The sequence below is a fragment of the Sciurus vulgaris genome (genome assembly GCF_902686455.1).
Source record: "Sciurus vulgaris genome assembly, chromosome: 18".
Taxonomy (NCBI): Eukaryota; Metazoa; Chordata; class Mammalia; order Rodentia; family Sciuridae; genus Sciurus; species Sciurus vulgaris.
In genome coordinates this window covers 33,288,056-33,349,003 of record NC_136479.1, presented here as the reverse complement: position 1 = coordinate 33,349,003, position 60,948 = coordinate 33,288,056, and the positions used below count along the sequence as shown (strand labels likewise).

At 53.7% G+C, this 60,948-nt stretch overlaps 4 protein-coding genes across 6 annotated transcripts; 2 read left to right on the top strand and 2 right to left on the bottom strand.

Moving 5' to 3' along the window:
• Window positions 1-770: 770 nt before the first annotated feature.
• On the top strand, window positions 771-9,513 carry NAT16 (N-acetyltransferase 16 (putative)). Its single transcript, XM_079122055.1, is given in 12 exon segments — window positions 771-1,702; window positions 5,161-5,229; window positions 5,636-5,707; window positions 5,797-5,819; window positions 5,822-6,036; window positions 6,735-6,765; window positions 6,768-6,853; window positions 6,857-6,949; window positions 7,569-7,770; window positions 7,773-7,889; window positions 7,892-8,001; window positions 8,005-9,513. Coding segments are annotated over 11 exon segments (1,080 nt in total). The 5' UTR covers window positions 771-1,702; window positions 5,161-5,188; the 3' UTR covers window positions 8,095-9,513.
• A 3,352-nt stretch (window positions 9,514-12,865) lies between these two features.
• VGF (VGF nerve growth factor inducible) lies at window positions 12,866-17,608 on the top strand. 2 transcript variants are annotated; one of them, XM_079121970.1, is made up of 3 exons: window positions 12,866-12,951; window positions 14,509-14,728; window positions 15,229-17,608. In XM_079121970.1, the coding sequence occupies exon 3, from the start codon at window positions 15,249-15,251 to the stop codon at window positions 17,097-17,099; it is 1,851 nt and encodes a 616-aa protein (XP_078978096.1). In that variant the 5' UTR covers window positions 12,866-12,951; window positions 14,509-14,728; window positions 15,229-15,248; the 3' UTR covers window positions 17,100-17,608. The 2 variants fall into 2 exon arrangements, with proteins under 2 accessions (XP_078978096.1, XP_078978097.1); XM_079121971.1 differs by lacking the exons at window positions 12,866-12,951; window positions 14,509-14,728 and adding an exon at window positions 14,839-15,102.
• An 862-nt stretch (window positions 17,609-18,470) lies between these two features.
• AP1S1 (adaptor related protein complex 1 subunit sigma 1) lies at window positions 18,471-24,301 on the bottom strand. 2 transcript variants are annotated; one of them, XM_079121972.1, is made up of 5 exons: window positions 24,175-24,301; window positions 22,225-22,403; window positions 21,531-21,639; window positions 20,490-20,627; window positions 18,471-19,217 (listed from the first exon to the last, which is right to left on the bottom strand). In XM_079121972.1, the coding sequence occupies exons 1-5, from the start codon at window positions 24,175-24,177 to the stop codon at window positions 19,170-19,172; spliced, it is 477 nt and encodes a 158-aa protein (XP_078978098.1). In that variant the 5' UTR covers window positions 24,178-24,301; the 3' UTR covers window positions 18,471-19,169. The 2 variants fall into 2 exon arrangements, with proteins under 2 accessions (XP_078978098.1, XP_078978099.1); XM_079121973.1 differs by lacking the exon at window positions 24,175-24,301 and adding an exon at window positions 23,666-23,789.
• A 13,209-nt stretch (window positions 24,302-37,510) lies between these two features.
• On the bottom strand, window positions 37,511-44,053 carry SERPINE1 (serpin family E member 1). Its single transcript, XM_079121969.1, has 9 exons — window positions 43,913-44,053; window positions 42,732-43,003; window positions 41,917-42,150; window positions 41,302-41,496; window positions 40,095-40,293; window positions 38,951-39,051; window positions 38,743-38,829; window positions 38,011-38,094; window positions 37,511-37,709 (listed from the first exon to the last, which is right to left on the bottom strand). Exons 2-9 carry the CDS (start codon window positions 43,000-43,002, stop codon window positions 37,672-37,674), a joined length of 1,209 nt encoding a protein of 402 aa, XP_078978095.1. The 5' UTR covers window position 43,003; window positions 43,913-44,053; the 3' UTR covers window positions 37,511-37,671.
• Window positions 44,054-60,948: the final 16,895 nt, after the last annotated feature.

The following is a 60,948-nucleotide window of genomic DNA, read 5'->3' as shown; positions in this document are numbered from 1 at the left end:
GAAAATTTTCAATTCTGATTGGCTGTGGGGACTGGAAATGGGTGAATGTTACACCAATCCGGGTGGCCAAAGGTGAGGCTCCTGGTGAAAGGGGTGGGATTCGAGTATGATTGACCTCCCTCTGGCCACTAGTATCTTTTTTTCCTGGAAATTTAACTTTTGTAAGTGTTTTCTGCAAGGGTGCACCTTGCAGCATTAACTTATAGTTTTGTGGCATGCCAAGTGTTAGCAGTTCAGAAATGAGAAATGGGGAAGTTCTAAAAAATAAAAAAATAATTAAAAAAAGTTGAATGACTTATCAATTACTTTTGGGCCCATGCAGGCTGCAATCCCACCCCCTGATCCTCAACCCTTTAGCCCTGGGTGTGGCTGTGTGTGCTTCTAGGATGGTGAGCCTCCACCTTATCACATTAGCACAGCCAGTGGCATCCGTTTGCCAGGTTATGAAGACAGCCCCTCACAAAGTCCAAAAATGGAATGAGACAGGTAAGCCATAAACCTGGGTGGGGAGAGGGGGCAGAGCGTGAGAGTTGGGCAGTGCAGGGGGACCTCCAGCAGGCTTCAGGACCAGCAACATCCCCCTCGTCCCCTGACCACTTCACACTTATGAGGGTCTTGTCCACCATTGTCCTGGCTCCATCTAGGGTGGACCTACAGGTATGCTGATCTCACTTTGTAGGTAATCTAGGGAGCCCCTCAGCAGTTAAGAGCTGGGGTCCCTAGGTTACGCAGGTTGCACTACCTCGTGGGCACACAGGTCCATGCTTCGTTTTCCCTCCTGCCCTTCTTTTCACACACACAGGGTAGCAGGGGTATGTGTCACTTGGGCTAGTTCACGTGCTGTGCCTGGAAGTCTTCTGGTGCTGCCCTGAGGGGGCCTGCGGCCTGAGCCAGGGAGAGAGGTGGACCAGGGCCCTGTGCACCCAGGGGGACAGGGCTGCTCTCCACCCGCATCCTCGCAGTGCTGGGAGGATCCAGAAGTAGGCCCTGCTCAGCTGGGATCAGTCTCTCCACTTCTGCCTCTTCGGGTCCCTTGTTTCTGGTCTTTTTAGCGTCTTCCGAATCCCTCTTCGGCCTTTGTTACTTACTAGCTGTTGGTGTTGGAGAGAGGACTCGGAGGATTCTGTAGAGGGTGGCCCCTGGTGGAGCGCGACTTCGGGGCTGTTGGGGACTCCTGGACCCACAATAGAGATGCTGTGGGGCGGGGTCATCACTAAGCCAGAAACCAACTCTCCTCCAAAACCCAAGACACCCCCACGCTCCCTGCCCGGCTCCCCAGGCGGGACAGGAGGCGGGATCTGCGGGACACTCTTCCCAGCCACCCCTCAGCGCCGGCTGCCGCGGCCACCCCGCCCTGGTTTCCCTGCCCCGCCAGTCCCCGGCCGGACTGGAGTCCGCTCCAGATCCGTCCCAGGTTTCCCCCGCGTCGCTGGGATCTCCGCCCCTCGGAGCAGCCGCCGGGGCCCCGGGCGCAGCTGAGCGTCGCCCCGGGAGACGCGCGCGCCACGCGAACCCCGACCCGCTGTCCGGCGCTGAGCGGCGGCCCAGACCCCACGTCTGCATTCGAAGTCCGAGTCGGGACCCGATGGCGCGGCCCAGTACCGGCGCATCCTCCTCTCTCGGCTCTCGGGGCTCCCAGGGGCCCCGACTCCGCACCGCGGGTCACCTGCGCTTCGCAGCCCCGCGTCTCGGGCTCCCGCAGGTAGGGGCGCCGCTGCGCCGGGGCAGGGGGCTGGCGTGCTCCGGGACCGCTGAATAGGGCCAGCAGAAGGCCACCGCCCTCCAGTGGACAAAGCGACCGCGCCCCCTACGGCCCAACCCCCGCGTCCGGTGACCTAGATAACTAGAGGAAGACTTCGCCTCGGGTGTCCAAAGCGCTGTCCTCCATCGCCATTCGCTCCCACCTGTCCTTAGGGCCCGTCGCCAGGGGGACCCCTGCCAAGTAGACAGCCGCCCTGGGAATCCCCCTCCCGCCTGCTCCGCCTGGAGTTCTCACGCCGGGAAAGGGGAGGAGGGCGCACCCTCACCCGAGCAGACTCTCCCGGACAGCCCCCTCCGCCCCGGTGGCGGCCCTCCGGGACAGACCCCCGCTCCGCCTCGCTGGGCCCTCTTCCCGGTCCCCTGCCTCTGCCCCCGGGGCTCCTCAGCCCGCCCCGCTTCATCCTGTCCCCCCTCTCCGTTTTCAGTGTGTTCTCTTCCAGCCTCCTCTGACTTTATCCTCCTCTGACTCATGCCCTCCCTCACGGACACCCCGGGAAGAAGTGGGTGTGTCACGATTTCTATTTATGGTCCCCCTGGGAAGGAGGTGCCCTGCTAAGATTTTTTTTTCCCCCCTGACCGGGAGTCAGGAGGTGTCACGACTGATTCCCAGGGGGTGCCTCCTCCGGCTCCCTCTCTGGTCCCCTCCAGACCTGCATCTCTCGTGTCTGCCTTTGTCTCCTTTCTGCCTCCCTTCCCGGCCCTTTGTGTGGCCGTCTTCTTTGTCTCCGCCTTGCACATCTTTCCTCCCTTCCCTCTGTCACCTTCCTCCCCCAGTTCTGAGGAGCCATCAGCCTCAAGGGCACCAATATTTCAGGTGTGTGGGGCGCTGGTGGAAGTGAGGTGGAGGGAGGCTTCCAGCATGCCCAGCGCTGACTCCATCATCCACTCCCCTGGAGCGATCATTTACATTTATGAGATTAAAAGAATGCCCCCAAGCTTGTGGGGATGAGGAAGGATGCCCCGCTCCCTGGAGCTTGGCCCAGGACTGCCCTGAACTACATTTCCCACAGTGCCCTGGAGGCATGGGCTTGCCTCTGCCTCTACCTCTGCCTAGACACCTTAAGGAAGTTAGTTCCAAAGTGCCAGGTTAGAGGGTGCTGTGCTGGGGGTTGGGAAGAGTAGGGAGCAAGATTTATGGGACCAGCCGGCAGGGGCGGTGCACACTTATAATCCCAGTGACTGAGGAGGCTGAGGCAGGAGGATTGCAAGTTCAAAGCCAGCCTTGTCAACTCAGGGAGATCCTGTCTCAACATAAATTATTTTTAAAAGGGCTGAGGATGTCGCTCAGTGGTTAAGTGCTCCTGGGTTCAATTCCTGGTATTTAAAAAAAAAAAAAAAGATTTATGAGTTCAGCACACAATTTGGCTTCTGGAAACTGACCTACCTTGCTCTCAGTATTCACCTCCCCTAGGGTTTAGGGACCTTGGAACCTTTGTTTATGTCCCCCACAAGGGAACAAGGGTAGAGGGAGGGCCTGGAAAGATGAGGGATGCACCGGAAAGTTCTTCCTTCTTTCCTGTGACTCCAGAAACTCCCCTCCTCACTTCTCACTCCCCCACCCCCATCCCACACAGCCCAATCTGAGATGTAGAACAGTCATTTACAGGGGGCTCTTCCCCCTCTTGAGTCTCTCCGTCCTGAAATCAAGGGAGGGAATGGAGGCTAATGTCTTGAATTAGACAGATGGGTTTCAGGTACAGGTTGCTCAAACTTTGCCCCATTGTGGACAGTGGAGTATTGCTGGAGTCACCATTGAACCAGCAGCTTGTACTTCCACAGGACCCAAGAATGGCTAGCTCAGGTTGTCTGAAGATGCAAATGGAATCCAAGAGCTAACCTGCACATCTCCAGGACCCAGGTCCCCAGAGCCTGGGGCTTAGATTGGTCCCAGGTATGTGGGTCTGTGTGTTGGTATAGAGATTGCTGGCAATGGATAGGGGAGTGAGCGTCCCTCCCACCCCCTGCCCCGAAATCCCATCTCTGGTTCTAGATCAGTTTAGACCACCTGGGACCTCTGACTCCCAGTATTTCCTCTCCTCACGCTTCTGGCTAGCTTTCACGACCCAGATACACCAAAAAGAGGTCTCCTCTGCTGGTCTAGGAGCCTAGAAAATGTAACTTTTAGCCTGGTTCTGCCCAAGCCAAGTCACCTTGGGCAAGCCTTGGTTTCCTTACTAAGGAAAGGAAAGGGTGTAACCTCCTGGTCACTAATGGCCCCTGCAGACACTCTAACACCTCTGAACCTGGATTCCCCTCCCTTCTGATGTGCTGTCCTGATGCTAGGGAGAGCCATAAGCACCGAAATCAGATTAGAAAGAACTGGAAAAGAAAGAGGGACACAGAGTGCTCCTTTTGAAGCTCTGTGTGTATAGCAAATGTTTGCATCAGCTGTATTTAAGGCATAGAGACCTAAAACCACCCCCCAAATACCCCTTAGTTCCCCAAACATGGGTCACTTTTTGTTTGTCTGTTTGTTTTAGTATTAAAGATTGAACCAAGGGGCCCTTTACCACTGAGCTACATCCCCAGTCCTTTCTAATTTTTATTTTGAGAAAGGGCCTCCCTAAGTTGCAGAGGATCTTGCCAAATTGCTGAAGACGGCCTTGAACTTGCCATCCTTCTGCCTCAGCCTCCCAGTTTGCTGGGGTTACAGGCAACATGAGCCACTACCCTTGGCTATGCTTTGTTTTTAAAAATCTGGCCAAGCCATTATTATCCCCAACAGAGTAGCTGGTTTGTGTCCACTGGTAGGTTGGTTAATGGAGCTTTAATTTAGGTTATATGAGGGAGTGTTATAATTGGCTGAAAGTGAGAGGAGGGAGGATTCGATTGGTTGATTTGGAGGAGACAGGTCTGGAATTAGGAGTCATCCGGACTTGGGTAGGGGTGCTTTCTCTTTGGCTCTGTCTCCCGGAAGGGAAAATAGAAGAGAGTGTTGGATTCACGGGGGCGTTGATCCAACCCCAAAAGAAGGACTTTGAGGAATGGCAAAGACAAACAAATTCCTGAGTAGGAGATGGTGCAAGAGATTTTAAAAAGAGCAGAGACAGAAGAGGAGGGCCTCTGCCTTTCTGTCCTTGGAGGGGAAGTGACTGGGCAGAGGGGCATGTGTGATCATGGTGGACGTTTGCTGGACCTACAGGGCCTATTTCAAAATCACCACTGAGCCCTGGAGCGCAGTCAAAGTCACACAATGGGGAGGCAGAATAATTTCAAACAAGAGAAGGTAAAGGGGGTTTGACTGGCCCAGGAGAAAAGGCATGACTTACTCTAATGCGGCTGTCCATCTGCACACTTCTGTTGCTTGTGTTTGCATGTGTATGTCAGGGGGTTGGGGTGGTAGACTGGAGCAGTAATATGGAGGAGCTCTGGGGTCTACATCCTCCTCCTTTTGCCCAGGTGACACGATGGCAGTGCCAGGAAAGGGATGTTAAATCTTCTGCTCTTCCCTGGGGAATCCTCTCACAGGTAGGGATTTTTCCTGTTGTCTTTGCAGAGGTCTTGAAGAGGAGGTGGGCCTTCCAATTTTTTGCCCCTCCAAGAGCCTCTTCTTTTTTGTCCAGGTCTCCCTAGGAGCTGACTGGATATGGAGGGGATCTGGGGCTAGTCTCTGGGGAACTTACTAGGGGTTCCTGAGTTTATGACTGTATGTATGTTTATGACAGTTTATATCTGGTAGGAGTGGAGCAGGTATAACTGGGATATCTGGGAGCTGGTTGGAGGAGGAAAGGATTTGAAAGCCCTCCATGACCAGGGTCAGTATGGGGAACAGAAAAGAGAGTATGTGTGTAGGAAGGGGTTATTGGGACTGTTTTGTAGGGCATCAGATATGGAAACAGGGGCCTCTGATCCTGTACTGGATTCTCTTCTGCAGGGTAATGAAGCAGGAAGCCAGCTGTGCCGCAGCCGCCTTAGAGGTCCCTAAACCAGAAAAGAAGCTCCAGATGTGAAGATGAGCTTCAAAGTCCAGCCACAGGAGACCCAGGCCAACTCCAGATCCAGATCAGGGCTTGAGGCTGAGACCAAGCCTCCAAGGGCTGATCCAGGGCTTGAAACCCAGGCCAAGTCTTGGGGGCCAAGCCCAGAATCAGATTAGGACCTGAGGCAGAGACTGAGCGGTTGAACTTCGTGGTGGCTACAGAAGGGGAGTTTGAGGAGGTGCTGGCCCTCTCCGGGGCATCTACGGAGCCTGAACTACCTCCCGGGTCCAATCCACACAGCTGGCCCCAAGATCCGTCTTGCCCAGTGGTGCTAGCCAAGCGAGATGGAGGCGTGGTGAGAGGGAGCGGGCCGGGCCTAGGCGAAAAGGGGTGAAGTCATGTTTGGGGGTTTGGATCCTAGGCCAGCTTTTCCTCATCCCTCGTCCGTTTACTGAGAAAATATAGCCTGTTTTGGGACCAAGGTGCAGGACATGCGGATCTAGGGGCTAGGTCAGTGGCGTGTGGTCAGTAGGGTGGGGTGTGGATAAACTAAGGAACCAAAGGGATCAGTGATAGCTTCGGAGTTTGAGGATCCCTTTGAGACTTTCTGGGGACAGGAGCACAAAAAAAGGGGAACAAACAAGAGGAAGTAGCCTACAGGTGCGAGCACTAGACTAGGACCAGGACCTTTGAATAGATGGAAGTCTAGATCTGCCTGGAAGCGGAGCGCAGGATGAACTGAGCTGGGGCTATGGGCGGGGCTAAGAGCAAGCAGGGTTCGCGCTAAGGGGCGTGACAGGCTCCTAGGGGGTGGAGCCAAGAAAAGAGGGCGTGGCGAGCAGTCAAGGACGTTGTGCAAGCTGTGCTAAAGCGTGGCAAGCGGTGGAACAGCTCCCGGTTGTTCTGCCTAAATGCTGAGGAGAGGTCCCTGGGCTGCCCGCGTCTGGCTCGGCACTTGGGCGAGGCCGAAGGAGAACTGTGTGCGAGCCCTGGAGCGAGAGGCCTGGCATGGGCGGAGGGGAGAGGGGACATCCTCTCGGCCTCGGTCCGCCGATCGCACTGGAGTCTTTGAACATGATCAATACCCGAAAACCCTGCTAGTGGAGGGGCTGCGCTTGGCTCCCTGGGAGCGCGGCGAGGGTGTGTCCCTGCTCCTGCAGCGCTTCTGCGCGTAGCTGGTCAAAGGACAGCACCCGGGGGTCGGGGTGGCACGACTTACCGACTTGGCCCCCCGGGAGCTGACCGAGTACCGAGTAATCATCAAGCAGGTGAGAAGGACCGGGGAGCGCGACGGCCGGGCCTCCCCTGGGGCGTCTCCAGGCCCAGCCGACCACCGGTTTTCTTTTGTTCTGGGTTTTCCTGAGTGGAGCGGCTGTTAGCCTTGTCCTGGGACTCCCAGTCCTTACCCAGAGGAAGTCAGCCCCCTACTCCCAGCCCCAAGCCGTTAGTCCTTACTTCCCGACTTCCGTGACCCTGCCTCCCCTACATTGATCCTGACAGTCTTTAGGGACCCAAACATTCCAATTGGAGCCCTCTCCCTCTCTCTCGGCCTCTCCCACTTTACTTATTGATTCTCTTCCCTCGGTTTCACCCCCTCGGATATCCAAAGACCCACAGCCCAGGTCTCAGGGCTGCTCCATATTGATCCCGCCTCTTGTTGGGGATCCAGGTATTCGGAGCCATTACCTCTGGCTCATCCCTGCTGTCTGCCGGGACCCAGGCTTTAACGAACCCCACTCTGCCTGGTTCTTTCAATTCCGACCTCCCAAAGGGCCCCGCTGGAAGTCGGTGGGTTTGAGTGTGGAGTGAAGATGCGGAGGAGCCTGACTCTCCAGCGACCCCCTGCCCGCCCTGCGTCCGCCACGCGCTCACTCGTGCCCCGCGCAGGGCATCTTTTTGGTTCGATTCAACGCGTTGGCGCTGCTGGCAGGGCTGGGCGCGCCGCTGGCTGCTCTGGAGACCTCTGGCAACTTCTCGCCACTGCTCCCGGAGGCCGTGTCCAAGTCAGGCAGCGAAGTGGCACGTCTTCTGCTGTGGTCCTCCGTGCAGCGCGACGTGCTTCCGGGAGGGATCCTCGTCCAGGACCTCCAGTCCTGGACCTACTGGCAGCCAAAGGCCTGGAGTGGCGCTTGCTCACGCTGTGCACCAACCCCTTCCCTATCCTGCAAGGCGGCGATGGCACGTGGAGCTCCCACAACATTGACTGCTTCGCAGCGACATTGGGCAGCTGCAGAGCCAGCTGCTCTGGCACCTGCAGCGCCAGATCCCACCTTCTCGCCATCCTCAAGTCATGTGCCAACTCTTCCTAGCGCCCCAGCTGTGATCACAGCTGGCTTATTTCTGCCAGACCGGTCTGGGGCTTGAGCTGGTCAAGGGTTATACTGAACGGTGCCTGCGGGAGGCCCACATCTGAGGCCTCTCTCCCTATAGTGGAGCGAAGAAGCACTTAGTCCTTCCTCAAATCCCCAGCCAGCCCCGTACCTACCATTTCCAAGCTCAGCCCCCCTCAGAAGATGGCTGGGGCCCCTACCTTTAGGGCACATAGGTCCTCCCTTCCCTATTCTCAACTCTGCCATCCTCCTGCACCCCCATGCCCTTTCCCACTCCGGACCTAAGCCTCTGAGGATAGGGGAGCCCCTTCGCCATATTACCCACTCTTCTCTTCCAAGAAGTGATCGCTTCAAAGCCCTGTCCATCTTCCTGTCATTCCAGACTTCTCCCTTCTGTCCCCTTCAGATGGAAGCCACAGAAATGTGTGTGATGCCCAGGTCCCAGGGGGAACACAGTCAACCAATCCATGTTATCTCTCTTCCTCTTGCCCCTTCTGAAGCTTCAGAACTGACCCAGGTACTCCTTCTCACTGACCCCTCAGTCTTCTGTGCCTCTAGATCAGTGTCCTCTGCCTGCTTCTGTCACCCCCATTTTCCTCCCTCCTGGACAGTCCTGACACTTAGCTCCTAAGTACCAGTTTTTCTACCCCTCCCCGCTTTCTCTGTTCCTTTCCCCATTGCCAGAGACAGACGTTGTAAATAAAATATATTTATAATTATCCCCCATTTGGGATCCTGTTTACTCATGATGATGCACTTTCCTGAACTTGTCACCCTGGCTGGGTTTTGCTCCAAATTGGCATGACATTATTTCTCGAGGGTCCTTTCCTAAGGCCCCTAACTAACCAGGGGTTCCAGCTGGAGACTGGTGAATGAAACCTGGCATGGGGGCTGTCCCTCAGCCTGGCACAGGGACTGTCTCCTGGTTCCAACCAGTCTGCTTTCTAGGAGGTCTGGAACTCCCCCCTCCCTGTACTTCTGCACACTGTTCCTCTGGGTCGTGTAAGCTTTTTGGAATTTGAGAGTCTTCTATGTAAATGCTGTAGTAACCACTGCCTTTGTACAGTGCCGTCTCCTAACTTGATTCTGAGCCAAAGTCAGAAGGAGAAAACAGACTCAGAAAGATCCCAGTGACTTCTTTGAAGTCCCTCTCAGTAACTGGGAGCCCAGCAGGGCCTAGAACCTAGGTGTGACAAGACCAGAGCATGCCAGAACCTTGTTGTGTGTGTTGGTGTTAGCTTTGGACTTCTTGTTGGACAGTGGACAGTTGCTAGGGAAGTGTTGATCCAGCTCAGGGTTTGCTGGGGATGGAATTCAAGACGTGGGCAGAGGAGGGCGCCAGTGGGTGGGAAAAGGTGGGCCAAGGGAACAGCGACTGTTTGACTATTCATAGTTCCAGCTTTGTGGCTAGCTGCTCTGCCTTGGCTGCCTCCTGTGCCTGATCATGCTGCCACCTCCCTTGCCATATCCACCATGGCTGTATGACAATAAAATGGACCTTTTGCCCACCCTTGTGTGTGTTTCCCTTCTTCTTAGCGGGGAGGGATGAGACATATTATCTTACCCTCTTCCCCAGCAGCCTGTATTAGAGAGGATCTCTAAGCCCCGTGGCAATGGGGCTAATGACTTCCTGGGGGGGGGGGGGGAGCTGGGGAGGGCTGCTGGCCATTGTGTGCCCCCACCTCCACCAACCGGAGGAAAGAAGCGGCTGCTGAGAACCCAGGCGGGAAGCAACGCGGCGCCCGGACTAAGCCCAGGCTTGGCTTTCCCTTGGACCTGGAAGTCGCCTGCTATCCATATTCTGTGGGATCGTCTCCCAAGTTCACCCTGGCATCCAGGAACAAGCCTCTCTCAACACCAAAATCCAGGCGCCTAACTCCCAGCTCTCGACTGGCTTTCCAGATTTCTGGGTGGGCAACGCGTGGTGGGGGGAGGAGGTGGAAGGAGTCTGGGTACCGCCCCCACTCCCCCGGGAGCGGAGCTCCAGAGCGGCGGAGACTGCGATCCCGAAAAGTGACACACGGGGGCGCCAGGACGAGTGCGGACGCGGGCGAGGCATCGCAAGGTGGTTTCCGTCCGTGTGAGTGTGTCCATGGGCGTCTTTGTGTGTCTGCGTTTCTGTACCTATGTATACAAGTCAGGGGGTGTCTGGGTGGATGTATTCGGGGCAACATACCTGGTGTACCCCAGAAACAGGTACTCCGGGTGGCTTTTTGATATAGAAAATGCTTGATATGTTACTATGTACGTGTAGACGGGGAGGCAGGCGACTTGTGTATATTGTCGCGTGTGTACGGTGCAGACCGTGCGTCCCTGAAAATGCGTCTTTGATTTTTTGAAGTCGCATTTCTTGAGGGTTCTGAACCCGCTCCTGCCACTCTGTAAAAGAAATGAGGGCTCTCAATTGCCCTGGACAAACCTTCAGCATAAGTCTGAGTGACTGTGCTGGGCTAGGTGTGACATTGTGTTTGTTAAGTGGGTGTGTCTCAGAATCTTAGTGTAACTCTGTATAACACTGTTGTGTGTGTGACAGGTGGATTTTGAAGGGGGCTGAATCAGGGTTATGGATGTGCACAATTTTCTTGTTACTTTGTGGATATCACCTTTGTGGTTTGTGTGTGTGTGTGTGTGTGTGTGTGTGTGTGTGTGTATCCTTTTCTCATTCTCTCCAGGAGTTGTCTCTCTGTGTCTCTCCCATCTCTGTCTCTCTCTCTTTTTCCTTTCCTTGGTGACTCATCTCTGCGGCTTTGCCCTCCCCCGGTTTGCAGGGTCTCCCCTCCCCCACTCAGGAGTGGGTGGGGGTCTGAGGGAATGGGACCCTGGGGTTAAAAATGAGAGTAAGCATCCCCTTCCCATTGCTCATCATTCCAGACCCTCCAGTGGCCCCAGCCCTCTCCCCAGCCCCTTCCCAGGACTTCCCACCCCTGGAGTAGCTAAGGAGTAGGGCAATAATGTATGTATTCTAAATGGAGCCATTTTCAGGGGGTCTTCAGCACCTTCTTTCAGTTCAAAGTAGAGACCCCTGCCCTCTCCTAAGTGCCCCCTCCCTGCCTGTCCCCCCATATGGCTGACGCAATGAAAGGCTGCAGAGGTGAGTCACCGGTGGGGGAGGGGGAGGGGAAGAAGGGGACGATGAACTGCGGGGGCCCTGAGCCCCTGCCCTTTCTTTCTCTCCTGGCTTTTTCAGGGAAAAGACTCCATGTTCTGCCCCTCGCCCTTAGTTTTCCAAACCTTCAGCTTTGGATCACTACTTTGGTGAACCCCATCTTCTCCTTCTACCCTCCTGGAGAGTATGGGAGAATCAGAAACAAAGATAAAGAGAGATGAATTCATATAAACAACTCAGAGCAAACACCAGGCAACCCCTCCAGGTCCCCATCTCAGCTCTGCCTTTTCTAGCTTTCTCTTCATTTCTTTCTTTCCTGCCATCTTCCTCCTCTCCCTGATCCCAGAACCTGTCCCCAATTCAGATCTCTTCCAGAAGTCCCTAGAGACAGCAGGTTATGAAGGGCACAGCTCATCCCCTGGAGGTGCAGATGTATGTGAATGAGCTGACGCAGGTAGGAAACCTGGAGGAGAGAGGCAGACCCACTGTCCAGAGAGCACATTCAAGAGTCAGATTATGTATTCACCAAGTCTATCGACTTTGGTGCCCCACGTTTCCACATTGCCTCCTCCACACCTTTCCCCATGATGGCTGAGGCTCTGGGATATACATGTCTGAGAAGGTTCCCTGGGAGCAAGTGGAGACATGGAGGGGTGGGGGTTGGGCGAAACGGAGGAATGGGGAATGCTCTGAAAACCAGGGGCAAGGACCCACAACTTGGGGGCTCCAGATAAATAACTTTTCTGAAGCTTTATTGCATAGAGGTCGAAAAATGAATAGGGGGAGGGGCAAGAAAGATGAAGGTACTTGGAAGTCCATGCAATCAACGACATATATCAATAGGCATGGAAGGACCCAGATAAATGCACAAAGACACATATACATACATATATACATACACGTTCTTGGGCACCACCAAGCCAGGCACACTTTTCAGACACCAACAGGTGCCCAGAACTGGGTGCAAAGACTCCAAGTTGCACAGGTGTACAGACATTCCAAGGAGATCAGATTGCACACCGACCCCTGGAAACAGGCAGAAACAGTCACCCAGGTTGGAAGAGAAGATCCCCTATTTAAATTGGAAAACTACCAGGACCATCCACTCTCAATCTGATGAAATACAAAATTTGTTCCCCTCATGCTCTTTCTTTTTCTTCCCCACGACGGGGCTTCTTAATTTTTGTACATATGTCCAGAAAGAGCTGGAGGAGGGTGGGCAGTGAACTGAGAAGAGGCACAGTGGGAGCCCTGACACACATGTGCGTACACACACACACACACACACACACACACGTCTGTGCAAACGCACAAACCCAGGAGTATATAGAATGTGTCTAGGTGCTTGTCTCCTTCTTCCTGAGTCTGAATCCTTTTTCCCATCACTCAGACCCCTTGGCTCCCTCCCCCACATGTCTGAGACATCTCTCTGATTCATTCAAGGTAATGTGACCCCCTCCCCACCCCACTGCTCCTGTAATGCCAGTCTGAGAAGACGGTGAGGGGTATGAGATGAGGGGATCCAGAGGGGCAGGGGAGGCCCTGGGGAGTAGTGGGGGTAGGGTGCGAAGACTGCCAGGAGGGTCTCTTTTCCTTTGAATTCTCCAGCCACCTTGCTTCTCAACAGTTTTCTCCTTTTTCCTTCTCCTTTAGCCTGCTTTTCCCACCTGCTCCAGGTTCCTTCCTTCCTTCCCCTTTCCCTGCCCCCATCTCTCCTCTTTCCTCTCTCCACTCCTCCCCACCTCTTTCCCCGCAGAGCTGATGGGCTTTCTTCTGGGAAAGTCGAGCCATTGATGGAAGCGAGAAGCCTCTTCTGGCTGTAGAGGGAAAGCACGTGAGTGTGCAAGTGTGTGAGTGTGCGAGTGTGCGGGGGGGGGGGGGCTTGGAATAAGGGTCAGTACTAGGAACGGATGAGGAGGGGGCTAGGACTGGCTCGGAAAGAGGCTCTGAGCCCCTGCAGAGAGCCCTGGTCCTGGTTTCCCGATTCTCAGGGTACTGGTGCCTTGCGTGTGCCCACGAACACCCCTGTGTCCGCAGTTCTTGTGTGTCTGGTGTGTGTCATTGTGACTCCCCCCTTTCCCTGCCCACGCCCCCGCACTGCTCTCCCCTGCACCGCAGCCCCCTCCAGCCTCCCTCCCCTTCATTCCTGCAGTGGCTGCTCCCCTGGCCACCTTTCCCTCTCTCCTACCCCCTCCCCATTTCCGTCCTCCCCCCACCCCCGCCCACGCCTGGTCTCCCTTCACCGGACCCAGCTCGCTGATGGATTCTCTCTGCGCAATCTGTGCGTCATCGCCCCCCACTCCCGGAACCTCTAACTGTCCAAGCCCCCAGCCCCAACCCCTCTGGCAGGAGATACGGTCCAAGGGTCTGGTGGCAGAGAGGGTCTATCTCTGACGTTGCAGTCCCCCTCCCATTGGGTTCAAACCTTCCCTTTAAGTGGTGGAGAGAGCTGGAGTTGAGTCACCCCCCTACCTGCGCAACCCCCTCCCCACCTGGTCTGGTCTCGCCCTCCAAACGTCCTTGGGTAGGGGGAGCAGAGGGAGGGAAAGAAGCTGGAGGAGGGTGGGAAGTGGACTGAGAAGAGGCACAGCGGGGGCCTTGACATGCAAGGCAGTCAGCCGGACAGAAGGACAGACACACCTTTTTCTCCAGACACGAGTCGGTCGTGAACAGACACGACCCAGAGGCACACATCCTTAGTCTTTCCCTTTTCTTTTCCGACTCGGACCCTTTCCAATGTGTACCAAAACCGCAAGATCCACCCATCTGCGGGGACCTGAGCCAGCACCCCGCAACGCAGATCCGCGGACAGCGCCCGCAGGCGAGCAGATCCGCCCCTCCTCTCAGGTTCACGCCGTCCTTGGGCGTGTTCCCCAAGGACCGTGAGGTCGAGGGGTAGGGAGCCCAGCCCCCTTCCCAGCTTTCAAATTCTTATCATCCCCCTCCCCAGTATTAATCTCCTACTGGTGCCCAGTCAGACGCTGGGGGTGCCCCCTTCCTATTCAGTTCAGCAACGCGAGCTCAGCAGCTGCAAGTTGTTTTGTAATCCACCCTCCCGCCTTCCAGCTCCTCTGCATCCACCCTTCCATTCACTCTCCCATTCATTCATTCATCCTTTTCTCCTCGTTCCTCCTTCATTCATTCAAAGCCCCCTGCCCCGCCCGTCTCAGCATTCATTCATTCATTCATTCATTCATTTCCCGGAGCTTGGCTAGCGCACGCCCCTCCAGCTGAGGTCCTCAGTGCGCAGGCGCAGGCCGGGAGAGGCGCGCACACTCCAATCGCGGGGCGTCCTCCCTCCACCGGGCGCCCGCCCGCTTCCCCATGAATGAACATTGACGTCAATGGGGCGGGGCGCACCCACGTGACCCCGCGCGCTCCCCTTTATAAGGCGGCGAAGGCGCGGGCGCTGTCCAGCGTGCTGAAGCCCTAGCGAGCGAGCAGCCGGGAGCTGTGCCGACCCTGCTGAGCCCAGCCCACTGGACGCCAGACCTCGACCGTCGCTCTTAGCCCAGCCACCGCTCGAAGCCAAGGCGGACGGGTCCCGATCTTCCCTTGTCCCTACCCTGCCCCGACCCTCCTCTCCACCTCCCGCATCGTGACACCGGCTGGTAAATACTCCGCTGTCCGTCCCCCAAACCCTGAGCAGCCGTGGGTGTGAGGGAGGGTTCTCTCTCCTCCCGGATGGGGGTGTTAAAAACACAGCGGGGAGCCCCTGGTAAGGGTCCCTGGTAAATAGGGGAGTCGCAGATTTTCTCTTGCTGCTGAAGTCGCCCACGCACCATCCGGGGAGTCCTGTGGGGAGGGAGCAGAGATTTTTTTCCCCCTTATCCTTGCTGCTTAGTACGTGGGCGCTGGCAGTGAGATGGCTCAGGGAGGGGGCGAAGAGCACTGGGTGAGAGGGTTGCAGGCGATATTTTCCCATTTACACGACTTCAGAGATCGGCACATCTTCCTCCTTTGCTTCTAAACGTCCCTCTTCTGGGTAAGGTTAGGGGAATGAGGGAAGCCCCGGATTTCCTGCTTCAAGGTGGGGGAAGGGATCGTAGAATTAGAGAGCAGGGAATTCTTACAGAAATCCCCTCTTTATTTGGTTCCTTCTATTTTTCAGTCTCCGGCAGCCCCTTGGTCATGAAATCCCTCAGGTTGCCGGCTTCCGCCCTCTTCTGCTTCCTTCTACTGATCAAGGGGTTAGGAGCAGCGCCCCCGGGGCGTCCTGAGGCGCAACCTCCTCCCCTCAGCTCTGAGCATAAAGAGCCAGTAGCTGGGGTCGCAATGCCCGGGCAAAAGGATGACAGCACCCCAGAGGTCCGAGCCGCTCGAAATTCTGAGCCGCAGGACGAGGGAGAGCTTTTCCAGGGCGTGGATCCCCGGGCGCTGGCCGCGGTGCTGCTGCAGGCATTCGACCGCCCGGCTTCGCCCCCGGCGTCGGGTGGCTCCCAGCAGGGGCCAGCGGAAGACACAGCAGAAGCTCTGCTCACCGAGACCGTGCGCAGCCAGACCCACAGCCTACCGGCCCCAGAGACCCAGGCACCCGCGGCCCCGCCTCGCCCTCAGACGCAGGAGAACGGTCCCGAAGCGGGCGACCCCTCCGAGGAGCTCGAGGCGCTAGCATCACTGCTCCAAGAACTTCGAGATTTCAGTCCGAGCAGTGCCAAGCGCCAGCAAGAGACGGCGGCAGCAGAGACGGAAACCCGCACTCACACGCTGACCCGAGTCAATCTTGAAAGCCCTGGGCCCGAGCGCGTATGGCGCGCTTCCTGGGGAGAGTTCCAGGCGCGCGTCCCAGAGCGCGCGCCTCTGCCGCCCCCGGCTCCCTCGCAATTCCAGGCGCGTATGCCCGAGAGCGGGCCCCTTCCCGAAGCCCACCAGTTCGGGGAAGGAGTGTCCTCCCCAAAAACACACCTGGGCGAGGCTTTGGCACCCTTATCCAAGGCGTACCAAGGCCTGGGCGCCCCCTTCCCCAAGGCGCGCCGGCCAGAGAGCTCACTCCTGGGCGGCTCCGAGGCGGGGGAGCGCCTACTACAGCAAGGGCTGGCGCAGGTAGAGGCCGGGAGGCGGCAGGCAGAAGCCACGCGGCAGGCCGCAGCGCAGGAAGAGCGGCTGGCCGACCTCGCCTCCGACTTGCTGCTCCAGTATTTGCTGCAGGGCGGGGCCCGGCAGCGCGGCCTGGGGGGTCGGGGGCGACAGGAGACGCAGGAGGAGCGAGAGAGCGAGAGGGAGGAGGAGGCGGAGCAGGAGCGACGCGGCGGGGAGGAAAGGGTGGGGGAAGAGGATGAGGAGGCGGCGGAGGCCGAGGCCGAGGCGGAGGAGGCGGAGAGGGCGCGGCAGAACGCGCTACTGTTCGCCGAGGAGGAGGACGGGGAAGCCGGAGCCGAGGACAAGCGCTCCCAGGAGGAGACGCCAGGCCACCGGCGGAAGGAGGCTGAGGGGGCAGAGGAGGGCGGGGAAGAGGAGGACGACGACGAGGAGATGGACCCGCAGACGATCGATAGCCTCATTGAGCTGTCCACCAAACTCCACCTGCCAGCCGACGATGTGGTCAGCATCATCGAGGAGGTGGAGGAGAAGCGGAAGCGGAAGAAGAACGCCCCTCCAGAGCCTGTGCCGCCCCCGCGGGCCGCCCCCGCCCCCACCCACGTCCGCTCCCCGCAGCCCCCGCCTCCTGCCCCCGCCCCCGCTCGAGACGAGCTGCCGGACTGGAACGAAGTGCTCCCGCCCTGGGATCGGGAGGAGGACGAGGTGTTTCCCCCTGGGCCCTACCACCCTTTTCCCAACTACATTCGGCCGCGGACACTGCAGCCGCCTGCGGCCTCGCGCCGCCGCCACTATCACCACGCCCTGCCGCCTTCGCGCCACTATCCGGGCCAGGAGGCCCAGGCGCAGCGCGCGCAGGAGGCTGCGGAGGCAGAGGAGCGCCGGCTGCAGGAGCAGGAGGAGCTGGAGAATTACATCGAGCACGTGCTGCTCCGGCGCCCGTGACCCGCCCCGGCCCCGCCCCCGCGCGTCCCCGCCGCGCGCGCCGCCACTCCCCCCTCCGTGTCGCTCCTCCGCCCTCTCGGTGTTTGCATGCGCCCCGGCCCCGCCCCTCGACCGCCTCCCGGCCCCGCCCCCGCCCGCGGGCCCTCTGCCTCCGGGCTGTGCCGGGACCTGCTGGACCTCTTCCCGGGTCCGAAGCCCGAACTCCCAAAACTCACGGGCTACCTGGGACCAGCCCAGGTGGGCGGGTGGTTTGTGCGAGTTCCCTCCCCTTGGCGGGGCCCGGTCCCTAACTAGTCTCTTTAGGGACCTCCCCGTCCGAAACCGGAAAAAGCAGTTCCAATTAATTGTGTGAAAATATGTGTCTGTCTCTCGCCCTTCGGGCCTCTCTGGAGCCTCTCCGCTCTCTCCAAATCGCTGTGAATTTACCCCTTCTTTCCTCTCACTGTTGTAAATACCCCCCACGGAGGAAATAGTTTTGCTAAGAAATAAAAGTGACTATTTTATTAGGACTTTGTTCTCCATTATTCACCCGTCCCCTTGGGCCTGTGAGGTCCTTCCCAAGGGGCGGTGAGGGAAGCGCCAGCTACAAAACCCGTCATTTCTTGCTATCCCCAGATCAAAACGAGGGTCGAGTCGGGGGACCGTGAAATCATATTGGGAGGGTGAATGTTTCCCACTTCAAGCGTGGGGATGGGGCAGGTTAGCCACTGCTTCCCAGGACTCGCAGTAAAGTGGGAATAGTCAGCTGTCCAGTATGAAGCCACAAGCTTCCAGACCAAGGCACCACACATCAGAAGCGGCCACTGTGAAACTCCGTGGTCCTAGGTGGTTCCCAGGTGCCACTTCACCCGCATCTCTCCCTAACTGCTCCATGAATTCCCTTGTCCTAGGTCCTTTTGACAAGAAATGGAGAAGGGATTGGCAGCCACAGAGACACCCTGCTGTTAAGCTGTTTCTCAATCCTTTCCTAAGCACAGATACCCTTGAACTCCTGATTCCCTTGCCAAAAGAAACTAAAGTCTTCCATGAGGAAATCTTAGCAGAGTGGACATTGTCTCTAGAAGTTGCTCCTGCACGGGTGAAGACAGTGGTCAGAGGCGCTGAGCAGCCCAAACTGGGTAAGAGGGTCAGATCAAGTATGGAACTCCTACTTAAATTTCAATTCCAGATAAACAATGGATCTTTTTCAGAACAAGTGTGTCCCCAGCGACTGCATGGGATACACTTCTAAAATATTTGTTGTCTGTCTGACATTAGAACTCAGTTGGGTACCCTATATTTTTTCTTCCTAAGTCTGGCAATGCCATTCTGGGAAAAGGCTAACAGGTAGTGTACCCTTGGCCTTCCTTCACAAAGCAGAGGCAAGCCAAGTCCAGAAACACTTTTTCCTTTTATTTCGGAAGAAAGGAAATAAAGGTGGACACTTTGCCTGCCCCTCCCCCTTAGCTCTTGCCTCACCCAGAACAGAGTGGAGGAGGCACAGGGCCAGTGTCCCAGAAAGCCTGCCCTTCCCCCAGCCCTTCCTTCAAAGTGGCAAGGTTAGAAAAAAATTAACTATATTGTTCCTGCCCTGGCACTGGACAGGGGCCCCACGATGGCCAAGGAGGAGGTGGGGGCAGGTGAGGGAAAAGGCCCCCTCCCAGCAGAGAAGCTGCCCTGGCTGGCTAGGGGGAGGGGTGGAGGTAGGTTTTGGGGCAGAGGAGAGAGAAGAGCCCTGAAGACCTTTTCCCTTTAACCTGACGTATTTATATATTTACAGTCAAAAGTGGGGGAGGATTTCTGGGTGTCGTTGGTTCTTCAAAGGCAGGGAATGACGGCCAAATAGCACCCCGTCTTGGTCACATTTTCCTGCCTCCTAGCTCCGAAAGCCTTCAGTGGGAAAGAGGGTGGGGGTGGAGCAAGGGAATGTTTGAAGGGCCGGAGCCCACGGCTCCCTCCAAAGGTGAGGCGGCAGAGGAGGGGCAGCTGGGTCCCACCAAGAGAAGGGCCCTGAGGGATGCGGGAGAAGCAGCTACCATGCCCTGCCTCTCCACCAGCTCCCCCAGCTCCACGGGGCCCGGCCGGCAGGGGCTATGCCAGACCCATCTCCTCCAGCACACTGCGCGGCGACTCATCCTCCTGAGGCAGAGACAGACAGGGTGACGCAGAGACACCAGGAGAGGCAGACAGGGTGGGCGAGACAACCGGCAACCACGCACGAGGAAGGTGGCGGAGTTGGGGGCACAGAGAGACACGGGGCGGGGGAGAGAAGCCAACATGAGCCCAAGGCTGGAGCGGCTGCGAGCCCTCAGGCGCGCTCACCAGCCTTCCAGCACCACCCCAGCATCCACAGTGGCACGGAGGGTCCAGGCTGAGCCCATCACCACCCAGAGAACCCAAAGCCAGAAGCTGGGTGAGCAGGGGGCTTGGCCTTGGGGCAGCTGGGATGGGAGCAGGAAACCTGCTTTCTGTGGGGCTGGTGGGTAGATAGCGGGGTCCTAGTGTTCAGGCTTGGGGGAGGTAGTAAGAGGTTGTCACCAAGTGCCCGAGGGAAGGTGAACTCGACTGCAGAGAGATGAGTCATTAGGGTCTGAGCAGAGCACTAGTAACCAGGGTGGGGGTGTGTGCCAGGGTACGTGTGTATGTATGTGTGTGAGAGAGAGAGAGAGAGAGAGAGAGAGAGAGAGAGAGAGAGAGAGAGAGAGAGAGAGAGAGAGAGAGAGAAAGGGAGAGGGAGAGAGAGAGACGGAGGAACTGGACCGGTGACATGTGGGTTCAGTTTTACCCTTTCTCCTCAGGCAGGGATGAACCCCCCTCCGCCCCTTTCTCCCCCTCCTCAGAGCCAGCTCAGGTCGGCTTGCTCGTCATTGCAGATTCCGGTGACTCATCTCCCTGCACCAAAGCTCAGCAGTGGCACAGCAGAGAGGGGGCAGGCAGCAATGGGGTGAGGGCGGGGGTGCTGGATAGCAGGGGGACCAACATCCAGGCACCCTCCACTGCAGCCCCCAACCCTCATGGCCTTCTACTCCTGCAAAGGCTTTTGAATGTGTGCGTTTCAAAAAATCAGGGAAGAAAAGACTGATCTCCCAGTGGCCCTGTCCAATTCTCTAGAAACCCTCGACAGCAAGAGAAGCACTGAGGAGTCAAAGGAGATTCATCTGGGACAAGACACCTTGGGTCTTGGGGAGAAGAGAGCTTGGAATGAGGGGACAATTGGCACAGATGTGTGATGGTCCTTCCACCTCCCACCCCAAGGGGTCATGGCTTGAGGGCAAGCTGGACAGATGGGCGTGGTGGGGGCCAGACGCCACAGGGAAGGGGGCCCCCTCGGTGGCAGGCAGGGTGTCCAGGGGGAGACAGGTCCCCTCTGCTGTGATGCTCTTGCTCCTCCTCACTGTCCCCGGCCCGTACCTCCTGCAGCAGGTCAGCCTGTTCAATAGCCTTCAGCACACTCTTCTTAGAGGTGTCCTGGACGTCCCCTCCCATCAAAAACTCATCCAGGATGAAGTAGGCCTTCTCAAAGTTGAAAATGATGTCCAGCTCGCACACCTGGGAGTGGGAGAAGAGGGCAGAGTGGCCCATCGAGGTGTACCCAGTCCCCCGTTTTCCCATGACCACCTCTTACCATGGGTTCTTGCTCTGGGTCTCACTCAGTATTGGATCTTGCCTTTTCTTCCCTTCCTCTTGACTCTTCCCCGCCCATCTTGAAATATGAATTGCCTTGTCTATCCTTGTCTGTGGTTCCTGCTGAACTGTCTCTAAAATCTGCACTGCTGTTCCCACCAGAGGCTGTGCCAGCCTCCATCCCTGGCATTGTGGACAGGAGACACGGTCCCTGGGGTACAGGATTTGAATCCCAGGCAGGGTTCTGCCAAGACCCAGCTAGCTGTACATATCATGGAGTGTCTCAGCCTCAGTTTTCTCATCTGAAAATAGGGTTACCCACACCTCTTTAAAGGATGGAACGAGGAGCAAAGAGAACCCCACAGGGCTTTGTGGAGTGGGATACAAATCATGGAGTCATTTTTATTCCCCATCCAGGATCTGAGTTGTCTGCCAAGCCTCAGGGTCCACCCCAGATCGGTTAATTCGGATCTCTAGCATGGGACCCTGGGCATTACTATATTAAAAACTCCACAATACAAAGCCAAGGTCAGAACCACCAAGGAAATCTGAACTTGGTTTCTTCCTTGCACAAGAGGTCTGAGCTGAGCTCTCTGTGGAGATTAAGTGGCAGATTCTGCCCTCTCCCCACCCCACCTCAGCCCTGGGCTATTAAGGGGCACAGCTAATAGGCTTAAAGCTTAAAAGGGGAGATTAATTACTGTTCTCATTGCTTCAACTTCATCTCTCCCCTGAGACTTCCAGAGTAAAGATGACTTAGATGGACCCTGGAGTTTAGCAGAAAGGGGGGTTTCTGGGTATAGAAACTGGGGTGAGTGGGGGACTTACACTGCCAAAGTATTTGTCCAGGAGTTCCACGTATCGGTGGATCAGCTCCAGGGTGATGAGCTCATTGTCTTGGCCCTCAATGGCGCAGCAAAAGTAGAGGCTGGCATATCTGTGGAGTGGACATATGAGACAGCTGGCAACTGGCGCTGGAACCCAGGTATTCGAGTTTAAATCTGCTATCGGCCCAAGGTCTGTGCCCCAACTGGACAGAGGCAGGTGGCTCTCGGGTATGCAAAGAGTAACTCTGTCTGCCTCTCAGAAATAAGTAAGGACGCATGCTCTTTCTTTCTTGCCCTCTGACCTGCTCAGTTTGACTCAGCAAAAACCTGAGCCAACTAATTGACCTGCTCAGAAAAGGAACTGGAAAGGGTATGTGTGGGGGGTGTGCCTGTGTGCTGGGAAAAGTGGGACAAGGCCTCTGACTGGCGAGAGAGAGCAAGGGACATGTGCAGTGGACAAGATAGAGCCTATAGGGACAGAAGTATGTGTGTGGCAAGTGTCAGGCTTGAGCAATACCAGGCAGGGAGCAAGAATTTCTTCAAGGGGTGTTTGGAGAGGAAAGGAGGTTGGTGTTCATTGCTGTTCTCAGCACACAGCTCTCCCTGGCCCAAGAGGCACCTATTTCTCAGCCATTTCAACTCTTTGCCAAACTTCAATCCAGCAGGATCTGGACGGGTCTGCAAGCAGGTGTCACCTCTTATAGACAACTTTGAGGTCCCTCCACTCCAGGAAGCTGCACATCTTGGGTTTTCGAGCCAGGACGACCTGCATAAGCTCCCGAACCATCTTCTTCCGCTCTTTGTCTGACGTGGCCAGGTACCATTTTTGCAGCCGCAGCTTTCCCTGACGGCTGAACAGCAGCATGAATCGCATCTGGGGGACACAGAGGACCAGAGTGGAGGCTCGGAGATTTGGTTCTGAACCTCCTTCCTCCATACCCACAGCTTCCAACTCAGTCCCCAGATTCTCTACTCACAGCTGCTACTTTCTTAAAAAATCTAGCCCCTGGCTCTCAACTCTGGGTGTTCCCACCAGCAGGCGACTTTCCTTCTGGGGGAAGCTGTAGCTTCGGCATCTGTCATTTGGGTTCAGATCCTGGCTCTAGTTGGGTAAATTATGTCTCTAGGTCTCAGTTTCCCTATCGGTAAGATGGAGATGGTAAAAGTCCCTCCCTTTCAGAGCTGTTAGAGGAATTATATGAGTTGATATAAGCAACAGTGCCTGGCACATAGTAGGCATTGTAACGTATTATTATTTTTATTCCCTGATGCCTGTTTCCTACCCTTTGCTTTCCAAAGGAGATAAAATGCCCAACAGGGTGACAAATGGTGCAGAGTTAATGCAAAGAGATGCCAGTTCTCTTCTGTGCTCCTTGTACCTACCACCATGCTGAAGTGGGGTACTTTGTCTCAAGCTACCTCAACTTTCCACCCTATCCTAGTCATAAGCCCTCGCCAATGTCCCTAACAGTGTCCTCCACTGACAGTCCTATGCTCAGGGGTATCCTTCTCTGTTTATGTACATGTGTCCAGCACAGGACTTGGTGTCAGGATGATCAAACTTCACCCTCCAGTCATTTGATTCCTAGCTTTTCTCTCTACTTCCTTTTAGGGTGCCTCCTGCTAAGACCCACACCTTTCTCCTTTCAGTCTCTCGCTTAGGACAGGGTCATCCAGGGTGGCTCCCCTAGGAAAAGTCTGTGGAACAAAGAGCAAACTGGGTGTGCAGCCCTCACAACCTCGTGCACCCCTGCTCCCCAATTCTGGTGCCCCTTCCTGGACTCTTTTGCTCCCAGCAACTCCCTTCTCCGTGGATATTAGCAGAGCTGGAATCTCTGGGTGTGTGCAACAGTACTGGTTTAGTAGGTTAAAAATCAGAATTCGGAGGACTGTTTTTTTGTTTGTTTGTTTGTTTTTTGTGGGTTTTTTTTTTTTTGGGGGGGGGGAGGAGGAGAACCGAGGGGCCCCACGGAGCCCGGGTGCAGCTAAGACGGGGGTGGAGAGCCAGCAGGAAGACGGAAGGCCTGGGTTCCGGAAAGAGAATAGACTGGGAGGCGGAGAGCGAGAGCCCCGGAGTCGGGGATCCCAAAACCTGGGTTCCCAGTGCAAACCCTCCAGCCCACTCCGCCTCCCCACCTCAGCCCGGGCTGGGCGCGCGTGGCCGGGAACTGAGGCGGGACGTTCACTCCTCGGACCCGGAAACGACGCCCTCCGACCGCCCGCTTCCCCGCGGGTCCCGATCCTGCCTGGGCCGCAGGGAAGAGCGTTTCGGTGACCCGCGACCCCCGCTCCCTCTCCCCGAACAGACCCCGCGCCCCTCTCCTTCCGGCGCTTCCCTGCGGCAGGGGTCGGGGCTCCCTGGACGGAGCCCCGAGCCCTGAGAGCTTCTCCCGGCTCGGGACGGTCCCGCCGCCCCCAGACAGTCCCCTCGGGCCGCACAAATGCGCCCCCTCCCCGCCCCTCTCCCGAGTGCCATTTCCATCTCTTCCTCCCCAGGCCGGCTCGCCCACCCGCTCAGAGGAGTGGGTCCTCTGAGGACCAGAGGGAGGAAAGAGCGGCTCCCAACGAGGGCGGCCCCCGAGGACCCCCGCAGGTGCAGCCCACGCCCCTCGGTTCCCCCTCCCCTCCCTCTTCGCACAGCCTACCATCCTGCAGCCTCCGGCTCGGCGCGTCCCTCTTCGGCCACCGTAGGCGCCAGCTCCACTCCCTTTCTTATCCTTTCTCTTCCTTCCCTCCCTCTCCGCCGAAGCCCCGCCCCGTCCCGCCCCGGCACGGAGACCCATCTCGCGGCGCACTGCGCAGGCGCCAACGCAGCGGGGCGCGCGGGCGGGGCTGGAGGCGGAGAAGCGGAAGCCATGGCAACCAGGTCCTTGACTTCAGCTTTGAGAAGCTCAGTCGTCATGGTAACAAGGCTATCTTGTGGGTTGGTTGGAGGATGGGGGAAGAGGACAATGAGGTCCTCGCGCTTTGGAGCCTTGGGGGAAAAAGGCGGGAAAAGGGGTGAGAGGTGTCGTGGACTTTGCGGGGAAGCAGGGAGGACCAATGGCAGGGAAACAGGTAATTAAGGGGGAGCAGGGGAGAATTAGATGAGGGGAGGTGACATTACATGGAAAAGAGGAAGACAAAGAGTGGTGGGGGCATGAGGAAAGTAGAGAGCTCAAGTGTGCACTAAGAATCTACTAGAACAGCAGTCTATTAGAGAGAACTATATAGGAAGCAAGAGGGATGAGAAAAGGGAAGGCTGATACAAAAGGTAGAGGGGGAAAGAAAAAGAATCCTAAAAGGTTAGTGTGGGTCAGCACTGAACAGGGGAGGTGTAAACATGAGGACAGTGTAAGCTGTAATAGGAGCCTTCAGTGGGGGGTGTCCTAAAGTAAGGAAGTATGGATTTAAAAGACAACCCTTGGGCTGGGGATATAGCTCAGTTGGTAGAGTGCTTGCCTTCCATGCATAAGGCCCTGGGTTCAATCCCCAGCACCGCAAAAAAAAAAAAAAAAAAAAAAAAAAGACAACCCTTATATTTTATGTTGAAAAATTAATAACTCTAGTTCCCCTTATCCTCAGGGGATTATGTTTCAAGACCCCAGTGAATAAAACCAGATCCTTCATAAAGTATGTTTTTTTCCTACACATACACACATACCTACCTATGATAAAGTTCAGTTTACAAAGTAGGCACAGTAAAAGATTAACATCAGTAACGGAAAAGGGGAACAGCTGGGCAAGGTGGGATACTCCTATAATCCCAGCAACTCTGGAGGCTGAGGCAGGAGGATCACAAGTTCGAGGTCAGCCTCAGCAACTGAATGAGGCCTTAAGTAACATAGCAAGACTCTGTCTCAAAATAAAAAATAAGGGGTTGTGGCTTGGTGGCAGAGCACTTGCCTAGCACGTGTGAGGCACTGGGTTCCATCCCCAGCAACCACATACAAATAAATAAATGAAATAAAAGTATTGTGTCCATCTATAACTAAAATATTTAAAATAAAAAGGGCCAGGGATATAGCTCAGTGGTAAAGCACCCTTTGTACCAAAAAAGCGGGGGTAATTATAACAATATACTGTAATAAAATTGCCAGCATCATTACTCTTGGACTTTGGAGCGGTTATTCAATAAGCTGTGGGTTACCTGGACACAAGCATTGCAGACTGCAGCAGTCGATCTGACAGCCATGGGGCTACTGAATGACTAATGGGTGGCTAACGTATTCAGTGTGGATTCTCTGGGCAAAGAGATGATGTGGATGGAGCTAGATTACATGAGAATGATGTGCAATTTAAAATTTATAAATTGTTTCTTTCTGGAAAATATCAGTATTTGGGGACTAGAGTTGATTGCAGGAAACTGAAACTACAGAAACTGGATCAGGGGGACTGCTGTATCTATCTCTAGATCACTGCTGGCAACCAATGATGTTTTTATTTTTGAATAGCACTTGAAGCACTGGTTGGTGAAATCTTATCTGTCTTCATTTTTCTTGTTCTTTGTCAACAACAATTGCTACTAATAAAGTGGAACAATTATAATGACATACTGTAATACAGTTGCTACTTTTGCACTTTAGAGCAGTTATGAAAAAAAGTACGGGTTCCTTGAACACAAGGACAGCAGTACTGCCACAGTCAGCCTCATAACCAAGGCAGCTACGACGACGTTGTTGGTAAATGATGAATGTAGAGAATCTGTGCCCTGGAGGTAAGATGCTCCAGTGGCAAGAGGGTGGGCCTAAGTCATCTGTCATGGCATCTTGTCTCTAACCCTTACTTAAATATATGACTGGGCTGGGGTCGTGGCTCAGTGGTAGCATGCTCGCCTAGCACATGTGAGGCCCTGGGTTCGACCGTCAGCACCACATAAAAATACAATAAAGGTACTGTGTCCACCTACAATTAAGAAAATATATTTATAAAAAAGTATGGCCACAGGTGAGTCATCGAACCCTCTATCTTGTTAGGAATCTTGCAGGTGGTTTCAGGGATTAAAGGTAAGATATAGAAAATATTCAACACCTTGTAAACACTTGATTAGAGTAGCTGTTAGTTCTTCTGCTTAACTCATTTCTTCTGTTTCTTTATTCTTTGTTTTTCATTTCCCTTTCTCCTCTGCCTATCCTTTATTGCTTGCTAATGGCACAGTCTAAGGCATAAGGTATATAGCAGGGATATCTTGCTGATGGCGTGGAGAGTTGACTGAATAATCTTGGCATTACTTATTAGGTAAAGAATAAGACCCATGAAGCAAGTTGTTAGAATCAGAAAGGGTGAGTCATTATGGAGTTAAAGGAAAAGGACAGAAAGCAAAACACATAAAAAGAAAGGGGAGAGAAGAGGAGGCTGGGTAGAAGGAAGTATGAGCATCTGAGGCGAAGAGACAGCAGCCTGCCAAAGTTGGAAAGCTCTAGAGAGGTCAGCTCCAACACTCCTTGGAGAGCTGACACTTTCTAGAATTCCTCAGCTCAGTGGGATAGGTCTAATTGCAGAGAAGATAAGATGAACTAGGGGACTCTTAGAAATACGGGTTTGGCTCATGTGGAATAACAGAATTCAAGTGGCTGAGACGAGTTAGAAAGTGTTAGACTGGGTTTCTTCTTCGTTAGTGAATGGTGGACGTGGAGAATCCAGGAGTGAGTGCAGCTGGTGCCCGGAGGTGAGTTCCAACTGGATGCTGTGGGCAGATGGGAGTCATTATGGTTGTCTGAGCTGGTGAATCACTCGGTGCAGTGTTAAGAACATTAATCACTTAGTAATGTGTGGCACAATTTGAAAGGACAAAATGGAAGGCTGGAAGATGATCAGAGAGGCAGTTTTGGGCACCCAGGTGCAAGGGTGAAATGGCGAGGGACAAATCAGAGGTACCTGTGGTGGACCAAACCAGCGGATGCTGATGAGTCATCTAAGTGGGAAGAAGGGAGAAGACTCAGGGAGGGGCCGGAGGCCTAGTGATGCCCTCTGAATAACTGGAAGAGACGAGGTTCTCCGTCACAGCTAGGGACAGTGCTTGTACTGTCACCCTCCAAGTCACGCTGACACCTCCCCTTGCTTTTCCTCACGTGGCTGTCCAGGTGGTTTGCAGGGGTGGCCCAGCTGGAAGCCTGGCATCCTTTGAGTCTATCATCTGGGGTTTCCCTTTTTTGGTGCCTGTGACACTCACTTTTGGTCCGTTCTCTAAGTAATTGCCTTAGTCCATTTGTGCTGCTCTAATAAAATACCTCCAACCGGCTGGTTTACAAAGAACACAAGTTTATTTCTCAAAATTCTGGGGGCTGGAAAGTCCAAGATCAGGGTGCCAGCTGGTTTGATGTATAAGGGCTGTTCTCTGCCTCCAAGATGGCGCCTTCTGGCTGTGTCCTCACATGGTGAACAAGACCAAAGAGGCTACGTGGAGGGCAGGCTGGGCCCTCCTCTGAGTTACTCCTTGATGTAAGGGAAAGCAGTTTTCAGGCTGTGCCTAAACCTGAGTTACTCCGTTTTGTAAAGCAGCAGTTTTACAAAAGGTATTTTGCCATAAGCTTCTCCATTTTAAGTGTCAGAGTGAAATGACTCTACACCTTGTTTGTACACGTAAATACCACCATCTGTCTGGCACAACCATAAGGCACAAACTGACAAATAAATTAACCATGCTAATAGGAATGACCACCTATGGACTAATGGAATTAGTCAGAAGCGCCTGGATGCTCGAGTGTATCAAATTCATCTCTGAAAAACCAGGCCCCACGAGTTCATCAAACACCAGCCCCCTCACTTGAGGCCCATAGAAGGACGACTGGACATGGCGGCACCCTGACCCCATCATCTGGTCACTGGTCAGGAGCTTTGCCCAGGAAAATTGCCACAGTGATGGACTTCTGATTTCCTGTCCCATCGGGCTTCCGCAGAGCATGGTTTCTCCTGCCTGTGACGGCCACGTTCAGCCCCCTTCAAGCTGACCCTCTAAACTGCTATCCATCTAGACCTTGGCCTAGAATAAGTTCCTGCGTGTTGAACAAGCTCTTTGGTTGGTTCCTGATCTTATTCGATCACTCACAGGAACTCTGCATTAGTATCTGCTGTCTGCCTTTATTCTGAATCCCTGTGGCTGTCTTAACCCTTAGCCTTCTGTGACACACAGAGTGTGATGCGGGACTTGAGTGCAATAGATATTAGAAATTAAGATCAGAACTTGCATTTGCCCAACTTTTGTCTATCAGGTGACCCACAAGTATTCAGTCAACTGCAACTGATGAAAGTGGGGTAGCATGTGACTTTATTGTCATTCGTTAAATTCTGACACTGTGGAAAGACACAAACATGTTAGGTCTAAGTGAGTGACCGTGTGCTCACAACAGGCTGAGTAAATAAATATAAATAATCAAGAGTATGAAATCCCTCAAGCTCTTTTATAAGGACACCTAATCCTATTCCTGAGAATTGCTCAGTCACCTCTCAAAGGACACCTGCTTAATACTGTTGCATTGGGGATTAAGTCTCGACCTGAACTTAAAGCAGACTCCATTGTTCAAACCATCGCAGAACTGGGCATGGTGGTGCATGTGACTGGCAACTTGGGAGGTTGAGGCAGGAGGATAGCAAGTTCAAGGTCATCCTGGGCAATTTAGTAGACCTAGTCTCAATATAGAAATAAGCACATAAAGACAAAGGACTGGGGAGGTAATTTAGTGGTAGAGCACACCTGGATTCAGTCTCCCAATACTGTAAGACAAAACATAACAAAACAAAAAGCGACATAAAAACAGCAATAGTTCATAATTCCCTGATGATGTCATTTGCAGTTTTTTAAAAAGTTTTTTTAGTGATAATTTATATGGAACCTTATTATATGCTGTTACCCTCAGTCCTGAACATTTGTATACTTTCTGTGGTAGATGCTTATCATTCTTTTTTGTCTCCCAGACTCTAGACCTCCTTCTTACAGTTTGGGAACTCCTCATCTTGAGTCTAGGGGGACATAGACCACCATCCCAGTACAGCATTGGAAATTTCCAGACACTGTACTTTGCAACCTCCTTTGTGGGCACAGCATATGCATGTCTGGTGGGCTCTTCCCATCTGTGCACCTGCCTGGACTCTGGTCTAGGAGGGGGTGAGGTGATGGAGGGCAGGTTAGACTCTAGCAAGGGCAGAGGATTCCTGGGATAGTAGTGCAGTGGTGCTGGGGACTGTCCTGGGTCCAGTGAAGGGGATGGAGGTAGGGGGCACAGCTGGGATTCGGGGTTTTATTCCTAGTATGAGACTGGAGACTTGGTTCCCCGAGCTCCCTAATTTCCTTTTATGCTTCAGTTAGAGTTGGTTTACAGCCCGGCATGGCGGCCGCCTCAGCTACTAAGCGAGGCCCTAAGAGAGATCCTGTCTCAAAATAAAAATTTAAAAAGGGCTGGGAATGTGGCTCAGTGGTTAAGCGCCCCTGCGTTCAATCTCTAGTACCAACAAAACCAAACCAAACCAGAGTTGGTTCCTGTAGCATCTGACTGAGAACTGACTGGTGAACTTCCTCATGGTGCCTTGTCATCTGCTGACCTCATCTGAGAGTCAGCCTCATCCCTTCAGCTCAACTGCAAGCTCCTGTGGATGGTACCGAACACCTCGCCCGCACAGAGCTGGTTGAATGGCTGCAGTTCTGATCTACGTGGACTACCGTTCTGACTTGAGGGCGTGCCCCAGACTTCACGTGTTGGCACCTGAACTTCTAGTGTGCTGGGAGGGGGGATCTTTAAGAGGTGACTGGGTGGCTAAAGGGGATCAATGCCTTTCTCATTCCTGCAGGGCCAGACTGGTTACCTAGACAGGGTTGTCATAAACCAAGTCCACCTTTCCTGTTCCCTCTTCTGCACGGGCCCAATCACCCTTTGTTTTTTTTCCGTGAGTGGAAACAGCAGCAGGCCCTCTCTAGAAGCCACGCAGATGCCAGAGCCATGCTCCTGGACATCCCCGCTGCCAGAACTGTGAACCCGAATAAACCTCTGTTCTTTATAAATTACCCAGTCTTAGTTATTCCATTATAGCGACAGAGAATGGACAAAGATAGTTATCAAATATGAATATTTAAATCTCACTTCTTACCCAGAATAGATTAAATTCTGATTTCTTATTGAATGCTGTACATTTCACATCTGCTATTCCTGCTAGAGGATAAACGGCCTTCTCTAGCTGTTTCGGTACAGAGCGGATACCTGGCAGGGGCCTGCCATCTGTCTGTATGTGGATCCCCCATGTGAAGGGTCCGCTGCCATCTCAAACTTCACTTGTGGCAAGTGAGTTGCCACCTCCTTCCACCTTCCTGTGAATCCACCCCATCTCTTAATTCCCCGTGTGGCTACTGTCACTGACTGTCCCTGACTGTCCCTATGCTCGCAGGCTATGAGCCTGGGACTCGAAGGGTAACAAGAAAGGACATGCACCAGAGAGACAGGAAACACTGGGTTATCTGAGAGGGAGAGAGCAACAGAAGCCCACCCAGCGACTTGGGACAGCACCCTCACCTGTGTCCCCAGAACCTGTCTTTTGCCATGATTTTTGCTTTGTGATTTTGCTGACACCGTTTTCTAGAATGTTCTATCAGACCCAAATCCATCATATTCATCCTTTAAGATTTCAAACATCTGGTCCTCTGGTGAACCTTTATGTTCTAGTCTGGACTAGAGCAATTGTTTCTGGAATGTTCCTTTTGATCGTTCTTGCCATGGCATGCAAAGCTTTTCAGCTTTCTGGTGTCTGTTCTCCTTAGGTACCTGGAATTAAGAAGCATCACTTATTCTTTTTTCTTGATACTACATAGTACCTAATGCAACGTTTGGTTCTCAAATAAATTTTTGTTAAAATGGATGGAGTTCAAACCTGGCAAGACTTTGGTTGAAACCACAGCTGCTTTGCTTTGGAGAAGAGCCTTCCATTAGAGTCAAAGCGACATCTGGTGGTGGGGGGGACAAAAGGCTGTGTTCAGGAAGCTCTCGATCTGGCCGGAGAGGCGGCAGGTATAAACACACAAGGTTCTGGTGACTGGCATGCGAGGGCAGCACTGTGGTGCTCTCTGAGTCCTTGGTGTCAGGGGAAACTTATTGCTGCTCACAAATTCCACAGAGAGAAGCAACCAGCACAGCAGCAAGCACAGAGATGCCTGCTACCTGGGCCTGTTAGGTAATAATACCAGTAATGGCGGGAGCTGGGCTCAGTGGCACCTATCTTCCCAGTTGCTCAGAAAGCTGAGAAGCTGAGGCAAAAGGATCTCTTGAACCCAGGAGTTGGAGTCCAGCCTAGGCAACATAGCAAGACCCTGTCTCCAAAAATATAATAATAATAATAATAATAATAATAATAATAATAGCAGCAAGTTACTTAACTTCTCTATGTCTTAGGTTCCCTCATCTCTCCATGAACGTTTGCCACTCATTACGACAAAACTTACCTCAGGAGCCACTTCAAAAAAGGGTTTGGAAAACAGATAGTATCTCCTGGATCAATGTTGTCCTGACAGAATATTTTTACCTTCAAGGGACGTCTAACACTCATGCCCGTGGCCCTCGATGGTCAGGTACATAACCTCATGGTGTGAGATTGACAAGAAATCCGCAGAAACGGTGGCCAGAGGCAGGTCTTGTTAGTGTTTCATCCCTAAAGAACTCGAGAAAGGAAAAAAAACTTTGAACAGCCAAGGAAGGGGGCCAGGGCAAAGTCAAACCGGGGGTCAGGCCTCGCGCTGTGACACCGCATGCTCTTCTTTGTCCTTGCGGTTTCAGAGAAGCTGAGCATGCTGTTAAGTGGGGCAGTTCCTGATGCGAACTTCCCCTGTGGACAAGGGGGCCTTTTGAAGAATTCTTGTCTCTTGAACCTTCTCAGCATGCATGGCCAGTTTTTGAACTGTATACTACAGAATTAGAGCTAACTTGTCCTGGTTTTTGAAACATTTTGTACAAAAAGAGTCTCTTTAGGTTTCTAAGAAAATACGTTACAAATGGGTCACTCTTCAGTCCCCAGCCCAAGTCCTGGAATTGGTCATATTTTCAGGGTATAAAGAGGTCAAAGGATGTACCTGGGTTTCAGTGTCCCTGAGTTCTTGGACTGTTACCTTCAGGACCCTTGCTACTCACTGTGAGCTCAAAGTGGGATCTGCGAAGAGGGTAAGGCAGGAAAAAGGACACTCGCTACCAGATGAAGTTCTGGTCACAAATCCCAAAGCAGAGCTATCTTGTGAATCTGATTGGGCCAATGTTTGCATCTCTGGGTTAAGCTAGCCAAAAGAAGGCCCAGTGACCTCTAGGGTCTTTGATTCTCTAGCTCCACAACTGTATCTTAGCCCTACAAACTTGCTGGTTGCACAGGGAGGATAGCACAGGAAGGATGTAAACTCATGAGATTAAAAGACTAGCTCTCTGAGTCCTCAGAAAACTTGGAAAGGAACCGCCATTTGACCCAGTTTTCCCACTCTTCAGCATATACCCAAAGCACTTAAAATAAGCATGCTGCAGTGATGCGACCACATCAATGTTTATGACAGCTCAATTCACAAGAGCTAAGCTATAGAACCAACCTGGGTGCCCTTCAGCAGATGAATGGATAAAGAAAATGGGGTGTATATACACAAAGGAATATTACTCAGCCATAAATAAGAATAAAATTATGGCCTTTGCCAGTAAATGGATGAAACTAGAGACTGTCATGCTAAGTGAACTAAGCCAACCCCAAGATACCAAATGCCATATGTTCTCTCTGATATGTGGATGCTGACTCGTAGCAAGAAAGGGAAGATTAGAAATTCACTGGATTAGACAAAAGGAAGTAAAGGGAAGGGAGGGGGGATGGGAATAGGAAAGACAGTGGAATGAATCAAACATCACTTTCCTATGTTCATATATGAATGCACGACCAGTGTAACTCCATATCATGTACCACCACAAGAATGGAATCCTAATGAGAATAAGTTATACTCCATGAATATATGTCAAAATACATTCTACTGTCATATATATCTAAAAAGAACAAATAATTTTTTTTTTAAAAGACAGCCTTTCTCTCTAAAGTGGGAGCAACTGTCATGAGTCACCCATTCCAGTCTCTTGCCTTGGTTTCCTCTGACTTTCTAAGGAGAAGACCCTTCCTTCCCAGGTTGGTTGGACTTTGGGGACCCTCTCACTATAGTAGTCTCCTGGGAGAAGAGAAAACTTGACAAAGGTGAATCGAGAGGGAGGAATCCATAAGGAGGGGGTGCCCACATCTTAGCACACCACGTTGCTGTGCCCACGAATGCCCCGCTTGGCCCTTGGGAGGAGCAGGGCGGGGAGGTGCTGTTGACATGATTGAGTCATGAATACCTGGCAGGGTTTACTCTCAAACATATTATGATCAGAATCTGCTCCAAGGAAGTCTAACATCATTTAAGAGAGAGAAAAGAAGATACTGTGAAGGTTCTTTTTGTTCACAGAATAAAATCTATCTTTAGTCACAGCAGTAGGTTTCTGTAGGAGTTGTGAAGTTTTATTTAAGCTTAAGAAAAGGTAATACTCTCACCAGGCAAAATGGCCACTTTTGATTGTTTCACACCATTTGAAAATGTTTGTATTACCAGAATCACACAATTTTAGGAATGGAAAGTTCTTAAAGGAGACGGTCACACCATGAGAAAGTTACTCTGTGGATACCCGAGCACACGAGAGGGTGTCTACCGCAGCACTGTTGGTGACAAAGACAGGCAATGGCCCTCCTTGGTGGGTAAGGACATCCATAGTCCATCTATATACACAGCTGGCAAAATGAACCGGGAAAGGCCCCCAGCAGGCGTCATGAGACAGATAAGGCAAGCGGTACCACACCACGTGCCGTGCATCTCCATGTACTGTGATTTTATTTGTGTGAAAGAAACAAATTTTTAATATGCTTGTAAATGCTTAACAGAGCTCTCAAAGAACACCCAAGAAATTGGGGGACTCTTACATTTCTACTTTTATCTTTTAAACTGATTGGATATCTTACTATAAGCATGTGGGGTTTTTTGTTTTTGTAATTTGAAAAAGTCACTGAATCTGCACCCTGACCACTGATGCATCTCCATCAGTCACCTGCTGTCCTTGAATCCTGCCAGGGACAGAGAACTCACTACCTCTTAACCCCAAGACAGTGTTTTGATGCAGAACACATAGGTGCTTAGTTCCTATTTAGAAATGAGCTGGGCATCCAGAGGGTTGGATCTATCAATCCTATTGTTAGAGTTCTTTTTTTGGGGGGGTGGGTACCGGGGATTGAACTCAGGGGCACTCAGCCACTGAGCCACATCCCAGCCCTATTTTGTATTTTATTTAGAGACAGGGTCTCACTGAGTTGCTTAGCACCTCGCTTTTGCTGAGGCTGGCTTTGAACTCGGGATCCTCCTGCCTCAGCCTCCATGCCTGGGATTATAGACATGCACCACTGGGCCTGGCCTATCTTTATAGAATTCTGGAGCTGGATGTCACACAATGTTTTTATTTTTAGTTAAAAAGTTAGTTTTGAATGTGATCAGAAACTAATTGGGGGAAGTTTGTCCTCTGCCAAGAATTTTCCAAGTACCAGAGGGGGTTGAGGGGTGTAGCTCAGTGGCAGAGCACTTACTTAGCATGCAGGGAGACTCTGGGGTCCTGATTTCCATCTCCAACACTGGAAAACAAACATGTGTATACACACACACACACACACACACACACACACACACACACACAGAAACCCTGGAGGAAGAGAATAAAAGTCTCTTGGGAAATTGTTTTAAGGAGGCTATTAAGAGTACATATAACAAAAGAGCTTTGTTTTCAAAGAACCTGATTTCTAGGTGCAGGTGGGGAGTAGGAAGTGCCTGCAAGCATCATGGCCAGGGAGTGGGGCTTTGCTTTGCCCCAGAAAGGCTATCTAGGGAGTGTCAGGTCCAGGGTGGCGGTGGCTGGATTGATTCAAGGGCAATCCTAGGTCAAAGGAGGGTGACTTGACCTGCTGCCAGAAAGATGGGGAGTAGGGGTGGGTGACTGGGGGCATTTGGTGGTGGAAGGAAATACTCTTGAAAACCTGTAGGAACAGTGTGATCAGGCCCACCTGAGTGGGTGGAAAACATTTGGGGGATCCTTTCACTTTCTTTCTTTTTGTTGGTGCTGGGGTTTGAGCCCTGGGCTTCAGGTGTGGGGGGCAAGTGCTGTACCACTGAGCTGCATCCCCAGCCCAAGACTTGTAGCAACTTTTGGGGATGCTAAGGATTGAACTCGGGGCCTTGTGAATGCTAAGCATGTGCTCCTTGCTCCATCACTGACTACACCCCAGGCCCTCTTTCCTTTTTGCGGATGGTTCCAGGGGAGAATCAACACCTCCACCCTCACCACACACACACACACACACACACACACACACACACACACACGTCTTTGTTGCAGACCTGTGGTGACCAGCCTCAGGGACTGACCCCCGGCAGGTCAACACACCTGTGCCTGTGAATGTGGTTTTCACCACGGTCCCTGCCACCAGAGAGGTAGCAGGGTTTCTGTTCCTGGTACCATGCAAAACCTCGAAGCTAAAAGCAGGGACTGTTTTGGCACATTCTTTGAACTTATTTTATTTTTTTTAAATAAATTTTTTTTACTTATATATCAAAAGTGAAAAAGCATATAATTCAACACAACTTCGAGAACGTTCGGCCCCACGTTTGGGGACTCCTATGGTGACTGTCACTGTCCAGTGCATAATGAATTCAGAAACAAACAACAAACAAACAAACAAAAACAGTGAATGAGGCTATTTCAGAGAAGAGGGTGGCGGGATGACTCAGCTTCCATGAGATGACATTCTTCAATAGATGGGTCTTCGTGCCGTACCCCAGCTGGTCGGTTTTCAAAAAGATGGATTAAGGGAGGTGGTTGACTCCAAGCTAGCTGTCTCCTCCATCCGCCCCCCCTCACGTGTCCACTGCTCACACACAGCAGCCGGAAATGACACATTGAAGTGAGTCACCACTGCGGCTGTGAGTCACCCTGTAATTGGGGAAAGTTCTGTCCTGGTAGGTCATGCAGAGCCTTGCATTTCTGCTCTGAAATACATTGGAAAAATCTGAAGCCATCCTGTCCCCCCTCGGGTCTCTCTCACCCACCCCATCCTTTTGGTACCCAAAGGGGTCTGTGATTTGACCACCTTGGCAGGGGCCCTAAATCCGTCAAGTGGAAAGAGAGGCGCTGTGGGGTCAGGCAGCCACAAGGTGGCAGTGTGCACTCCACCACCACGCAGCGCCCACGGGGGGTGAGGGTGGAGTGCCAGGCTCGGGGACACATGACACAGCCCTCGGAGGAACACTACGTGCAAGTCTAAATAACGCTTTCTCCTTAGCCCTCTTTCTTGCCCACAAGGGCAAGGCTGAGATAAATACTCAAACACACCCCTGGCGGCCCACCCTGGCCACCAGGAAGGAGGTCTGGGTGAGGAGCTGGGCACACATCTGACCTTTCTTCCTCTATTCCTACAAGAATAAAGTTTATGGGAAGCAAAAACCTGCTTCTATGAGTAAACAAGTCACCTACACTCCAAAAAAACATATGCAGGATGCTTCTGGGGAGGGTGGGGGGGGCGGGGAGGCCCAGCGCGGTGGGCCTGCGGTCTGTCAGTCCGCGGCCTCTGAGCTGGGGGCGCTGTCAGTGCCAGAGTGGACATGGAGATGAAAGCGCCTTCAGAGGGCCTTCTCTGGCCTGTCGCCAGCCTCGGCAGGGGTGGCAGACAGCGCAAGAGTGACAGCAGCGTGACTGGAACACAAATCGTTCCTAGGAGCACACAGGCTTCTGCAAGCCCCTTGGTTCCCTTCTGACAGGGCCTCCGTGGGAACCCGGGCTGAAGGCCGAGCCGGCAGGGAGATGGGCAGATGCAACTGCGCCGGAGGTTCTGCGGGTTTTACGGTCTGGCCTGGAGACCTTCGTGCTTCAGGGGTCTCTCCAGCTGGGGGGTTGGACGCGAAGATCCTCCCACTCCTGAGAGAGGCTGAGGTCTAGGAGGTCAACTGGACAGAATTTACCACTGGGGGTAAAAAGAGACAGATGCCTTCTCTCTCTCTCCAGAAAGAGTCATCAAAACAAACATTCCTTTCTCCGGAGTTGGCTCCTTCTTTTTCGACACATCTCCAGTGTAGTCCCAGATGGCGGCTTCCTGTCCTCGGGTTAGGGCTCCATCACTTGGCCCATGAAAAGGACTGCCCCTGAGGCGGGAGAAGCATGCGAGTGGAGAAGAGGAGGCGTGAGGTTATGGATGAACTGAGACCTGAGCAGGTGGGCGAGCTGTCTGGGGTCACAGCTGCACACGGGGCCAGGTCAGGACTGGGGCCCCACCACCATGTGGTCTGACGCAGGGCACTGTCCGCTCCCGGGGCAGGAGTGGAACCAAGTTCTATATTCTTTGCCCAGAGTCCTTGGGGTCAGGGGGCCAAGGGAAGCCTACCTCTGTATGGACTTGTGTACCCCACACAATAAGGTCGGGGGGACGGGGGACCCCGTGCTCACCTGTGGGATTGTGCCGAACCACAAAGAGGAAGGGTCGGTCCATGACAATCTCCTCAGGCGCCATGCGGGCTGAGACCAGAATGGCTAGAAGAGAAGGACGATGTCTTAGGACAGGGATCTCTGCCAGTGCCTGTACTGATCCCAAGGGCTCTGGTGTCACCGGCCTTCCGTCTGATGGCAACTCTGGGAGGTGACTTTCAGGAGGATTCTGTTTCCCGGAATAGGGGTCTTAGGAGTTTAGGGATGTCCTCCGAGAACGAGAACGAGTTTCCTCCAGGAGTTGGGTCGATATCTCAGTGGTTCACTCACAACACACACACACACACACACACACACACACACACACACCCCTAAGCCCGGTTAGGGCTTACGATAATCAAGCTCCTTCAGGTCTCATCACACTGTGGGACCAGCCCGGGCTTTCCTTTGGAGGACTTATCCACGTTCAGGGGCCTCGGGAGGACTCATGGGTGAGGGAATGGAGTCCCGGGGAAAGTGAGTCCCCTTTCCAGGCTGGGAAACAGGTGTGGGAGGGGGATGACAGGGCCATTGTCCTCCGCATGGGAATTGTGCTCCGGGCAGAGAGGCCTGCATGGAACAGGGCAGCAGGTCCATGGGATCTGGGACTCGTTAGCCTGCAGGGTGATGGAGGCGCCTGCTGGTGGCGCCTGCTGGTGGCCCCTCCTGGCAGCCCTGGCTGAGGCTGGTGGAGCCTCCCCTGGGCGGACTCACCTGTGGAGGAGGATGCCACCGTGCCACTCTCGTTCACCTCGATCTTGACTTTTTGCAGTGCTTGTGACACGTGGAGAAGCTCTTGGACTGCAGCAGAGAGGAATACAGACAGGGTCCATGAGCCACCCGTCTCAGAGCACCTCCTCCGTCCTTTTCGGGGGCCCCAGTACCCGTGGGGATAAGAAAGCAGGAGGGAAAAGTCTCTCACCTGAGAGACTCGTGAAGTCCGCCTGGATGGGGCTAAACATGTCGGTCATCCCCAAGTCCTCCAGGGGCTTCCTGAGGTCAACTTCAGTTTCCAGGGAGAACCTGCAGGCAGCAGAGGGAGGGGAGACAGCTCAAGCTCTGTTCCTCCTACTGGCAGCGTCTGCCCCTCCCTGTCCCCAGTCAGGCATCCCCAGGGACAGACCAACAGGGTGGGAAGTCATGGGAACATGGATGGGGCCTGTCTGTTTTTCAAATCTATTTGCAGAGTCTCTCCCTTTGCTGGAGGTTTCTAATATTAATGAACATTCTTCTTCAATCTCCTCACCCCCTCGAACCTGTGACTAATTACTTTCCTCAAATAAGGCAGTATTTTAAGCATAATTTTATTCAATCTGACTAGGGGGCCAAGGGCAAATTCTCCTACCAGGATGTTTGAATAAAAATCTGGTCTGCAGACTGTGTTTTGGAGAGCTAACCCTGAAGAGGACTCAAGCAGGGAGGTTTGGGGCACTCTCTGCTTCCCAACAGGGCACGCCTGATTATCTGGCTTTTTATGTGTGTGGCGTGTGAGAGAAACAGCCAGCTAACCAGTTAAATTCTCCTCTTTCCCCAAGCCTGTCATTTTAGCATCTGAAAGTTTGGGGCAAGCCTGTGGGAATGTCCCGGAATTTCTGGAATTACCCAGCCTCAGCCTTCTCCACCCCCTTTGCTTTGTAGAAGGATTGAGAAAATCTGCTCTCCTGGAACTCCAGCCGGAAGCTCAAGTTCAGGCTGCCCCATCTCCAAAGTGGTTCCTTTTGTTCCATCGGTAGGATGTCGATTCTAGGAGGTGGGGGTGGGAATACTGTCCTTCCTGTTCCCTCCACCATTTACCCATGACTGGCTCTCACTGGGTATTTCTGAGGGTGGGGACAGAGTCTAGCAATCTCCCTCCAGAGGAAACCGGCAGAGGGATGATTTGAGGAATCATAATGGAACCCAGGCCAGAGTACTTCCCTCCAGCCTCCCACATGTGTCCTGACTCGGCAGGCATCACAGATCTGGGAAACTCAACATGGGGGCAGTGATTTCAGGGAACCAGGAGACAGAGGAGGGGCACATGGTGAGGTCAGGACATTGGCAAGCGTGGCGTGGGGTGGGCTTACTTGGGCAGAACCAGGAGGCGGGGCAGCCTGGTCATGTTGCCTTTCCATTGGCTGATGAGTTGGGCATCCAGAATGTTGGTGAGGGCAGAGAGGGGCACGTCTTTCTCATAGGGAGCTGCGATGAACATGCTGAGGGTCTCCCCGTGGTAGGGCAACTCCAGGATGTCATAGTAATGGCCATCGGGGGTAGTGAACTCAGCTGTGAAGATACCAAGATGGCGGGTTGGAAATGGCTCCAGCCCTTATTAAAACAACCCAGCACTGGGTTTTGAGCTAGTTTGCCTGTCTTCTCCACTCTTTCTGGAAGCCAAGCTCAATTCCAGCTTGTTTATTTAGTATTAGAGTCTCTCTACCACTAAGCCCTTTTTAAAATTTTTAAAAATCGGAGATAGGGTCTAACTAAGTTGCCTGGGCTGGCCTTGAATGTTTGGCCCTGAGTTGCTGGGACTATGCTCAGCTTCTGTTTCAACTTTTGAGGCTTCCCTTCCCCTTGTTCCCATTCCACGTTTGTCTATATGTTGTCCCCTTGACCCCTGGTGCTGGGGCATGGAACCCAGGGCCTCACACATGCTAGGCTCTACCATGGAACCACATCACAGTCCACATGCAGTGATGTTAGTGGTGCTTGTTGGTTTGTTTTTCCTGTGCTGGGGATGGAGCCCAGGGCTTCTCGCACACTAGGCCCTTGGTATAGAGCCCCAGCCCCTACTCAATGGTTTGATTTCCATTTCCCTCCTCTTCTGAAAATTCAATGTCTTCTGTTTTTTCTTTCTCTGTTTTGACCTTCTTGACCTTCACTGGCCTCCTCCCTGTACCCAGTCACTATTTCATTCCAATCCTCATCCCCTTAATCTCAACTCCCACATAGCCCTTCTCCCAGTAGGATTTATCAGCCCTACGTAATCACATTACAAACCCAGAAGTGGAGAGACAAGGATGGGTGGTTGATTAGATGTGGGCCCGAGGGGATTGCTGGAGTTTGGTTTCGTCTGGTGTGAGAAAAAATAGTCCTTTCCTCTGCTCTCATTATCCAGTTGTCTCCCACTTGGGAAATATTTGTCAAAACTGGGGTGACTACTAGGGTTAAAGGGAAACACTTCCTGTGATCCTTCTCCCTCAGAGAGCCACATTTTGGATATTCTCTGGGAGACCCCGGGGATGAGGGGCCCTCTCTGTGAGACGTGGGGAGGGGGGGTCTTGTACTTACTGTAGTTAAACTTGTTGGTCTGAGACATCATGGGCACAAAGACAGTGCTTCCATCAGACTTGTGGAAGAGGCGGCGGTGGGTGGCCAACTCCGGGAAGGGTGTCTTCCACTGGCCATTGAAGTAGAGGGCGTTCACCAGCACCAGGCGCGTCAGCTGGTCCACAGCCCCTTTGCCAAGTAAGTCACCGATCATACCTATGGACAGCCAGGCATCAAAAGGATCCAGTTAGGGAATGGTAGGGGACGGGGAGGTGTTAAATGGAGAAGTCTGACTGCTTCCAATTTGATCCATCTTCCTGAGTCTCGGGAAGTCTTCCCCTCACCACATTTTCCTGATGCTAGGATCCTGTTCACGATCAGGGTTGGAAACTTCACCCTGTCCTTTGTCCCCATACTACCATCAGGTCACTGGGTGTCTGTGTTACTGCTGCTCTTATTAAATCTCACTTTACAGGGATGCCTTTTGTGTTGGTTCCTGAAAAAGTCTAACTAAGGAAAATATCAGCTATGGCGTTCTGGTTCTAAAGCACCTGTCTCCAGGAAAGAGGATGCTGAAGGGGGCGGGCTGGGAGGCGGCAGGCCCTCGCTCGTTGGCTCCCTTTCCCTGCTGCTCACCTTTCGTGTGTCTCTTCACCCAGTCGTTGATGATGAATCTGGCTCTGTCCACCTCTGAGAAGTCCACCTGCTTGACTGTGCTCCGGAACAGCCCAAAGAAGCGGGACATGAAGCCCTGGACCAGCTTCACATCCCGCTGGACGAAGATGGCGTCCGTGGTGCTGATCTCATCCTTGTTCCACGGCCCTATGAGCTCCTTGTACAGTTGTCGGAGGGCCAGGGCCATGCCCTTCTCTGTGCCGAGGCAAGGACAGAGCGTGTTACATTCACATTGGGCGGAGGACTCCCAGATGGCCAACCTCCCCCAGGAGAGGGCCAGCCCTGCTCGGATGTCCGAGGTTCTTCTGCCCCCTCAGGGGTCTCTGGAGGAAGGGTGCATTCCAAACCATGATCTCTTCCTCTCCCTTCTTCTAAGTCTTAGGTCCTATACCTTCTTCAGTTTAGGATATTTTTCTCTTTAAGTTATAAACCCTAATTTTTATAATAATGGTTACACCACACATTTCAAACAATTCTCTTGAATATTTCCACAGCCCCTGGGTGGTAGGCATTTTTAGTACCCTTATTCCGTAGAGGAGGAAACTGTGGTTTAGCGGAGTTAAGGCACCATAATTAATAAGTGTCTGTTCCACTGTACGCTGGGCAGGTCAAGGGCCCAGGATACAGGATGTGTGAGAAGACGACGGGGCAGTCCCTGTATTGTACAAGGGCTGACCTGGCTGAGCAGGAGCCAGCCGTTCCCCAGCAGCTGCTAGGCTGGGCCCTACTCTATGCAGACCACCTGACTCCCCGTCTCCCACTGATGCGTCTCTCACCATTAATTTTGAATCCCATTGCTGCTTGAATCTGCTGCCGGGTTTCTCCTCCGGTGGTGGCCTGCAGCATGGCCAGCACTGAGGCTACCCCGTAGGGAGAGAAGACCACATTGCGATCCTTGGAGGCCTGGGCCACCTGCTGAAACACCTTCACTCCAAAGTCTGTGGCCAGTTGGGCTGCCTGGGACTCACGTGGGTGCAGGGTGGACCCTTCACCGAAGAGGAGGGCCAGGCCCAGCGCCAGGCAGGGGAAGACTGGAGACAGCTGCATCCTAGAGCAAGTGGAAGAGGATCCCATGAGGGAATGTTCTAGAAGATGGCTGAGTGGGCAGGCTCGGGCCAGCCTCCCCTTGCTTGCTGCAAGTTGGAGACAGATGAGCAGAATAGGTTCCAAGTCATTACAGGATCAGGATGAAACCATGCTGAGCTTGTTAAACATGGCCCCATCTGACTCTTTTCACTGGGGTCAGCTCCAGAGAGTCTTAGACCTTCTCCTTCTTCTTCTTCCTCTTCTTTTTTTTTTTTTTTTTTTTTTTTTGTGCCAGGGATTGAACCCAGGAACACTTAACTACTGAGCCACATCCCCAGCCCTTTTTTATTTAGAGACAGTGTCTCATTGAGTTACTTGAGGCCTCACTAAATTGCTGAGGCTGGCTTCAAACTCACAATCCTCCTGTCTCAGCCTCCCAAGCTGCTGGGATTACAAGCATGCGCCACTGCGCTGGGCTTAATCCCATTTTTTACCTGTGAGAATCTTGCAAAATTCCCAGTGTATCTCCCAACCCCTCCAAGGTGCTGAAAGGCTAAATTATAAGTACTTCTTTGAATGGCACAATGCTTTCCAATTCTCTTATCACACTTCCCCCAAGATAGCTTCATTTGAGTTTGCAGCATGAAAACCCCCTTTCTTGAGGTGGGGAAGTGGGGAGTATCTTGCAGGTGAGGGACAGAGTCAAGGTCCTTATTTCTGAGTGACAGGGTTGGCGATGGGGCCTGACCACCCTCCATGCTCACCTGCCATCACTGCCAAGGTGCCAAGGCAGAATGGGCTTGGAGCTGCAGGGGCTCCGGGGGAAAAGTACAGAGGAAAAGTAGGGATCGTGGATGCAGAAAGTCCTGAGAAGTGAAGTTGGCTGCCCTATGGCCCAGGTGAGAGATGAGGGAGTTTGCTTTTCTCCTACCTGAAGTTCTCAAAGCTGCCTTGTCACTGGCGGTTTGTCCTGCTGGAGTTGCGGCTAGCTAGCAGCTGCTGGAGGAGGGGGTGTGGCCTTCCTTCTTGACAGCGCTCTTGGCCTTGCAACCAGACACAGCTGTGCTCCTCCTGGGCCGCTGCTTCCCTTTATACCAGATGTGGGCAGGAAGTAGATGAACTCATGTTGCAGCCCCACCCACTTTCTGGCTCTGGAAGTCTGTCTGAACCGCCAGGCAGGCCCCCCTCCTCCATGCACCTCCCTCTCCAGGGCTTGCCGAGGCGTGTGTGCGTGTCACTGTGTGTGTACGTGTGTGAGAGGGCTTCGGAACAATTGAGCAAGTCCTGATTGCCTGAGTGAGTTCATGGGCCTCCTTTGATTTGACACCCTGCTGCCCGTGTCCCTCTCTCTTTGGTCAGCTTGACCCCTGGCTGTGCCAGATGACCCACAATGACCAGGGCTCGGGATTACTTCCCTAGTGCTCAGCTTGGGGACCAACAGCCCATGTTCCCCCTTCTTGCTGGAGAAACAGGTAGCTGAGGAGGTATCCTAGAACCTAGTGGACCTCTCCACCCAGCTCCCTGGATAAACTCCTGAAAAGCATGCTCCTCCCGCTCTGGGGCTCAGCCCAGTGGCCGGAGGGCATGCAGCGTGCCCTGAGATTGTCTGGGTTCTGACTGTTCCAGAGGACCGGGCCGTGTGCCCACCCAGCGTGCCCGCCCAGCCCCGGGTGATGCGCGGCTGAGTCCCTCCTCGGGTCCAGACTCTCTTGGTGCCCCTGAGGGCTCTCCTTGTGTCAATAGCACTGTCTGGCTTGGGGTTTGAGGTGTGCTGGGTGGGGTAGTGGTGGCTGAAAGGGACCAGGGGTTGCCATGGTGAAGCCTTGGCAGGGAACTGGGAGTTCAGCATGTAGGTTTCATTTCTTCGAGCTGCCTTCGGTGACTGCGCGGGGCAGGGCCTCACCCTCCTCCGCACGTGGACACTGAAGGCTGGAGCCCCCGGAGGCGGGTAGAAGGAAGCAGGGTGTCAATTCATGGGGGGCTTATGGGATGTGCTTTTCGGGGATTGGGGTTGAAGAAGGGAGAGTGACGCTGAGTTCTTTTGGGGTGGATGTCGGCGGCGAGTGTGCGAATGTAGGACCAGGGGAGGGCATTTTGGGGAGTTTGGCAGGATAGGGTGCCCGAGGCCATGTCTCCTGGATGCTGTGAGTGGAGGGGCCACAGGGAAGTGCACAGGAGTCCTGCAGGGAGATGAGCGCCCTCGGCTTCCGGGTCCATGCACCGTCATGCTCCATGTAGGTGCTGGGTTTCAACAGGCGGTATCCATAGAGACAGCTGATGGCAGTCACAGGATATTTAAGTGGGCGGCGGCATCAGGATATTTGTTATGGATTTTTCTGTAAACAGATACCAAGGGCAACCACAGCTGAGTGGCTTTCCCATCCTGACTCTGCCTCCAGTTGGGTTTCCTCCGCTGCTTCTTGGGGGTGGGGGGGGGTGGGGGCGGTGGCGGCAGAACAAGGGAAACCTCAGTTGGAAAGTGAGGGTCACAGACACAGGAGAGGACTGTTCCTGTGCATCTGTCTCTGATTATGTCTTTTTCCTTTTCTTAGTTGTGGTCTGAAGGGCCTCAGAGGGTGGTCAGTGGTGAGGGAGAGACAGTGTCTTTGACCTCTCTGCGGGAGGAGACATAAGGCCCTGCTTCAGCTCCACCTCCTACCCCCAGAAATGTCCCCAGAGTGGTGCCCTCCATCCTTAGGGATCAGAGGGGAATCCTGGGTCTGGGTTGGTAGTCTCAAGCCCTAGGATTCAGAAGACGATGAATGTGCTCACTCTTAGAAGTGGCCCCTCCAGGTGCCCTGGGCCAGCTTCTCGGTCACCTTAGCAGAGCCTCCCTCCCTTCCTCTGGGTCCTTGTCACAAGCTGCCAGGCCTCAGCCATAAATGCCCCAGCTGTGATCTGTGGGTGACCTGGGCCTGGCCAGGCAGAGGTCAGTTCCGTCCCTAATCATGGGCCCAATGCCATTCCACAAAAGACACTCTTTCTGGGCACAGGAGAGCTAGGGAGCAGATCTAGGTCCTGAATGGGGCAGAGGTAGGGGGCACATTTTCCTTTGGAAAAAGGATTGACTCACAAGGGGACTTTTCCCAAACTGGAGGGAACCTATAGATGTCAGGAACTGAGGGAATCCTGCTGGAATGGGGTGCCGAGCGGGTTTGCTGACGTCCTCTTTGGCTCTGGTGAGCTGGGGCTGCCTCCACGGTCCAGAACCCAGACCTGATGGTGATCCCTGCCTGTCCTCTCCAGGCACACGGCCTCATCTGCCCTTGGAGACGTAGAAGAGCTGGCCTTCTGCTCGCAGGGTGCAGCTTCCTGCAGGCGGCTGGGGGGCTGCTCCCCCGAAGCCTCCCCATAACGCCCTTCTGGGAACCTAGCCCGACTCACCCTGTTGTCACTTTCGCTTTTTACCCTGAACCCCAAACAGCTCTGACCCAATCCTCCAAGCCTTGGCTCTTTGCTAAGAGGTCAAGAGGACAGAGAGAGCGAGAAAAGTCCCTGCTGTCGAAATAACTGGATCTCTGGTTTCCGGAGGGTTAGAGATAAGAGAGAGAGTCCATGACGGAGCTGCAGATTTCTGGGGAAGTTCCAGTTCTAGCTAACTGGGAAAGAGAGCTCTATCTGACCCCCAGCAGGTGGTTCGTGACGGGTCAGTGTCTCATTTTCTGCCACTGTCTCCTACCCTCACGTAGGCCCTGACTCCACTGGGTCCCAGGTCACCTGCCTCCTGGCACCTGTCAGCTCTTGCCCTCTGGCCTGCTCTCTGCTCTTCCTCTCCCATTCTCTCTCTCACTCCAGCCTCAAGCTCACTCCCTCTCTTCTTCACTTTCCTTTGTCCCTGGGCGTGTGATCTCTCCCAGGCTCCCACCTCCTCTCTGCTCTCTGACTCAAGCCCTCTTTCCCTCTCCTCCACCTTCCAGAATCCCTTTTACAGGCAAACGCTCTGCTCCGAGCCCTTCCTGTGGGAAGAGAGCGCAGCCTCCCTCAGTTACACAGACTCCCTGGAATGTTGGACCCAGCGCCCTGATGCCTGCTGATTTCAGTGGGAGAGCTGGGGGTGGGAGGGAGGCAAGGTCCTGCTAACCCATGGCGCTATTTCTGGACTGGTGGCTCTCCAAACAACACAACACCCAAAATAGCCTGTGTTTGGGCTTGGCTCCCTCTGTCCCTCTCTAGGAGGGAGCTGAGCTGAGTGTCCTGTGCCTGGGCTTCTGTTCATTTAGAATCCTGGCCCTGGAACAGCCCGATGTGGAGCAGTCACGGCTTATCCAGTGCCCCCTCCTCCAGCTGGTTCCTAACTTGCCTGTTTCCACAGCACCCTGACTTTTCTGCCCTCTCTAGCTTCTGCCCAACCTCTCTCCTAAAAATTTTTTTTTTTGGTACCAGGGATTGAGCCCAGGGGTGCTTCACCCCTGAGCCACATCCCCAGCCCTTTTTGATATTTTATTTAGAGACAGGGTCTCGCTGCGTTGCTTAGGGCCTTGCTAAGTTGCTGAGGCTGGCTTTGAACTCATGATCCTCCTGCCTCAGCCTCCTCAGCTGTTGGGATGACAGGCGTGCACCACTGCACCCAGCTCTGTAAACTCTTACAACACTCAAATGCGCACGCACTGTCCTTCATTATGTAACCCTTGCTTGTCTGAGGGTGCCTTTTCCTCCAATTTACAGAGTTTCCAAACAGGGCTTGAAGGAACCATATAACCCAGTCTTGTGGTTCAAAGAGACTCAGAGATGAGCTTATGGTCACACAGTGACAGTACCATAAATGGAAGAACCGTGATCATGGAATTGGACGCAGCCTCCGGGCAGGGATCTGACACTCTCAATGACTACGTGTCTTAAGGCAAAACTTAACAGTTCGAGCCTCAGTTTTCACTTTCTTTCTTTATTCTGTGGTGCTGGGGACTGAACCCAGGGCCTCGGGCATGCCAGGCAGGTGGCGTACCAGACCTCAGTGTTGTTTCTGTAAAACACACAGATCATGATTCCCAGTCTTTGGAGTGGTGAAGTTTGCTTGAAATGGCATCTGTCGGATGTTGGGAATTTCTAGGCTGTCACTAAGCGTCCCCCACTCTCAATGGGTGGCAGCACCAGGACAGGAACCCAGACAGCCTGAGCCGACGATTTTGATATAATGTGGGCTCCGAGGGAGGAATGCTTAGGCCTTCTTTTTGGCTTCCCTTAGCCGTTTGGCAGAGTGTTGGCATGAAATGCCTGGGCAGCGGATTGATTGGCAGTTTACCAAGAGGTGGCTGCCAGCCCCGCTGTCCCTTTCAGGCCAGATCTTCCTGCTTCCACTCCAGTTCTGTCACTCACGGTGGCCGGCTTTGCTGGTTTCAGCTTCTCTGGGCTTCAAGATCCTGTGTGGACACCCCTGACATCCGGGTACATCCTGCTCCCTTGAACATTACAGGGATGAGGGCACCTTGTTTCACCAACAGGTAAAACTGGAGCTGAATTTGACGGGGCCTTTGGACCCATTCTTTGTCACCACATCTACCATGACATGTGGATTCCCCCGAAACACTCGATGGCTCTTATCCATTGGCACCTTCCCCTGTCTGGAAGTCATTTCTGCACTTGAATTCAATGTGGCGGTCCATACATCTTAGGTATCCTTATTTCCTGAGGGCATTTAGTGCCAGGCTTCTCATAACGTCAGTGTGCAATGAGAGCAAATAATCTTCATGGACCTCAAGCAAGAAGGAGGCTCCTTGAGTCCCAGCGTGGCCACTGGGAAGTCTGATGTACGGGAAGCGTGGGGTGCATGTAGATGTGACCACAGAGCCAGACCATGTCAGCAAGATAGACTGCAGGGCACATCGGGGCCACCCTGGCTAGCTTCCATTCCTCTGTCCGCTTCTCTAACTACGTATCTGGATTGTCTGGCTCTGATTCACTTTCCTTCATCCTTACCAGAACTTGTTCCGCATTCCCTGCATGCCTAAGTCTCCCTTTACATCATGCTCTGGACACATCCTGTTTTAATTTTACTCTGGTTATGTGTGAATCTTGGTTTCCTGACGTGGCTAAATATTCCTTGATGGTGTGATATGCAGAAATGTCAACTTCTCCCTTTCCTGAAGGGGTGTTATGTACACACTGGAGACAAAAGATCAACATGCATGAAATGATCACAGAAAAGCATAAACCTGTCTGAATGAATTTTAAATTTAATGACTTGGGGGTTTAAGGGTAGAGACATAGAGATTATGGACTCTGGAGGGGAGGCTTGGAGGAGGAAGTGAGGCTGATGCTGGGCTGGGAAGAGATGAAGAGAGGCCACTCTGGATGGGGTGGGTTGGGGAGGCACACAGTCTAGAACAGGAGGGCAGAAATGTTCCCTTCTCCTCCACAAGTCTTCATCTCTAGAGAGCAATCTTTCCCCAGTCCGTCTTGCTCTCTTGGTGGGCCTTTATGTGGTGGGTCTTTTCCTGGATTCTTCTACCCACCTTGTTGAGAGAGATGTCTGGATCCTGGCTGTGAACATGACTCTTATCCTGAGCTCCCACTGAGCTGGGCAGACAGACACCCGAGAGACAGTGATGGGGGTCAGTGGGGTCTTTGTGGGAGGTCCCAGAGATGAAGAAGCCCTTGAGGTGATACAGTGCAGATGGAATTTGCCACGGGGGCTCCAGGGGCACCCGAGTCACTGGCCATTCCTTTTTTCCCAGCTCTCTCGCCAGATGAGACTCTTGCCTGTCTCTTCATCTGAATCACCCTAGGCCCCCTTGGCTGTCCCTGCCATTGTAACCTAGCCAGACTGCTGCTTGGCTTGGCTTGGCCTAGCCCAGAGCCCCTCCTGAGCCCCTGGTGCAGTTCAGCTGTTGTAAGTGCTGGGGCAGCAGGTGCCGTGCCGGAGGACGGTAAGGAGGCCCTGGGTGGCTGCCTTCCCTCTTCCTCTGACACAGCTGATTGGAGGGCCGAGCAGGATCCTCAGGATCTTCCCTGAGAGGGGTTATGGGACCCTCCAGGACAGACAGGGGCAGTACTGTCCTCTTTTCAGGAGAGGGCTCTCTTGCCTCTGTCCTGAGCAGCAGCCTCCACCCCAGTGCAAGCCGAGGTCCAAAGCAGACCCTCCAGGCTGTCAGTCCTTACATCCACCGCCCCACCCCCCCGGACTCAAGGCCCAGCCTGAGAATAATGACACACTGTCCTCCGAGGCCCCTTCCTGGAGGGCTCTGCTGCATCCCCGCTGTGTCCCCGTCTCTGTCAGGAACTAACGGGGCTAATGAGTAAGGCTGATGCAGTCCCGACGAGTAACTGTTATTCACATGGCAGCCTGGCCTTCCTGGGGGCAGTGGGGTGGGAGCTGCTGGGGGGCGCTGAGGTGGCAGGTATAAGGCAGCTCAAATCCACAAAGGGTTCTGGGGCCCTTCCACCCCACGGTTGGAAGGGCAGGCTGATCTGGGTGCCTCTAACAGCTCAGGAATCAGACTCGGGCTCTTTTCTGGAACTGGCGCATGGGCTATGGCCCAGGAAACCAGAGAGACTTGAGCCATCCGCCCTGCCTCTCCCACTTCTCTCCGACCTTGAGAAACCCCACAGGAAGTGCCATGGGCAGGGGAGTTGGTGGATGTGTTGGGCAGGCCCACCCCCTGCCTGGGGATGTCTTTGGAGGCTGGTCTCAATCTCAGCCTGACTGTCTGAGTTCACTGTCTTCCTTTGAGCCAGAAGGGTCTTGCATCAAATCTAGATACAAACAGATTTGGGGATGTGAAGTCCAGGGTGGTAGAATATGTCCCCCATCTGTGTGGAATCTCCTCGCCTGTCCACCCCGGGCTTCCACCCTGGGCTCACACTGCCCCACTGCATAAGGACAGTTTGCTGCCCATGCTGGGCATCCCACCCACGGTGGACACCACAGGTCACTGAAGAAGAGGCCCCGACCAAGGAAGAACTTCCGCTTCTGCTTCCTGCTCCAGTCCTTTGCTCTTCTCGGCCCTCGGGCTCTCCATGAATGGTCAAGCTTCTGGCTAGTGGCCAGCCCTGTCTGGACAGGAGGAAACCAAGATGTGAAGAGGAGAACACTGAGTCCTCAAGAGCAGAAATTCCACCGGAAAGCAAACAATGCTCGGGGGAGACTCACCCTCTAGGGAGCAGGGGGCAAAGAGAGGGACAGGCCCTTCCTGCTCTGGCGGGGTAAACAACCGCGGGCTGGACAGCCCAAGTGTGAACGCCAGGATCCAAGCAGGAGGGCTGGGTTGGCCCCGCTTGGCCCACCTGGAAGAAGTAACCCCCTTGAACCTTTCTCAGGCCTTCAAAGGCAGGTGAGCTTCTCAGGGAGACCTCAGGGCAGTCAAGGGCTAAAAAAGTCCAGCTGACGCTGAGACCAGGGTAGCCACATGCCTGCAAGAAACCAAGTAAGATGGCTTTTAACTTGGATTTCTATTAAGAAGTCCTCTGGCAGGATTTCAAGGAGCCAGAGCCTGCAGAGAGCAGCAGGAGGCGTGGAGGAAGCCAGCCCAGGACCTCTATCTGAGGGTCCAGTGGGGACAGCTCCTTCCTCTTTCAGGGCCCAGACCCAGCCAGGCATTAGGAAGCCAGGGTGACAGCAGAGCATGCATGAGGCAAAGCTCAGGGTTCCCAGCCCAGCCTCCCACGCCCCCAAGACTGGAGGAAGCGTGGATGCCAAATCCAAAGACTCATGCCTGGCAAAGCCGGATTCACGGTTGCACCATTCATCTGTTTAGGGAACTTTCCAATCTGCTTATTGATTCATTTTTACAATTTGAAGCTGCGCTTGCCTTTTCTTTAGAGATTTAGAAGTTCCCGTCCCCAAAAGGCAGTAATGACGATGGCTAAAATACATGGAGCGGTGGTTGCTCATTATTTTATTTCATTTTCATGTAACTCAAAAATGGGTGCGATGACCAGGCCGAGCGCACGCCTGGAATCCCAGCGGCTCAAGAGACTGAGTCAGGAGGACCTAGAGTTCAAAGCCAACCTCAGCAAAGTAGCGAGGGCCTCGGCAACTTATGGAGACCCTGCCTCGACAGAAAATTCAAAAAGGGCTGGAGATGTGACGCAGGGTGCCATGCCAGCTCTACAGGTGAAGAAACCAACATGCAGACAGGCGGGCGTCTCGCTTGAACTGCTGAGAGGGGCTGGCTCCAGCTCCCCCAGCCCCAGCTGGTTCGCAGCGCCTCGGAGGCCCCCACCTGCTCCCACCTTCCTGTCCCCCCAAAATCCTCCCCACACAGAGTGTCACTGTGCTCCCTGCCTCCCTCCCCACAGAGCTGCAGAACTGAGGACTGATTCCAACTCAGGTGTCCCAGAGTCACCCTTACTTTTGAATTGTCATTCTGTGGCTTGATCCAGAAGGACGTACCCAGGAGCTTTGGAACTATCCTGTATCTGGGCCACCTCTGATGATTAGAACCCGAGTCCTGGAATCCTGGTGTCTGGGTATTTTTGTTTTTGTTTATTATCAGCTGCCCAGGTGTCTCTGGGACGGAGATTGTGGCCTTAGCCCGGATGAGGGAGAGGTGGGGCAGGTGGTGGAGGCAGATGGCGGGAGTCATCTCATGCTGCAAGGAGCCACCTGACTGGCTGAGGGTTGGTCAGTCTTCCCAGAGGCCCTGAGGCTGGGTTGCCTGGTGACGAAGAGCCACAGCCAAAGAAAGGGGCTAGGGAGAAGGGCCTGGTGCATTGTCCTTTGATCCATTTACTCAAAGAGCTGTTTTTTTCCCTGTTCATGTTTGTGGGATGGTTTTATGCTGAACTTGGACTTCACACCAGACCCTGAGTGGACAGAGAAGGAAGAGAAGAGATAAGAAGCTGGTCCGGGGGGCTGGGGGGATCTTCACCCTCAGGGCACAAGGCCAGTGGGGACCTCAAGTACATGGAAAAAGCCGCTAGTGAAATGCCCGGGAAGGGCTCTGTGGGAAATGGCCTGTGAGCTAGCCCTTGAAGACAGAGGGTCACTATCCCAATTGTCATCTGCAAGCATTTCTGGGGCACTGCTTTCTTCTGCCCTGGAGCACAAAAAGATGGAGGGACTCAGGGTTCTGTTGGGGAGAAAAGCAGGCATTTATAAAGACCAGAAGCTTCCAAGGGGTTATGCCAGATACCCCTTGGGTGACATGAGGTGGGGAAACCAATGAGGGGATGTCTGGGGCTTGGGGAAGGAACCAGGGACCTGAGGAGTGTGGCGGGGCCAGGTGCCAGGATATTTCAGCTGGAGCGCTGGAACTACTGGGTCAAAGGGCCAGTATGGAGAGCCCCAGCGGGAGGCTTGGCTCCTACGCCAGAGCCGGAGGAGCCTCCCGTTCCCGCTCATCCTCCTGCCTGGACCTGCTCTCTTAGTCAGCACCTGTGCCAGGTGTCTGTCTCCCCTGCAGCTCTGGGGTGTGATGAGGCCCCCGTTATTCACAGCCTGAATGACAGCTGGCTCCCTCGGGCGCCCTCCCAGGGTACAGCCCTGCCGCCAGCTCACTACTGCCTTGGGGCTAGCTCCAGACCCAGACAACCCTGGTGTGCTGACATCAGCAAAAGCCTGGGGCCCTGCAGGGACAATCCTCCCTCCTCCGGAGCCCCTCAGCCCTGAACTGGCCAGCTTCACGGAGGGATCAGCTGTCCCAGGAAGCCGAGAGGCAACCACCATGTTTGTAGGGCCTACGTCCTTCAGAGAGGACTCCAGAGGAATCACAGAGAGCCCGACAGAGGGGATTTGAGTGCAGGAAACTGGGAAGACCTCCTTCTCTGTCTGAGCCCTGGTTTGGGTTAATACGCACAGACACCATTCCGCTTTGGATCTGTCAGGTGCCTGTTTTTCCCCCCAAATCGAAACTCCTGGAACGGCTCATTTTTTCAGGAAATGGCGTGCCTAACTGCCTGTTGCTCTTGTCTGCCTTGGGTAGTAACTTATTTGCTTAGGGAAACAAAGGGGGCTGAGGGAGACAGGGGCTGAGCCCAGATGGAAAACCCCAGTCTTGGGAACTCCCGGTTGTTATTTCTGAGAATCCCGAGGGGCTTGTAGGGCAGAGGTCATGTTTGTGTCTAGAACGCTGGGCTGATTTTCCGGGCTGATTCAGGGACACAGCAGAGTCCTCACAGCAGGTGGACAGCAGCAGGGCTATCCCTCCTGGCCTGGGCCAAGTGCCCTGCCCTCCGTTTCTGACAGGGTTTTCCTGCCTGGTGTACCGGTAGTCCCAGTGGCTGGATGGACGGAAGTGTGTGTGTGTGTGATTGGCATCTGCTGGGGCTATGATAACTGTGGGGCTTTCCTTGGACTTTCTGAGCTGTTGACAAACCCAGTGCACCAAACAGGGAAGGTCTGCAGGCTCCACGTGGGGGGAGAGCCAGAAGCCAAGCAAGCATTCATGAACAGGTGACATCACTTGCCACCTCTGCGCCTTCCAGACCCCCCCTTGCTTTCCATTTCCCCATTATCCATCTCCTGCAGTTAGGCAGGATGGCTCACTGGCCTCCTCCTGCCACTTCTAAGACTGGGGGTCATCTGAGCCACTCCCCCTATGCACACCCTGCCCCCCAGGATGTCCTGCCTCCTCTGCTTTTCCTAGCTCTGTGGTCCACAGCGCCCCCGAGGGCCTGGCCGCTCAGAGCCCACCCTTCCCCAAAGCCACCCTCACTTGTCTGTTCTGCCTTTGAACTTGGAGGCTCTTACAACCAGATGCGCACATGTGGAGCGCTGGCCTGGTCTTCGAGGGCACCACACGCGTTCATTTCATTTTCCTGCTGGACCGTAGGCCACCAAGGGGAGGGGTGGTTGGGCGACCGCCTTCCTCCCACGGCCCCCAGTGCTGCGCAGTGTGGCCGTGCTTGGGCCCGACAGCCATGCACCTGGAAGCTAACAGCGCCTTCTGAGAATTCAATTAGGAAGAGACACAGTTTGGGAGAGGACATTAGCCCTCATGGAAATTACCTAGGAGACCGTCTGTCTGTGAACATCCCAATCCAATTAGGGAGACCTGGGGGAACCTCAGAGCAGCCAAGACCGTGACTGCAAACAGAAAGCTAACTGCATCCCTGTCCTCTGTCCCAGCGTAAAGGCCAGGGCCAGAAGCGGGTTCTGCACACTGTGAGGTACGGGGGTCCAGAGAGACCAAACTGGGTGCTGGATCGCCAGGCTGTCCAGGGGACAGTGCCCAGCCTTGCAAACATCAGTGGCCAGGCCATGGGATGGGCGTGAGGATGCCTCAGGCTGTCATTTGATGACAACAGTCACTGAGGTCATCCAGCATCCTGGCTCCGTTCTAACCCGAGGCTCAGTAACTCTCCAGAGGCCCCCAGGAGAGATGCGCGTCTGGGCCTAGGGTTGTGGCTCTCTCCCGACTCTGATATAAGCTGGCATTCTGGCTCCGTACACCCTTCTTTTATGGGTCTAGTTCATGTTCACTGGCTCCTGGGATTGGTTCATCTGCAGAGTTCACACGACAGCCGAGGACTAGCTGCTGGACTATAATAAAGTCACCACAGTCAAGTGACCTCATCTGGGTTACCAGCCACTTTCTGTGGCTGCCCATGACTTCCCTCAACAATTTTGCACTCGCTGTTTGCATTATTCCTTAGAGGCAGGGTCCACCAGATACTGCTGCATGGTGGACTGATTGATTGGCATGAGCAGAAGGGAAACAGCCCAGGTGATGTGTTTTGTCTCCAAACGGTGAGAGAAGGGCACAAGATCCCAAGGGGTAGGGCAAGAATGAATAAGTGGACGCTGATGGAACATCTCCCATGTGCCAGGCTGTATGTTTACTTTCTGTCTCTCTCTTTCTCTCATTCTCTCTCTCTCTCTCTCTCTCTCTCTCTCTCTCTCTCTCTCTCTCAGTACCAGGGATTGAACCCAGGGGTACTTGACCACTGAGCCATATACCCAGCCCCCGCCCCCCCTTTTTATAGTGAATTTAGAGACAGGGTCTTGCTAAGTTGCTCAGTGCCTCACTAAGTTGCTAAGGCTGGCTTTGAACTCACCATCCTCCTGCCTCAGCCTCCAGAGTTGCTGAGATTACAGGTGTGCACCACCGCACCTGGTTTATGTTCACCTTGTTAATCTCATTTATTTATCTCCAAAGCTCATGGTATATTTAACTGTGATCATTTTATACAAGGAGAACAGAGGTTCAGAGAAGCTAGTAACCCACCCAGAGGTCCCTCAGCCACTGAGGGGTGGAGCTGACCTTCAAGGCAGGTGTCCTGCCCTGACCACCTTTCTTGGGGAGGAAGGAGGGGGGATGCAAGCAGGGAGGATGTGCCTTCTGTATGGGACAGGGCTTCTGGATGGAGGACTGGACAGGGCATGGAGGGCTTAGCTTCTCACCCACACTCAGCATTGGTAGCCCACCAGTGTCCCATGTGACCCCAGCCCACCCCTTAACACACCTCTCTTCCCCTTGGGGCAACTTCTTTGCTTGACTGATTTTTTTTCCTGGAAGAAAAATAAAAACTGCTATGCTTTGAATGTGTCACCAAATGTCATATGTGGGGAACAATTTCCAAACTCATATGTCCATGGTATTTGGAAGAGAGGTGGCGGTCAGAATTGGATGAGGTCATGAGGGTAAGGGCCCCCAGGGTGGGACTGGTGGCTTTGTAAGAAGAGAGAGCAGAGCTGACACAGGCTTGCTTCTCACCATGTGATACCCTCCACCATGTTAGGACATTGCAAGAAGGCGCTCACCCAATATGGGTGCCAAGGTCTTGAACTTCCCATTCTCCAGAACTGTAAGCCAAATCTACCTCTATTATTTATAAATGACCCAGTCTCGGGTGTTTTGTTACAGCAACAGAAGGCAGATCAAGACAAGGGTAGAAAGGGGAACTGGTAAGTGAGGTAGAAGGAGTTTGGGCCTATTATGTAAGTTGGCTCCTGGGCCTGATGGTCTCCTTGCCCTTGATCTGCAAAACGGGGGCGAGATGTACTGTTCCTGTGGCTCACTTCCTAACACTCATCCCTGCCCTCCACAGACTGTGTGGGAAGCTCCCAGGACCTGGCCTAGATCACTTTCCTGTGGGTTTCCTGCTGCCTGAGGCTGAGCTTGAGCACGGGAAAGGCCCTGCCTACCCTGCAACCCTAGTGCTCCAAGATGCCACCTCCTCTTGAGACCAGTTCTGCAGGTTTAGGGAAGGCCAGCTCGAACACAGGTCCTTTCCTCCACCGCATCCACCAGCTTCTCTTCTGCCCAGGCTTCCATCCACTGTGATTCTCCTGCTAAAAAGATGATTCTCCCAATTGAGGAGAAGTCGCACATCACGGCCCTGAGATACTTTGGGAGGTGGAATGGGCTCATGGGAAGGTTGGTGGGGATTAGGTGACTTCTGGGGCGTGACTTTCCCAGAAGGCCTCATGTGCAGCCCTCACCAGGGCAGGAAGAGTTGGCCTAGGTATGCCAGGGCGGGCTTTGGCCTCTGCCCAGCTGCCTGTGGCTCCTGGCCATCTTTCTTGTGTTACATAAGCCCTCTAGCCTCACCTCCCTCAGCTCTGAAGCAGGCACTACAGTAACACCTGCCTGTTGGAGTGGCGGAGAGGACTAGAGGAAGAATTTGTAGGTAGAAAGGGCCCTGATTCTGCGTAAGTACTCACAGGGACCTTCGTTTATTTATTCTTTCATTCATTCTTTTTTTTTTGGTACTGGGGACTGAACCCAGGGGCACCTAACCACTGAGCCAGATTCCCAGCCCTTTTTTATATTTTATTTAGAGACAGGGTCTCACTGAGTTGCTGAGTCTGGCTTTCAACTCACAATCCTCCTGCCTCAGCCTCCCGAGCCGCTGGGATTACAGGCCTGCACCACTGCACCCAGATTCTTTCATTCATTCTTGTCTGCTGTAGCCCTGTCACAATTCTACGGGTTTAGGATCTATCTGTGCACAAAATAGACCAAGTCCCCTGTACTCAGGGGGCTTGCATTGTACCAGGGCAGGGGGAGGCAAGAAATAAACACTTAATTAAACATTATTTCAGATGAGATAATGAAATGTTGCAGTGGACCCTTCAAGTACTATGGGGGGTGGGGCGGGCAGGAAGCTCCTCAGAATGAGGTTTTTATCTTTTCTCCCAGACTTTGGAGAATGTCCCTCTTATTCATGCCTTCCTTAAAAGGAGTCACTCTCTTTGGCCTCAGGGCCTCACCCCAGGCCCAAGGCTGCCAGCACCTCCCAGGTCACATCCAACTTGAATGCAGTGACTGGGTTTAGCACGACTCATTCACTTGCTCTGTCAACCTGCAGATCTCACAGAATAGCTCCTTATGGTGCACTCTGAGAATCACAAGTCCTTGTCCTGAAGTGTCTTGTAGATAGGGACCGTGCTGCCTGGGAACAGCCTACCGGACCCAGGGCCGCCGGGGGCAGCTATTTCTGAATGTGAAGAGCTGTCTTTTGAGTGGGTCCTGGAGCCAAATCAAACTCAGAGCCCCACTCCCCAGCCCCCCAGTGGGAGAGTTGCTGCGGCTGTCTGTCCAGTGTGTGCCCAGCCTGGGAGACGCCCCTCAGTGTGGCCTCCCTCCGAGGATCTCATCAGGAGCCCCCGCTGGCCCCAGCAGAGCTCAGGCGTCTCTGTCCATGGCTTCTTGCTGCGCCTCTGGCTGTTCACCAGGGCTGTGGGCAGCAGAGGTGGCCCTTGACTTCTCCCATGCACAGAAGGAGAGACGAGGTCGCAGGGAGGAGGCTCGGCCACATGGCCAGGAGCATGAGGCCTGTGTGTGTCTGACCACAGAGGCAGACGCTCCGCCTTGGGGTTTGGGGCTGGGAACAGGCTGTTCTGCCCACAGTCACTGCTCGGCTCACATGGACCGCAGCAGTGTCTCGGGCCACTCGGCCCCCTCGGCAGCTGAGTCATGCTCCCCGGGGTTCACGGAGGCGCCTGGTCCAGAGCGGGCTGAGTCATCTGGTGATGAACTGCGGAATTCTTAGGCAGGCTGTCAGCACAGCGCCGAGGCCCTGCTCCCGCGCCAAGCCATTCGGAGGAAGAATTCCCTCCTCGGTCCTCATTCCTTCCCTGGCTTGGGGGCCCTGGCGGTGAGATCAAGACACTGAGGGGAACCCTGGGGCAACGGGAGATTCCAGACCGCTGACAGGGGCGGGTCTGGTCTGCTGGCACAGGGATCTCAGGTCTCCTTTCATTCACCTCTCATTTTGCAATGGGAATGGGAACACAGGTGGGCTCACGTGTCAGAGATGCTCAGGAAGGCAGAGGACCCATGACGAAGCGGGAAGGGCGGCTTTGGAATCAGAGGAACCTTAGCCTGAATGTATATCACGAGCAAGCTTCGTCAAGCCCAGTTTCCTCATCTATAAAATAATGGAGCGATTCCTACCTAGGGGGATCCAGGCTTCCCAGAGGCACGTAGGTGGCACCGTCATGGCTATTTGGCCTGCCGTGTTTGATGGGGAGGCTGAGAGCTGAGGTCTTTCCCCTTCTTGCTCAGGAAAACTCAGAGGGAAAAGAGAGAGGGGCCTCGAGAGAACCTTGGAGACAAGGCCAGGGGAGTGGGTTTGGCCGATGGGCAGATAATTCTAGAACCTGATGCCCTTCCACCCTGCAGGATGGATCACAAATACCTGTGCTGGCCACAAGGTATCCCAAAGTACTTGCTTGGTTCCCCCAAACTAGAAAACAGGCAGAGACCAGTGTGTGGGCACAGCCATGCTCACCCGGGCTCTCTCGCCCACGTCCCATGAGTCAGAACCCTACAAGCATGTGGCCCTGTGTGGGCCGGGTCACCTGCTGGCTTCCCCCCAGGCGTAGAATGGAAGGTGTACATCTCTCCCCAGAGGACCCATCTGCCCTGCAGGAGGGAGCAAGCAGGGATGAGATGGGATCACAGATGGTGACTGGGCCCTGTTGCTTTGGTTCCTGCAAAGTCACCCTAGGAATCTGCCTGGTCATCCCGGGTGCTGCCACCAGGTGGCCACGGTAATCTGAGTCTCTCTGGCTTCCTGGGCCTGGGTGTTGAAGGTTCCCCATACCCACCACCATCCGAGAAAAGCTTCCAATTTTTCAAAAGAACTTTATTAAGAAACAGAGAAAAGATACAAAATAAACAACCAAAGGAACGGAAGAATTCACAGCACAGATGCCTGATCCCTCGGCAACCCGGGCTGATGCGGGAACTCGGGTCCTGTTTCCCTGTCCTCAACCCAGCCTCTCTTGGTCACTGAACCAACCAGCTCAAACTTTCTCTGGAGACATCTTGGGCTGCCTTCCCCAAGCTCCCCAACCCTACTTCCTAAATTTCCTCTTTCTTCACTGCTCCCCACCCAGCTCCTGAGGTGAGGCCTGATCCGACTTCACCTTTCAATCACCTTCCAACCGTAAGATCTGTGGTCGCCGGGAGACCTGTTTTGCCTCCGTGAGCCAGCTGGGTGAACTGGTTCTGCTACTTTGGATCAAGTTATCTATTTTCCCAAGCCTGCACCTGAACTTGGTTCCTCTCCAACTAGGAACATCTTGGGTGTTCTCCCCCACAGAAGTCTGCATCCCTCTCCCTTGGCCCACTTCACTCACAAGACAGCTCAAGTTCTCAGCTTCCCCACAAAGAAGAGTGAGTCAAACACCTTCATCTTGCCACCCATGGATCAAACCCTGCCCATCTCAGGTCCCCAACCTCACCCATCTCCTCTGAAAGTTTCTCACTTCTCTCTTGGTCTTCTTGTCCTTTGGAATTTTCTCTCTGTAGACTCAGAAAATGACATCACTTTATAGATAGAGTAAGACTACAGTTTCAGGAGGGCTATTCCTTCCCTAATTATATTTTTCTCTAAACTGTCAAAAGATTGGGTCACTCTTGCCATTTTTTTTTTTAATCTTTCTCTAAGTGTCTAGGTAATCAGTCCTTTAATGAATACAGTCTGGTTCTCAGCTGGCTTTTAGGAATGGCATTGAATCTTAGCAAGCTGGCCACTGGTCTCTTCTGTTTCTGCAGTCACTGTGAGTCTCTTATATGGCTTCTGCTCAGAACTGCTGGAATGCAAAACATAACAGCCTCCTCCAAAGGAGAGGAAGGT

Excerpts from the sequence above, each read along its gene's own strand:
- VGF (XM_079121970.1), top strand. The coding sequence starts at position 15,249 with ATGAAATCCCTCAGGTTGCCGGCTTCCGCCCTCTTCTGCTTCCTTCTA.
- AP1S1 (XM_079121972.1), bottom strand. Across the intron at positions 20,628-21,530 it reads TGGACAAATACTTTGGCAGT|GTGTGCGAGCTGGACATCAT; the intron begins GTAAGTCCCCCA and ends TCCCACTCCCAG. Across the intron at positions 19,218-20,489 it reads AGGCTGACCTGCTGCAGGAG|GAGGATGAGTCGCCGCGCAG; the intron begins GTACGGGCCGGG and ends TCTCTGCCTCAG.
- SERPINE1 (XM_079121969.1), bottom strand. The coding sequence starts at position 43,002 with ATGCAGCTGTCTCCAGTCTTCCCCTGCCTGGCGCTGGGCCTGGCCCTC. Across the intron at positions 39,052-40,094 it reads CGCCTCCTGGTTCTGCCCAA|GTTCTCCCTGGAAACTGAAG; the intron begins GTAAGCCCACCC and ends TGCTGCCTGCAG. Across the intron at positions 38,830-38,950 it reads GGACTTCACGAGTCTCTCAG|TCCAAGAGCTTCTCCACGTG; the intron begins GTGAGAGACTTT and ends TCTCTGCTGCAG.